This window comes from Polyergus mexicanus, unplaced genomic scaffold (genome assembly GCF_030449975.1).
Source record: "Polyergus mexicanus isolate NDT 795.1 unplaced genomic scaffold, iyPolMexi1.0 SCAF_8, whole genome shotgun sequence".
In the NCBI taxonomy this organism is placed as follows: Eukaryota; Metazoa; Arthropoda; class Insecta; order Hymenoptera; family Formicidae; genus Polyergus; species Polyergus mexicanus.
In genome coordinates, this window is record NW_027223328.1 from 9851269 (window position 1) to 9915949 (window position 64681).

A 64681-nucleotide genomic window follows, 5' to 3' on the forward strand; every position below is an offset into this window, starting at 1 on the left:
TTTTAAAATATTGACATTTATAGAGCTTGTACGGAATTTATAATAAATAGTCATACGTGACTGACACAATCAGTTACTTTACTGCATTGTAATTTGTCACTTATAGCGACAGGAAATAAACATATACACATAATCGGGGCACAATTTCTATTCTGGATTGATTATTCTAAATGAAGGAAGTCAGTAATTGAATCGAAACGGCATCTTCTTAACAATCTAGTTTTTTGTCAGCATCAGAGAATAGCAGTGAGAAATTGTCAAATAGATATGCAAGAAGAGTCCTAGAATTATTCCGTAGAATTATTTTTCAATTTCCTCGAAAATTATTACGAACAATGTAGTAGCAGATAATTAATTTGCTGTCCATTGACATGAAAGTACAATGAATTTAATTATTATTTAATACTCATTATTTCCGGATACACCGCACATTGTTTTCTTTTAAATTAACCAAACATATTTCATCTTGCAACTGCGTTGAATGTAAATATAAAATTGCAAAACTTTGTCCTTAATTGCTCTTACTTTTTCCCAACTGTAGCTCACAACGTCTCACGTTGCAAATAACTTTGTCCGCGGGTTTTAGAACCATCGACCGCTCAGCAGCCACTCAACGTTCTTTCATTAATTCCTACCTGCTTTAATTCCACCGGCTCGTTTCCCGCGCGGGCTAAATAATAAAATGAAGGCTGCGGGCGTAGTCAAAGTCACGACTAAGTCCGATGTCACGGCAGCGCGCGTCAAGCCGACTGCGAGAGTAAAAAAGAGGTCGATAGAAGAAGGAGGAGGAGGAGGAGGAGGAGGAGGAGGACCGTCCTTTTATCGTTCTCGTCTTTCACCGCGTTCGTCATCTTCCTTTTTTCTTGCACTCACTCCCGCGCATGTCACTCTCGCGCCAACCCAGTTTCCTCGTCCACCTCGGCTCTATCTCGGTGATTCACTCGCTGGCGCAATTACATATTTAGCACACGAAATTTCAGCCCGAGTCCGAGTGTTTCCTCTCCGGATTCGCGCGTGAAAAGAAGATTCGCTCGCTGTCGGCGCACCGGATGCGCCTCGCTATCAGATCCTAACTTAAGGCTGTTCTTGGCAAACCGACGAGATCTTTGGTTAATTAGATCGCATTCGATCGAGCATATGTGTTTCGGACTCGGCTCGTAATATTTAATCTGTTTCTTTCATCTCATGAGTTCCATTTTTTTTTTTTTTTTTTTTTTTTTTTTTTTTTTTTTTTTTTTTTTTTTTTGTAGAAAAAAGTAACATTCTATATTTTTTTCATAAAGTAATTTTTATAAAACGTGATAAAAAATAATTACATCATATACAATATAAAATGAAGATTCTCTTTGAAAAGTTTGTCTGATTTTTCTTATTGTGTTTTGTTTAATACACACATAATTATCATGCAGATATTAATTACTTTTTAAATAATTATAAAAATTAATTACTTTTTACACAGTAATATATCTGAATTTATATATATACAATTGTGCAAGATAATTTACATATAATAAATATAAAATATTAAACGCACACATTGGAACGGACATTTTACAAACATTTGCGAGCGAGAAATTGCTCCGAAAGCCAATAAATTGATTGATTTGCGCTAATTGATTCGCACATGAGCGAGCATTCGTTACGACAAGAATGTTTCAAAGTACGGACGGTGCAATGTTCGTTCTAAATGCCGCAAATGCATCTGCATGTAGATTGATTGATTTCTATTACAGGCGTCACCCACAATCCTGTAAATTGATTCTTAATTAACTGTCAAGCACCCCGGACACTTGAATCAGCATGTCTCGTGAATTGTATTGACGAAATACGTTTCACATGTAAAATCAAGAATGGTTATACCGTTTCAATCGTACATATAATGGATTAATAGAACTATAAATCTTTGTTGTAATATATCGTCACATAAATCACAATTGTATCGCTATATAAATATTTTTCTTTTATAAAATATTTATACGGATAGTTTTGACGTTGGAGTCGGTCCGATGGCGTTTAATTAGACTTTTAATTGAAACTTTTAAATCGATTAATTAATCTGGGTTATAAACAGCATTTTTAATTGTATTAAAAATAAATTAAAATAAATCGTACGTTACTTTAATTCATTTAAATTACATTTTATGTGTAACGGTTTTAACTACATTAAGGGAAGCTCGATGCAATTCTCTTAATTAAATGAAAAACATTATTAAAATAATTCATTATATGTGTAATTACACGAGCCTTAATTGCAGACCGAACAATATATTTATAAAAAAATAAATCTTGTACAGAAAGCAAAGTAAACATAGCGAGTGAATGAAACTGTATAATTAATAACAATAACATAATAACGCCATTCTCTGAAAGAAATAGAAAGTACGTTAATTCGTCTGACATACGCTGTAGAGGGAGAGAAATGGAAAAGAGAAAAACGGGAAAAATAAAAGAGAACGTTGCGGATATCTTTATTTTCATCGAGTCTTCGATATTTATAACAGGCATACGCCGAGATGCGTCTCAAGCATCGTCGGTGCAACAGGTAAAAGAGTAATCAAAGTAGTCGTTAAGAGAAATCGACATGACGTTACGCGGATATGATCTCATTACTACTTATTGAGCGGCGTAACGGCCGATCATTTTCTGACGGACGAGGATTGCTTTGGTTCGCCACGACACGGTTCGAGTGGAGGAAATTACCCCGAGCTGCATCTAGACCTATGGTATACGTAGATATCTTGTCGATAATGCGAGATTAATCCTTTCGGGTTAATGCGCTTTTCCCCGGCGCGCCGGCGATTAATCTTTGTAGGACCTGATTACATTGAAGGGAATTATGCTGAACGCTGGCAGCGTTTGCTCGGTTCGCGATTAACCACTGGTTCTTGATTATGTTGCTCACCAGCCGGGCCGGACTTAGCGCTGAATAATCATTTTACGGTCTCTACCCGATATGCGAACGTTGCCGTATAATACGAATAATATTACTATGATGAGTTGCATATTCATTCTGTATCGTCAATTCGTCACTCTCGAATATATAGTAATAATCGTATAATACAATCAAAAATTAATTCCTTCCGCCAAAAATATGCTAATAAAGAAGGAAATATAATTTCAGAAAGCGTAATCTAAGCATCGCTTTCATCTCACACTCGTACTATTAATTATTGCGATTAGAGATATGAAATGCATAGAGTGAGACAAATACGATCAACGCTCCGAGCAATCGCGATACTCGGCACTGTTTACCAAACTGACGGAATGAAAATCCCGGATCTAGAGAAGAACGCTCGTCGCCCGCCTTCATTTCCATATCATCGACCGCTCAGCCTATTCAATGTTTTGTCCGCGAGGTCCGTCGTCGTCGGGGGCGCGCGCGATTTGGAAATTGGCAGAACGCAACCGTGGTCCGGGCATTGATTAATGGCGCGCCTGTTGCAGCCCCGGTTACAATGCAATTTGCTTTGCGCGCGCGGACAGTGCACACGCGGCGAACGCGCGGATCGGCGATGTTTGCCGCGCGGGACAGCACCGTCCTCCCCTCCTCCCCTCTTGCGTGCGCGCGTGTGCTCCTCGCAGCGAAGTGACAAAGCCGTGACAAGAGTGACACGGTGACATGGAACGCGCGACAACTAATTAATCATCCTGGCGCGGTTGAACGGGGGCGCCCGGCCGCGCGTTGCAACGGAAGGGTTAGTGGCGATGCGTACGTGCGTGTGTGGGTGGGTGCGTGGTACAATGAATGCATCGGCATGCACGTCCTTTTCATTCCGTCGGCTGTCCTGTAACGCGCGCGCCGCCCGCAATCGCGTATATGGTCGAGCTTTGCGTCTTTGTCCGGTTTCCAAGCTCCCCTGTTCTGTCTGTATAAACTGCTTTCTCTCTCTCTCTCTCTCTTTTGCTCGCTCTCTCTATATTCGTTGGTACATCCCCTCTATATCTTCCTTTCTATCTGTCGTATGTACCAGGCTGCACCATCCGCAGTTACTATTCTCTCCCAAATAGCGATCGCCGTTCGATTTGCCTATCGGCGCTGTTGCAGATACCCGTCGAATCGCGCGTTACGCTTACTGTCGGCGTGCGGTTTCATCAGGGTTGGACGTTCGATTCGGTATCGATAGGAAAGTGCGCGATCGCGCGTGTCGGTTTAGCATTAATTACGACCGCGGCAAGTGGTCGAGATTAATGGCTGCGGTGTGCCGTATAATATGTAATATCGAGAACACACATTTGAGCCCGGTGGTAATGTATTATAAACGCGTATTCCGCAAGTAGATTACCGTAGTTTCACGATACACTCCGCGTTACCGGATGCTAATGGATATTTTTCATTCGCTTATCACGATAAATGGGTTCGTTATGTTTTACGGGTCTCGCTTTTAAACGGAAGAATTAAACACCGTGCACAGGTGCGCATCTCGTTAAGCGTATTATTATAGCGCTGCGCTGAAACGTTATAAACATTTTATAAACGCGCCGTAATAATTTGATTTATCTCGACCTCGCGTAAAACAGCCCTATTTATTATACGACGCAGTTACGAGTTATAAGTTAATATTGTAATTTTGTTATTTAAATGGAAAGCCATTCTTCGATAGAGATATTTTAGTAACAATCTTATTCTTATCGTTCTCTCTTCCATACATTTTATCGCGCGCTTATCGAGCGAAACACGAAGAAACGAATAAATATCGAAGCAGTCTCGTAATCGAGGAAAATCACCGGGAATGAGAGTCGACGCGTGGATATTCGGCAATTTCGTTAAACTATTGAAGTCAACTGCACCCTCGAGTGTAATCCTCATTCTCCACTTCTCCTCGATTCGTTATCGCGCACGCGTTCCGCACACGCATTCGCATGCTCGTACGCGCCGCAATACACTTCGCACTGTTATTTCCTCTCTCGTCGCCGGCTCTCCCCCCCCCTCTCTCTCTCTCTCTCTCTCTCTCTCCTCTTTGCTCGTTTTCCTTTTTCTTTTTTGCATTTTCCCGGGACCATTAGTGACGGAGGAAGACATCAGCTTCCACTCAGTGATTACCGGAGAAGCGAATTTGCATAACACACGAGTCGCGCGCGCGTACCGCCATTTACATTTTATTTTAATCGCGGTAATCGATTGAATCGTCGTCTCCCCCGTACCCTCACAACTCGCCGGAATAAGACGAGGAGGAAGGGGTTCGGGAGCCGATCAGCCAACCAGCTAGTCGAGCAATCGGTGATCGAGACGGGGTGCGCGTGGCTCGGGCACTTTAAATAAAAATAAGGTGTGTCGTGGGTGTGCATGGGCGAATGTATTAGCGATTGGAGAGAAGGCTTGGGAAGTTAGCTTTAACGAGACCTTCTCACTGCCGGCATTCGGCCGATATTCGTTCCGATTTTGTAAAGCGCTTCAACCTTCACGATAAACGATCGTTTGCTTAGAAATAATCAAGATCTTTCTGGCAAGATATCATTGTAATTGAAACGTCTCGTTTAAATTGGACATCTCTCTCGATAGAATAATTTTTATAACAATTCAATTTAGATGATGCGCGTGAGGACAGTCGTTTAAAGTCGACGGTTACCTCGAGATGAAGCGCTTCTGCCTTCTCACATATGATAAAAAAATGATAAGATTTTATCATAGACGTCGCTCTTTGCCAAAAGCGGGAAATGCGAATAACTTTGCGGTATTTCGTGTTCGTGCATTACCGGAATTGGCTGGACGTTGCCGACGACGATGTGTCGGTTCGCGCACCGCCTACAGGAGTCCCGAAGTATCGCGACTACCGGGGAGGCGTACCACGACCTTTGAGCGACCCCGAAGTACCGTCGTCGTCGTCGCCACAGAATTCATGTATTTTCTGGATAATAATTTCATCGCAAAGAGAGAGAGAGAGAGAGGGAAAGGGAGTGAGACGCTTCCCTCTTCTATTACCGGCCACAAATTACAGTGGGCGCGCGGCAGTAGTTTTGATATACGATATCCATACTCCTCCGCGATCAAGCGCGATTTATATGGTGCAACAATAACGCTTACCCTCCGCGTACTAGAGTGTATTTCACGGGGACGACGACAGTTTTACTGTGGCCGGTATAACGCGCAACGAGAGCGAAAACCTCGACGTTGCATGCGAGTACGTGTATATAATCGCTGCGGCTTTACGCGGATTATTTGCACTCGCGGGGTCATATTACATCGCGCGTTTATTATGCAAACGCGCGTTATGTATAAATCGCCCCGACCGTAATAATAAATTCCCGTACCGATACGTTACGTCAAGTTTTTCGCACGAGACACGAAATATTATTTTGCGACGGTCATGCATTTTGTATAATTGTTTAAAATTAAATATCAATGCTGATTAAATATCGAAGCTTTATCTCGATGCGTACATTCGTCCCCTCTTCTTTCGAAAAACGTTAATGAATATTTATTCAAAGTGTATAAGAATGAGATTAATGATGCGCGGGAGAGGGATACTAATTTCTGTAACCGCCAGGGCGGAGTGGAGCGTTCATTCAGCCACAATTGAGAATATTGAGAGACGAATGCGAACACGCCATTCGAAGGTATCCATTTCGCGATGGGTCGCGGGTATTGTTCTAACGCATTTCGATATTAATCGTAATTGAAGCATTTAATGCCCGGTGGCGTCGATATTCCAATAATTCAGCCCCTTCCTGTCACGGGGTATAATGGTACGAGGCGCGCGAGGCTTCCCTGTTCGATTCCCGTGGGATCTGGTCCTTCACGGTTCTGCGGCAATGCATCACTCTGTCCGCAGCCCCGTAACTCACCGCGCGGCTCGTTCACACATATACTCGCGCACACATACGCATACGTACGGGGCACGCACACGCGTGGTCAATAAACACGCACGGTCGGTTTAGGTGTGCTTACACACGCGGCATAGCGATGGAAAGACGGGGTCGTACAGATATATGGCCCGAAGTGAACGACGTATCTAATCTAACCCTTCTGGACAAGATACTCCGTGATGGCCTTAGGGGGTTGACCGACCATGCGTTAACCCATGGCCGCTGGGCAACGAAGTGTAATCTAAAATTACAAGAATCCACCGTGGGCCATCCAGCAGCCGCGGGCAGCCATTTGTCACTCGCCGCGACAATTGCTATCGACAGTGTGTCTCTTGCGAAAAATATATGTCGGGTAGATTTCGCGAATGGCACCGACGCTATCAGCATCCGACGTAATCGCGGGATACATTCGGCACACATTTGTCGCTCGACGGCTTAATTCTGTCAAGTTTCGCACGGAAGGAGCGAGAGAATACAAAATAGTGACAACATACAGAAGCTCGATGCTAGAACAATTTTCGATCTATTGCATAGTAGCAAAGGTAGCTTTTCTTTAATGTCACATTTTCTTTTTTCGACGCAGTCGGGTGCCTCGTCTTTAAAAAACTGACGGAGCAAAGCCAAAACGTCGTAGGTGTCACTCTTCGTTAAAATTTATTTTCTTTTTTTTTTTCCCGTTAAAAAGCAATGAGGCGTGAAAAGGTAAAAATAGGAAAAGGTATATAAAAATCTTTGACATCTTGAAAAGTAACGCTCTTTTCATATTTTTCTTCCGTTCGTCATCCCTCCGGTGTCATGAATAATCTCTGCAGAAAAACCATTAGGCCTGCACAATCGCACCGCGGGAGTTCGGACGAATGTTCGGTTGACGTGAGAAAAGATCGCGCGGAGTGAGCGAGGAATCGCTTCTCTCCCGCTGCCTCTCGAGGCTCTTTCTTACCCATTATCGGTCTGGAGTCTCAACGTGAAAGTGAAATGATAACCGCCAACTAGAATAATGATCCGAAATGGGCGTGACCGGGTTGCAGATGCCATCGTCAGATAGTGCCCGCATCGTGGCATCTGCTACGTCCACTTTTGTCAGGACGCGCATAAGCGCGAGCGCGATGCAGATTTAGCCGATAAGAATGATTGAAACACCGTGCGTGTCGGCGCGTGAACGCGTGTGAACGCACTATGCAACGATTCGCAGTTATAGCCGGGGAGAGAGAGGCACTCTCTTGGTGCGAAAAACTTCATCGCGCACCCTCCCTCCCGCGGCGTCGTCGCGCCCTCGGCATCAATGGTCGACACTGACCTATCCAAGGGATCCCCCGTCGCCAGTTGTCTCGCTCTTCCGCAAGACTTGCTATCTCCAGGAAATAATCTGCCCGTATTGTAAAATTATGCCGCGCCGTAATAATGTACGCTAATAAATGTACACGTGGCCGTGGTGCACACGAGTGCGGCATATGTTAGGAATAAGGAGGGGCGAGGGGGGGGGGAGGGAGGAGGAGGGCGTTACGTAAGACACTTCAAATGAAAGGAGCATAAATAGCATATTTATTTTGCATAAAAAAGAACGTAATTTAGAAAAATGATATTTTTCTAAATTAAATGCAAATGATAATCATTAAATAAAAGATCTTAGAGACAATGCATGATTGCATAGATATAAAAAAAAAAAATTATTTTCTTCGACATTAGTGTGTCTTCTCTTTATTTATCGCTACCTATCGGTAATGTTACCTTTTACACAACTCTGTGGTATTATTAAATTGAAAGGGTAATTGGTATAGGATATACGAAATTCTGAAAAGAAATAATTTTCCGAGATCCGTTACGCGCAGCATGTAATATTAGTCGTAACATATAACACCTTGATGACTTCCACTAGCGATATTACGATCGATCTTGTTCCCCTCTCGACGACGATTAACTGTATCGACTACGGGAGCGAAACCAGTCCGGGAATAACGGGCGATTCAATTATCGAGCCGCGTTTCCAGTCTCGCGCATGCCGGGCCAACTTCCTGTAATTAATTATATCGACGGGGCGCGCGAGGGTAAAAGGGGGGATATATCTTTTTGGAGTCGAAACGATATGGCAATATGTCCGTACGATTCTCGATAGCGTGTCGCGATCGTTCCTTAGTCGAGGACGCGGCTCGAGTAGCGCCGCATTAGTCACAGGCCATTTTGCCACCAGGCGTGACGGGGCGCGCTCTTTTATTTTCTCCAGCGTTAATTCGTGCCGCCCTTAACGGCGCGACGTGTCATCCGCGTGCCCCGCTTTTTCCCGCGCGCTTTAAAATCCCGCCCGGGCCCCGCGAGCGATCTAGGGCACGTGGCGATATAGGGGTGCATCACTTAATGCACTCGTCGTCAACGTCGTCGTCGTTGCCGTCGCGCCTTGATCTCGTCCTCCTCCTTGTCGTCGACCCAGATGCATACATAATTAATGCCGTCTATTAAGAGGACTCGCTAATGGACCTAACGGCGTGTAAGCGGTTGATTTTTACGCGCGGATGGACAATCGGGATGGCGACGATGATAAATATCGATGAACATTCGTTGACATTTACAAATGTTATCTATAAAGAATGACGCGATGTTGGTTTAATCGCGATAATTAATTTCTTATAATGTTGAATAAGATGATTTTGCGCGCAAGAAGACAAATTATCCCTCTTGAATACCAATGAAAACGAACCGCTGTGATGTTTATGAGATAATATTAAGTAGCTGAACGGATCATGCATGTGGGACAAGAGTCTAGATTGCTGCAATGATTTGTTTCAATTAAGCGTACGATAGAACTGGTAGGGATAATTGCATCTATGGAGTAGACAAGGCTAACTGGCTGCAACTTCTCCTTCTGCATATTACAAAGGGGATCTGTGCGTATAATAATATCTACAATAAAAATAAAATAGATCTCCTTACTCTATTCATAATCATTATCTATTAAAACGATTGAAGTAACAAGCGGCGTTATAAATCACTAAATAGCAGAAGGAGTCGTATATCGCAGTTATATGTATATGCAAATTTACAAGCATGCCAATCCTGGTTAACAACAAACTTCGTTAACAAGACGACTCGCGAGCGCAGCTCAAATATTGTATTTATACGAGAACGATGGCACAAAAGCCTCGTGGTACGTGAAAAGCCGGAAAAAAAATGGGGTGCGCCGATGGTCGCGAGGGTCGTGGTATCGTCGCGATGATCAAAATGATCGAAAGATGGCGAGCGAACCCAGCCTGACTCGGGGTAATCAGCGAGAGCGCGGGGGAAAACGGTAAGCAAAGTGAATCTCATTAGTCGTGCCCCGTTACACGAGGAAGGGGAAAGAGAGGGGAGAGAGGGGCCTTACTTTGATGTCAAACGAGATGCCCCGGGGCCGTGCTCTGTTATCGTTGTTATTATACGAGAACCGGTACCGTTTCTAATTATCGTGGAGGAACCGGAAGTCGCGCGCAGTCTGTGCGACACCGGGGCTTTGCAGGCATCGCGGGGGGGGGGGGGGGGGAGGGGAAGGGGATGATTCTGACGCGATATGACAAACGAATATTTTACGACTTCACTTTCACCTGTATTATCGCGATAAACGCGTGTTTGCCGGACAAATGATGAATTTTCGATTTGAATTAATAGAGATGAACGTGGATTATATACGCGCTCTTTCTTTATAAGTATGTGTGGTCATTTTAATTGCGTCTCGAATCATCGGTATTTATTAGCATAAGGAATTAAAAGCAAATACATAGCACTTGCACAGCTAACAGAATTTGCGACGTGCATATATTTGTACATGATTCGTTAGACATTTCTATTATCTGCTGGCTACTTTGAGATGTTTAATGTTGATTGCGATAATCCATATTTTTTTCTAATGTTAAATCATTAAATATAAATATCGGAATATTCGTTAATATTTTTTCGTTTCGCTTTTAATATCCGTAATCCGAAGAAGACACTCGAGATTAATTGTAAGATATTTATTGCTATTTCGACATTCTCCTCTGAGAGGATTATCCATTAAACGGCCAAATACATATTTTCACGCTAATTTCCAAATAGAGACGATTCGAGGAGAAAATTCTTCGCGAATTTTTTCCCGTTTGAATACGCGAAAGTCGCTTCCGCGGCGCCGTACGACGCTGATCTTCCGCTCCAACCCGACTGCAATTTAATCGCACGTAGAACGACATGGATTATAAATCCGTCGAGGGCCGGAGCGTATGTCACGCTGATTGCACATCCGCTTCCGCCTGTGCCACGGTCGCGCGCTATTATAAAATCGGCCCTCCCCCCTCCAACTAAAGAAACGTAATATTTATTGCCGGCTTCCGTTCAATTAGGGGATGACACGGTGCGAGAAGGGGTCGATCTCCACCAGCTCCCGCGCTTGTCGATGCTTTCGAAATCTATGTTTTCACCCCTCCCCCCCCCCGTCCTTCTTCCCCATCTCTCGTGTCTTCGAAGGGGCGCTTCGAATTTATACATTGTTCGCCCCGCTCTTCCGATTTGGGACGACGATATCCGCGAAACGGTTCGAGAGGTTTTCCTTTTTTTTTTTTTTTCCTTCTCTCGCGATATCGGGGGCGTCGAGAGTGTAGGAAGGGGTTTGCAAATAATCACTCTCACAACGGCGGATGGTAACGTGACAGGGGAATTTATTTACGAACGAGCACTATTTCAGCAAGTTCAACGTAAGCATAACGTGTTGGAATAGTCTGCAAACTTGTCTGATATATATATGTACCGTATGTAGAAAAGAACGGGTATATTTAAATGAAATAAAAATGTGTTATGTGTGAAATATAAACTTTTATGTTTTATATTTTTATATTGTTTTTTCCTACTTTTATTTTTTTTTTTTCATTTTCAATATTGTTTGAATTATACAGGATGTCCCCAATTTAAATGGCAAAACTTCAAGAGGGTATAGGGGGATTGAAAAATTAAGACAAGAAGTCCTTTAGAGGTTTGCTCGTTTTTGCTCCATTTTAGAGAAAATCGCAAAAATTCATTCTCTCATTGTCAGATGTTCTCTTGAGTTGATTGGCACCGAATAAACTTTCTGCTTCAAGATTCCTTACATACGTAAACACTTGATGTTATCCTTTACAGTGCCGATCAATTCAAGAGAGCAATTAAGAGACCGAATCATAGATGCGGTGCACCAAATATCACTAGAACAATGTCTAGTTGCAATTAATGAGGTCACTGCTAGATGTAATGCTTGCATTGTTGCAAGAGGGCAACATTTTGAACAATATCTGCATTAAATAGATGATAACATAAATAAAATGTAAATAAATAAGTAAAAAACCGAAAACTTGTTTTGTTTCTTTTTTTGTGATTTTCTCCAAAATGGAGCAAAAACGAGCAAACCTCTAAAGGACTTTCCGTCTTAGCTTTTCGGTCCCCTATACGCTTCTAAAGTTTTGCCATTTAAATTGGGGACACCCTGCATATTAATTTTGTAATTTAGTTTGGGATAACGCGGGTAATTATTTGCTCAATTGTTTGTTGTAATTATGTGGAATAATAATAAGTATAAATTATTGTCACATATAAGATTGCAACGCATAAATATTAAATTAAACTCTAAATTTAGACGATCAAAGTGTATGTTTCATAAATTCGACCTTCTTTGTACAGAGGTCCCATGGTGTAATGGTTAGCACTCTGGACTTTGAATCCAGCGATCCGAGTTCAAATCTCGGTGGGACCTGTACAAATATATTTTTTTAAATTCACGTTTACATACTCTTTGTATAATATATATTTTTATATTTTTTATACATATATATTTTGTTACATTACTTAGAATGCACTGATAGTGCGTGTGGATGATGCAGGTTTAGCTCATATGATTTAAATACATATACAGATAAGCTATATCAATACGTGTCAAAGAGGATCACGCACTCGTTACACAATCTAATCAATACGGCAATAGTCGCTCGTATCAGCGAGCCAGTCGCGAAAGTCGCACTCGCTCGAAGTCGCTTAATCAGCGATTACACAATCGCGACTGCATCCTAACACAGTCATCCCTTTATCGTTTACGCGCGTAATCGTCGAGCGAGATTCGCGCGCGTTATCACGAAACGGGGAACCGTTCGATCGCGCGCTGTCCATCAGTCCCTTATCTCGCTACGAATCGCCGTCGGATGCATCCGTGACTTTTATTACCTGTCGTTTAACTCGAGCTTGTTCGCTTTTTTTTTTTCGCGCCAGGCTACGGCGCGACCCGATAATATCGTGCAATCGGAAAAACGAGGAAGTGTGTATATGCGACGCAGTCGATTGCGCGCATGTCCGGAGAAATACGAGCCGCGCTGTCGCGATTGCGATACGCGAGTGATTAGAGACTCTCGACGGGCTGAATTCCGCTAATTTTCCGGGTTAGAGGCGACGCGATTGAATCGCGAGATATACGGCCCGCGAAGCCGCAAAAGAGTTGCGACACGTGTCCACACGCGTTTTCACTATGTCGACTCGTTATATGCAAATTCGCTATTTAAATTTAGCATGTAAATGCATTTACATGCACACGTGTCGATTGAATTCTTTATGAAAAATTTACGATGCAAAAAAGAAAGAGTTTTATGAATAAAAGATAATTTTGCGCCGACGAGCGTACCGAGTGGAAAATGTCCGAGAGCTGCTTTATCGTAATCTGCTCGCCGGCCAAGTGTTGTCCGCGGTACGTTTATCCGCTGACCATCTCGCAGCGACGACATAAAGAGCGGCTTTACGATCCCGCGGAGATGGCTTATTGTCAGGTGGGCGGATACGCATGTGCGTCCGATTCGCAGGTGATCCCGTACATACAGAGCGTTCTAGGAAATCTCTATAAAATAATGTTTGAATTTCTCGAGATAGTACGCGATCGAAAAGTCTTTTTAGCTCTTTATTTCGAGATGCAGATTCGTTCAATATTCTAGTCTTTTCTTGATTTTTCTCCTTGTTAATAAAAAAAGAATATCGTCCTTTACTATTATCGTAGACTTTGCTACACATTTTGTATTGTATATGTAATTTGCGTTATAGCTATGGATTATATAGGTATAGGAAATATATACAGGATGTATTCTCATCGTGCATTGGGCATTAGCCCAAGGGGGAGGGGGGGGGGTGGAGAGGCGACGGAGGCGTGCGCAAATCGCGACTGCGAGGATAAGGGTTGCGACGGGGTTGGATCATCCGTTTTAAATGCGGATACGATATACTTTTTTCCCCCGTCTAGCGCTTTTTTCCGCAGAGCCTGTTTCGTAAACACACGAAGGCGGGCTTAATGGCGCGCGTTTATGCCGCCTCACGTGCTCGTCGTCGCCTCGTTGCACAAACGTTTCTGCTACAAACGCTACTTCGCCTATATGTACGCCCGCGCGGTGATTAATTGAGATAGCACACGATTATATGAAAATATTAATTATTCCTCTTTATTAAAAAAAATATAAATATTGAAACATAAAAATCTTGTATTGTTTATATGAAAATCATAATTTAATTAAACATATTATTTTTTATTATTATTATTATCATTTTTTTTTTTTTTTTTTTATAAATCTTGCGTAAAGAGATATATGCAGAGTTTAAGACTTTTTTAATATGACATTTGCTTTTAGAAATTACAATTATTCCGATATTCAATCGACAATGAATACAGAATTATCTGTGTCTTTGAATAACTATTTTTGAATAATTTATACTTTCCTTTCTGTGCTAGAACAATAATATATAGATATTTATTGAGCGCGTTTGACGTCGGGATCTACAGGTGTTAAATAGATGGACCATATTTTTCAGCGTAGACCGGGTAAAATCCGTTATACGATAATCACGGCGGCGTTCACAATCAGGAATAAATGGCACGAATAAGTAATCGGCGTTCATTAATGCCGATGGATTCTCGTTTCGTGAACCAGATTCCCGCGGCGCGGTCGTATAGCGGGTTCAACGTAGGCGATGACGGCGACATTTTCCTACGATCGTTACCGGAAGTTCATCAAGATGTGACAACGCTACCGTGAAACTCTCCCGCGCGCGCTCGTAAAATACTTTCTCAATTTAAATTTCAGCACGACGATCCCCGGACGAACTTTCCGGTTAACGAGCGGAACCCCGGGAACTCAGACAGACGATAAAATACTCTCCGTAATGACGGAACGTGTAATTGAGAATCACACGAGCTCTTATCTTGATATCTTGTTCGGTGGAAATGTATTTCTGAAGAGATATTAAAATTGCGAGATTCCATAACGAATCGCGATCGTCTCGTAGTAAACAATTCATTCGGAATATTCGGAAGCTGTATCTTTTCGTTGTAGCTTTTTAATCTTCGTCATAGATATATTTGTGATTTATCTCGAGAATAACGGGGAAGTTTACATCTTAAACGATTATTATCTCGGTGAAACAAACATTATTACTCGCGTGCAGCGCGATATAAAGCGCGGTCATTTCGAGTCTAAATTAATAATTCCACAGTCGAAACGGGCCCGCTTATCGCGGCGAGATAGGCGGCTCTCTAAAAGTTTTAAACGTCTCGATGCAGCCAGCTAGCGTAACACGGGTAGGTGGTATATGCGGAATAAAAGTTACGCGGTAGTAAATTAAAGAGATTTATGCATCCTTCCGCGACGCCGGATTTATCGCGTTTCGGGCTCTCCCGCGGTGAAGCTTAACTGATCGACAATGTCGAGATTACTTGGCGAATATGTCCGTCGTACCCGTGGTACTTTCGAAAGGTTTCGTATAACCGCCCACTCTCTCGGAACTTGGCGGCTGTAAAGTCTGTCTTATCCACGAGATAATGTACGGATCGTTCTGCAGCTTCCCGTCGTCCAGAGGAGAGACGAGACGAGACGAGACGAGACGAGACGAGACGACATTAAACAGCTATCGGATATCGTAGAATTCGCAAATGAGAAGACTAGAGTGACGTTATCGAGATTAGCGAGAGTTTCGTAGATCGCGAGCGTTGAATATTGTATGATATTATTGTAGAATAACAGCTGTGACATGTCTAATGTTATAATTGCAATTGGAACCATCACGATATAATGCGTCATGAATAGCAAAAGTGGGAATAAAACTGGAGTACATTATTGGAGTAGATTCAATTTTTAAGCCTGTCACTTAAGGTTCGTTTAAACTTTAGATTCACTTTAAGCTTTCATTGTCTTACTGAAATTTATTCTCTGCGTTTCTGTGATCTGTAATATTTTGGAATTATAACAGCGGTAAAATTGTGTAGTACATACACACACACACACGCGCGCGCGCGCGCATGCATGCGCACACACAGTAATACAAATTATTTCAAGCTTTCCTATAAATCGTAATTACATTTACATATTTTGTAGCTAAATGACTGTAAACCTTAGATGTTTGTTCTTATCCACGAGATAATACGTCGCAAATCATCTTTGCGCGGATTACTGCTTCCTCTCTCTCCCTCTTTACAAATTCAAGCGAGAGAGACGGGGGCAAAATGACATTAAATAGCAGGCCGATTGGATAACAAACATTTTATCGCGTTTAATTTTGAGAGTGAGCGCCTCCGCGACGTTAAACTTTAACAGCTCCTTTCGCAATAAATAATATTATGCACGAGCGGGAAAAGCTCGCGAGCGAGAGAGCCGCGGGGCAATTAAATAAAATGTGATACCGTTCGAGTTATGACGGGAATCTTTATAGCTTATAGCTGCGTATTCCTTAAATCCGAGCGTAAAGTAACTTGGTCCGTTTATATACGAAACGCATATACATATATTGTGTGTATAGTATATATATATATATATATATACAATATTTATCTATATGTATTATATATGTTGTCTTGGAGTGATTTCATCGAATGCGCCTCAAAGAGCTCTTTTTACGAAACCTCTAGGAGACTTTAAATCGTACGGAAGGAAGAGCAAGACAATCTATTCGGTAAATAAACTAAATAAACGTACATATATTATTTGATAAATATCACACGGTAAATAACGTTATCGTTTTCACACACAAAGTATCGCGATCGCAAGCATGCATGGGGAAGCCCGTCGTAATCTCGTTGGCAAGAAATTTTGCATAAATTCAACGGCAGGTAGCTTCTTGAGCCAATTTCCCATTTACCCATAAAACATCGATATCTAAGATTTACGCGCGTCACGTCAATTACAAGGTGTTTTATAACAGCCTCTAGGAGCGTGGCACGATACGCCCCTTCGCGACACACCCTCGAATTTATGTCGTAAAAACGTTTATTAGGCATCGAGCGAGTGGGGCAGCGTCTTTAAATGAGACGAGAAATTTTTTTTATAAGTCCAAAGAGTGCGCGTGTCTCGCATAAAAGCGGCCGGCGCTCCGTAAAAACGAATCCTTCGAAGACGCCTCCGGAAATGGTCGATGTGTCTCCTCGCATCGCGAGCGATCGCTAGGATGTGGCGAGATGACCAGATTCTCCATCTATTCGTGTACAATGTCGCGACTTAACTGCCCCCTAAAAATTATTTGTCTACGCGACGCTTTCGGACTTATACGTTTCATCGTGGCGCCGCTTTTAGCCGGTCCATCTCCCTGCTCGTTATCGTCATTGTTTAAAGATGGACTTTAAAGCACGGGCTATTGACACGGCAACGATAAAACTGTCTATTGTGAAACGGAGATGTGGACATGTTGTCATAAGGTGGAATGTTTTCATCGCGCTTTTAAAAATATCTCTTCTTATTATTATTATCTTAAATTAAATCTTAGATTATACACGCACATATATATACGTGAGATACTTTAGAGAATTGATGATATTTAAATTTTGTCAGCCCTGAAATTGCTAGAATATTATGTTTGCTCGAATCTAAATGACCGAAATGAACTTATTCGATATTCCAGGATTTGTATTTGGCAACAGGGACACACACACACACACACACACACACACACACACACACACACACACACACACACACACACACACACACAACACACACACATACACTCGGAAATGCAAAAATATCTTGCGTCTTCGATCTGAAACACACTCTATGAACCAATATAATCGTTTGGCAACGGGGTCAAGTTTCAAATACGCATCTGCGAGATTGGGGAAAGACGAGAAATACGCGGAGAATCTGCTATTTTCTCGCGAACAACACACAACGGTTAAAACACGGGCTCTCCTATCTTCTAGACATCGTGAAAACTGTCTCGTGAACCGAGAACACGTTCTCTTCCGCGAATCCCTCATTAAACATTTGTCTCTCATTAAACCAGAGTGCGATCTAGGACCTTAATTCGGCGATGAGGAGTAATTAAGCGACGCGAGAGGAAAAGCGCGGGTGGCGAGGTACTTTGTTTCGACCGTAAACCGAGTTTAATGACTTCATGTAAAAATACGCCATCGGCTTTACGATAGCCCACCCCCGCGGGGCCTCCTCGTTTTTCTCCCGGGGGCGTCTCCTTCGTCTACGGCCATAATTTTATAGTTTTATGTAAACTGTATCGGGCCATGAAGTACGGGCGTCTATGACGCTTTGATGGTGATTGGCGTGCATCGTGAGATATAGGATCCTCTAAAGGCCAGTGTTTCCCAAACGAGGGAAATGCATATCGGGAAGAACGGATACTTCGTTTAAAACATGCTTCGTTTTTAAAATTATAATTCGATGGTAAATTTAAGCCAATCTATTTGCTTTGCCTACAATTATCTCTGAATGTTTGTTTTTCTTTTTTATTTATATTGATTTAAGTGGTGTGTTCGGGAGTTTCTAACACATTTCTCACGATTCTATTTATCGCATGGATTTTTTGACACAAGATATACGCATATCTTCAATTAAATTTAAGAAATGTATAAGAAATTATATATTTTATATTATCTTAAAATAATAATATAGATAAAAAAGTGTTTACGAGCGCAACAAGTTTGTGAAACGCTGTTCTCTGTGCATGAAAGATTCAGACTACTTTTCGCGTAAATTTTGGCACGCAATTCTTCGGTCCGCTACTTCAAGACCGAAGCTGTGTCATAAATAAGTGATAACTATATCGCGACATGGCGAAAAACACCAGATCAAATATCATAAAATTTGTAGAATAGATTAGTACGCAGAAGGATTATCTGTGTATATTTTTAGTTATCATGCTTTTCTCTCTTTCTCTTATTCTCTTGCACGATAGTAAGCAATCGATAAGGGTCGTGGCACATAAAAAAAACTTAAGCAGTAAGACTTAAGATTTCTTCCCATCGCTTAAATAATTTGTTATGAATTAACTATGATTGATAGCAGCCGAAATTAAAATGATAATTCTTTTATTAATTCAGCGTTATAAAAATAATATACCGAGTTATTAGACTGTTATTAATATTAATTGATAATAAATAATTATACTATTTTTTTGGACAATTTTTGTTTTATTTATTCATTTTATTTATAATTTTTTGTTTTGCTCATTTATATATCGTCATACTATAAAAATAAGAAAATTATTTAAGTATTAAAAATATTTGTCACATTATCTACAATTATAATTTTTTTTGCATCTAAGTTATTAGTAATACATATTTGAATGAATGTATGTATATATATATATATATTATGCATTCATATATAAAATCTATAAGTAACTTCAAGTACCGAATTGCACGTTTACGTTCCCAAGCCTTCGATAGCTCAGTTGGTAGAGCGGTGGACTGTAGTTGGAAAGATCTGATATATATAGACATCCATAGGTCGCTGGTTCGAATCCGGCTCGAAGGAATTTTTTTTTATCTGTCAGCATCGATTATTTTTACTATTAGTTTAATTCAATAATTGTAATATATAAAAATAATCAATACGATATATTCCTCTACTGCATATTCCACATTATAAATTTTGCGTTATACGAAACTTATGGGTTGTACAAAATTAGAAAATACATGTTTATTATAAAACAAATAAAACACTTTTTACGAAAATTTATCTATTGCATTATGTCGGGATGATTTACCGCATTATACGAATCCGCGTTATATAAGTATCTCGCTATAGGGAGGTTTACTGGACTTTATTAAATTATATATTAGCGTATATATATATATATATATATATATATATATATATATATATATATAAATCATTCTATGAAAATAATTTAAGATATAATATTTATGTAAACACCGTAAAATAATTAGTATTTCTGTCTCTTTATCTTGAAATTTTAATCTTGAGTTTCCCTGTAAGAAATACTTATCAGTTTAAAGATTTGTGAAAATATTTGCTCAATTTACCTTTATGTAAATATAACGAATAAAAATAAACACCCGATGCAAAAATAAAGGTTCCACCGAGAGTTGAACTCGGATCGCTGGATTCAGAGTCCAGTGTGCTGACCATTACACCATGGAACCTCTGTTGATTGTTTATTCGCATATTGTAAATTTGTCAATTTACTCGCATTTTTTGTAATATTAAATTTACGCAAAAATAAAGGTTCCACCGAGATTTGAACTCGGATCGCTGGATTCAAAGTCCAGAGTGCTTACCATTACACCATGGAACCTCTATTCATTGCTTATTCGCATATTGTTAATTTATTAATTTATTCGAATTTTTTGTAATATTAAATTTATGCAAAAATAAAGGTTCCACCGAGATTTGAACTCGGATCGCTGGATTCAAAGTCCAGAGTGCTTACCATTACACCATGGAACCTCTGTTGATTGTTTATTTGCATATTGTAAATTTGTCAATTTACTCGCATTTTTTGTAATATTAAATTTACGCAAAAATAAAGGTTCCACCGAGATTTGAACTCGGATCGCTGGATTCAAAGTCCAGAGTGCTTACCATTACACCATGGAACCTCTGTTCATTGTTTATTCGCATATTGTTAATTTATTACTTTATTCGAATTTTTTGTAATATTAAATTTATGCAAAAATAAAGGTTCCACCGAGATTTGAACTCGGATCGCTGGATTCAAAGTCCAGAGTGCTTACCATTACACCATGGAACCTCTGTTTATTGCTAATTTACATTATAAACTTGTTAATTTATTTGTGTTTTCTGCACATGTATATTTAACATAACTTTCAGAAAATAAACTATTATATAAAATAAGCGGTTGCGAAAGTGTCTAGACAACCGTTGATATAAGAAATATAAATAACAAACATATCTTATATTTCTTCGTCTGAGATTCATGTTTCTGAGATACCACGATAAGCGGTCCAATCCTTATATAGAGGGTATCGTAGTTCGTCAGCGGACGAAAACAATTAATCAGGGACGCACGCGTGCGGCTGCCCTCCGGCGGGCAGCCTCGCGGAAACCACTCAAATTAATTTCAAGTCACAGCATATTCTCCGATTTGACGTGTTCTCGAGTGACGTCCAATCAGAGCCGAACCCCAGATCACGATCCACTCGCGCATGTACGCGCGGCCGACCCTTCTTCCCTCCGTTCGCGCGCGGACCGGAATTCGACGACACCCCCGATTCCATTTCTGTTATACTTTTCGTGTACAATGCGCTCTTTCTTACGGTTCGCTGATCCTTGACTGACAGGATTCCCGTGACACTTGCATGCAGGACAATCGGGGGCACCGGCGCACGGCGTGCTGTTACGCACACAGTGGATTCACGGTAGGTGCGGCGACGTCGTGCGGGATGACAGCCGAGCGAGCAAGTGTCATTGTGAAATCACTTTTAGATTCGATTTCAGGGATGATTCAGAGCGGCTACACGATGCGATTCTCAAATCCTGCGCATCCATTTTTTTTTTAATCTTCCGGAACGTTAATTATGAAATAGATAATTATTATAAAAAATACGCATCATATAGGTTTTTATATTCATATTGATAAATAATATATTGAAATTATTAAACTATATTAAGATAATTATCTATTTTTGCTTACCATGAAGAAATCTGGTTGGATCTTTTCTATTTCAATAACATAAAAAGATGAAGCTAAAATAATATTTCTTTTTATTAAATTAGAAAATTTATTATATTTGACCTACTTCTCTCATTTTCATGTAACGCGAGCAGAAAATACTCGATTTATTTATCTTACGTTCGATCTTTCCACGCCAATTACTATGTTTTGCACAGCGAGTTTCGCGCGCTATAATTCTTCAACGGTAGCGGAAGATCCGTCGATAATCCTGGTCTACGATTACATCTTTATGGTTTTATAACGGCTCGTGCGTAAGGGATTCTTATCCCCCGTTCGATTGAAGGAAAGAACACGGGAATTGTGTTTCCACGAAACGCGAGGTCCTCTTCCCTCGGTTTTACCCTTACCCCCTGTGCAAATTCGCTTTATCGTCGCGACCGCCGTGGAAAGCCCTCGCGTCCCTTCGTACCGGCGCGGGAAGACGTCGTGTGTACACTTATTTCATGCTTGGTGAAACATCGGGACTCGAAGGGAACATCCTTTTCTCTCTTCGTAAGGCGCGCGAAATCGAAGAAAGCCGGGGCGGAATATTTTTCGGTGCACGAACCGTGATAATTTTCGACGGTGATATATACTTACGAAGAGGAAAAAAAAAATGATAATAAACGGTTTTAAGATATTTGAGAAATATTATTTGAAGATACTTCTTATATACAATATATGTCAGAAGTACTTAGAGCAACGCGCGAACATATGTGCATTATAATTGCGGTGAAGTCAAAGTACCGCGAAGAGATTTCGCGTAAAACTTAACGTTCTGAATATCTATTTTATCGTAGTGCTGGATTTTTTTTCCAATTTTCACGTGTGAAAGGTCATTTATGAATATTTATTTCAGCATCCTTTTCAAATTTCTATTTTTTCCTCAAGTTACAAAATGAAATTTTCGAAGAAATCTGTATTTATTTTACAAATTTATTATATGTCATTTATTATTGCAAATATTTTTTCGACAAAAAATATTTTTCTATTTGTTCAAATAAAAATTTTACAAGATGTTAAAAAGTGCTTACTTTTTTACTAAATTCTCTTATTATAATTTCTTAATTATAATTTATTAAAAAAGTTTATTAAAATGATCTCTTGCATTCTTTATACATCTTACATTTTCTCCGTGTTTCTGACAATAGATTTTTTTATTCATCGAACTTACTTTAATATATTTCTCGTAACTTTTTATGATTCTATCAGAATCCTCGTAGAGATACATGCCGCATATTACTTGATGCTTATGGAATGACATCAAAGCATAATGACGGAAATACTCGGTGACAGAAGACGCATTTCGCCATACAAAAAGCCATGCTTCTAGAAACGCTTTGTCGTTACTGCGTTTTTTCTTTCCTACTAACGAATTCTCCGTACGGATGAATAATTGGTATCTCGCATTATCCTCAATCAACGCGACTGTCCTCGCGGATCTGAGATTCTTATGGACGAAATGAGGGAAAGAGAGAGAGAGAGAGAGAGAGAGGGAAGAAAAAGAAAAGAGAGAGGAATTGCGATATCGAAGCAGGAGAGTGAGGAGATGTCGGGAAATGGTAGCGAAAAGTGCATCAGCATGGGGGCTTTGCTGATTTACGAGGAGTCGTTGCTAGGAGAACATTAATATCCATGACGGAATATTAAACCGCGAGCGTCAATGGGTACATCTTCAAAGGGATTTTCAGGGCGTCTCTCGGGAGGGAAGGAGAAAAGGAGAGAGAGAGAGAGAGAGAGCGAGAGAGACGAAGCCGCGTTCCCGCAAGATTATGAGATTCTTGTTAAGTGTCACGTGTAAAGAGTTCTTTCATACGCGACCGAGCCAACCCGCGGTGCCGCTCGTGAAATACCATCAGATAAAGATGACATGAAAATTTATCGAACGCGCGGGGTTTTCGATGATTCGCTTTAAACTCTCCCCAAATCCTGGATCTCGCATACGCGGCATGGAACGTAAGCTGGCTTACTTTGTCAGTTTCACCGCGGGAACGAGAGAATAGAAGATTGCATTTTGACGGATGCAACTCGGAGCTAAGTTTAATATAGTTCTCGCTCTTTATACATGTAAAGCGTTTTTACCATCAATATTTTTTTAATTTTGATTCTTTTCTTTTAAATTTTGATGATATATTATTCATGCGGAAATAATCGGTTTTATCTCGTCGTATATCTCAATTCTATTTCTCGCAATTTTCGTCGCGTTTCGCATTCGATGATCGGACGCAATTGAATATCGCTCGTTTTTGACGATTCCAACGTGACGATGAGTTGAAGAAACATCAAATTTAGCGACGTGTTCTTTTTCTATTTATTCTATTCATTGAAAAGAGAGTCGGAGGTCGGAGACGATCCGCGGCGTAATACGAGCGGAACGTTCGAGGAAGGACGTTAATGAGATAAGAGGGGCGGACGCGGGGTCGATTCGGGAAGATAATAACGAGGTGGATTTTTATAACGAGGATTTTTATACGATCTCCTCTTGGGGGAACAGCAGAAGCGAGACGCCTCGTTCGCGTTTGCTAATCGCAAACGCCATGTCGTCGCTCACTTGTCGTATCCCCGCTGCGTTTCGCCCCTACGTCGGAGGCGGACTTAATTATCTAATTAATTAACCTCAATCAGAACGATGAGTAATTTCTCGCTCGGCTGGCGCCTTTGCCGCCGAGACTTTCTTGTCGCGGGGAACAAATTACGGATGAGCTCACGGCAAATCGATTATGTCCCGATGCTGTTGCCCCGAAACGGCGCGTCTCCGCCGCTAGTTTGCCCACAAGAGAGAAAGAAAGAGAGAGAGAGAGAGAGAGAGAGAGAGAGAGAGAGAGAGAGAGAAAGCTCCTTCTGCCAGGATCCACGATATCCTGCTCTAGGTGGTCGACCAATTTTCCTCCCCCGTAGCTTCGCTTGCCTTTATCTTTGGCGCTTACGCCGATCGCATGATAACTCGCTCGTGAAGGGCGACCGTAGTCGTTCGTCCTTCGGAGTTTAGTGCAGAGTTTAGTGCGATGAAGCTTGGGTTGATTCGAGGGGTAAGAAGATAGAGGATAGACGAATATCCTTGCGAATCGCGACTGACCTTTTGCTTTGCTTATAATTTCATAAAAGGTATCAGAAAAGAAAGCAAGTATCTGTAATTTAGTGACAGTGTCGTATGGATAATAAAATGTAGAAAGTTAATGAGTTACCTTTTCTCAAATGATAGTTTAACCTTCCAAAATGATCGACAATTTAATGTTGATAATATGTATAATAAGAAAAATATATGTGAAAAGCTAATATTGAGTCATCTCGAAAATGATTATATCTTACATTCTGAAGTCAGTTATTATCGATTCGAGTATCACGTTTGTTCGCAACTTTCCTTAAATCCTCGAAGAGCAAACCGACTTCCCCCTTCTCAAAATAATAGCGACCCTTTCACGGTAGCCACTCCATTTCCATTTTGGATATTTCAGATCGCTCCTCCTCGAACCAGGTCTTTTTTTTTTTTTACGACAAAAGCACCCTCGAAGCTACACACCCGGTTGCGCGGCGGCACCGCCCCCGATGTGTAACTGACGTTTTTGACGCGTCAAGTGGTTCCATCGCGCTTCCATCCTCCAAGGGTCGGCACATTTATCGGCTACTGTTTTACATAAACATCCCCGGGAGGACGGGACGGATCGGCGTAAGCAAAGTTGCGGACCGTATCGTGGGACGTCGCGGAGATTCCTCTAAGTGATCTCGAGTGTTTTCGCAGTTGATTCGACGTTCTCGCGCCAGCGTTCTCGCCGGAGCTTTTTAAGCCCCGTTTAACCCTGGCCTCGGGATCCGGCTAACTTTGGTATTTAGTTAGTCAACCCTGCCCGCGAGGCGTCATGGGAAACGACAAGTGGCACGGTCTCGCCCCAGCAAAGGCTCGAGCGTATCACCGGCTGTGTACATATTCGGAAGCGATGCTGATACATATGTATGTGTGCGTAGATAGTAGACGGCTAGATGTGTGTACTTGGTTTGTCGCTGCATCGAACGCTCCGTATGCCTTTCATGTGATAATCCTTGTGTATTTAATCGGAGGACATCGATGGAGCCGACTCGGTGCTTGACGTAAAAAGTAAACGATCCACCGTGGATTAGTTCATAATTTGCTTTGAGCGTAAATAGGATAAAATAGAGAGAGCACTCGAATTTTCCAGACAAGTGTTTGTTTAACAGTTTAGATTTTTTCGACTTTGATTTCTGCCGCGTTTTTTTCCGAGGATGGCAGACTCTCTCTCTCTCTCTCTCTCTCATATAGTGTAACAGTCTTTATCTATAAGTCTACGTTAAATATATATTTTAGCCATTGGTACCAACCCGTGAGGCGAAAGTGTCTGTAACAGCGCCTTGTAACGTTGGATTTAATACGTTATTGTGCCTCAAGCCACATTTAATGACCAGCGGTGCTGACGCCGGAAATTTGAGCTCGTAAAATCATAAAGCTCGTCGTTTAAAGTGAAAATGCCGCATAGTGATTAAAACATTTAGTAAATAAATTATGAATTACGTTATTAAAAGATTAAAATTAAATTATTGCATTCAACGAAGAAGAGAAAGAAAAAAATTAAGGACAATTCAGCAATGAAAGAATAACGATTATAACAATGATAAGATTAAAATTTTTATGCTATTTCTTATAACTTATCGTTAAATCAGATTGTTTGATCGCGGGAATTATTGATACTACTCGTCTTGTAACCTTTGTAATCAATAATATAATAATCCACATATGAAGTCACCTGTTTCAATACGCACCTTCAGATTTTAATTATGTTTATATTTATATATGAAAGAGATTACATTATCGCGACTCCCTTAAGCGTTATTATCAATAGGGAGATAATATTCTGTGATAAGGATGTTTAGAAGCTATAATACAACGCATGAAAAGATCGTTGGGCAAGTTGTTTAAAATTTAAATTATGAACTTGTTATATATCAAAAATATTAATATTATAAGTAAAATTTTTTAATAAATTGCGAAAATTATGTTTACTCTTACATACGTACACATATACACCTCGTATGCGGGCGTTATTATATACGTTTTCGGAAAGTGCTGATTATGTCTATATTCAGCGATAGAAATTGGCGAAACTTTGACGAAAATTACTTTATTCCGTGAAGTTCTCAGCGTCTCTTCTCGCGATATTCCGCTATTCGCGAATAAGTTATCGAACGGATATAAACGAGATACATTCACACGATACCATAAAGTCGCTTGGAAATTCGTCGTCCTATACCTTATCACAGAAGTACGTTGCACAGTTTCTACGCTTGTCATCGCTTGCACGGGTTTCCTTGATTTTCGTAGCTCTTTACTTCGCTAATGGATTACGCTCTCGAGGATGTTCTCGCAGAGACCGCGTTATTTCTCCCAGCTGTCGAGGTCCTATCCGATTTTGAAGCTCGTTGACATTTACGATCGCCAGGTAATCGCGATTCAGTGAAGAAGCAAAATAATTTTTCATCTTGATAAACGTCGCGCGTTTATATGTGATATTTTTATATTCGCAGTCTTTTATACGAGCATACGTTTTGGATAACTTTTACGTCTGCATTTTGATGTATATCCTGTTCTACGCGGCCTTATGGTACGCTAATTATGTAAGTAATCATTACGAGACTGAAAGCCAAACATAGCACATTTAATTTTTTAAGTTTTAAGTTAATTTTAATATGATTTTCGATATAATTATTCAAGATAATAAAACGAATTGAAAAATCGAATCGGGAAATGTCAACGACAGTTGCAGAGAACAAGACAGTGAGGGTTATCCTTTTATTTTACCTGGTTCTTGGAATAATATTGATTCATTCGCTCTTTTTATTAAGAATTTTATATTTTTGTAGAAATTAGATAGATTGGTATTGCTGAAAAATAAGAAGGCGGAATTTGAAGAAGCGATCGTGAAAACGGTTAGTCATCTTGTCTTTTTATTTCTATAATGTCTACAATAATATTAATGGTATTTACTTTACAGACAGATACGCAAAAAATCACTACAAAATATCTAGAAGATGAAGTAAGTTTAAGAATTGTAAATCGATGCAAATTTGTATAGACTAAACTTCTTTAATTTCCATACCGCGTAAACATTTAACTTTAGATGCACAGGCTCAGTACAGAATTAATCATGACGTCCAATAAAATCGTCGAATTGGAAAGAGTCGTTGAAAAAGTAATCGTCGTTTGACATTTACTCTGTCGTCCATATATTTTTATCAGCTTCAGTAATTATTATTAAATCGTAGATGGTTTTTAGTACAAGTATCCAGATGAATCGTTTACATATTCAACCGGTATCATCGCAACCGGCGAATGTGAATGTCCACAAGGACACGAGGGTACCGCGAATCCGCTTGAGAAGTTCAAGGTGAAAGAATATAGCTCGCCTTCACCAAATAAAATACTCAAAAATATCATTTTAACTTTACATTACGAGCTAATCAAGACTATGACATAAATGATCGTGATACATAATCAAGAATATGATATTAAGTTTGTAAGATGTGATTTAATTTTATCGATTTATATGCATTCGACGAAAAGCATAATTGAAAATCCTTTCCTACGTCGACTCGGTTGAAATAAAAATTAATCGGGAGGATTAATAATACGTTTTATTTTATAATTATTGTCGAACGTGATTTTAAGATCCTCGAACCGTCATTTCCGCCCTCCGTACCACCGGAACCTCCGCCTCGGAAGTACGGGATCTTTGTCAGTCGACCGCCTGGGCAACGGAGAGCGTCGTCTGCCGCTGCACCTGCAACTCCACCGCCAAAAGTCGGATTCAAATAATAGCGCCTCGGCAGAAGCTTCCTCGGAATCTATTATTCGACGTCGTAAGACATTCTGATTACATCATAACGATATCTAATTTCTAGATATTACTGCAAGATATTATGTGCAATCTAGTTGAACATTATAAATTTCTTGTTTATCTAAAAAATTATCGAAGCAGAAATGTAATTAATTCATGAAATTCGAACACGGATTGTTATGGATTTAGATCGATCGAAAAGTCGTATAACTCACCGTGCAATTTCAATTTGATACAATTTATCTTTGGATTGAATATTGATCCAATTATCCGCTTTCTTTATATCAAACGTTCCAAGATTTGGTCTTTCATTTTTTTAGCTCTGAATCTTTCCAATTATATTATATTATATAAATTATAAATTTTGAGAATTTTTCAAAATATATATTCTTGAATTAATTCTTCAAATTCTATTCTACAGCTACGAATAGAACTTCATCAAGATACAGCAATTATCATGATGGTGACAGAAAGAGGTATCCTAAACGATTCAACATTCGCTCGCGACGATCTTCGTATTACAAAATGCGTAAGATCCACGTGGATTCCTTAAAGAATGTCACACCTTTCACCAAATCATTATTAGGACTTGCTACAATGTTTTACCGAGTTTTACATTGATAAAAATAGAATATTTCGATAATTTTAACTGTTTCAAAGATGAATTCTATAATCTTTTCCCACCTTATCTTTTTATTTCTATGTGTGTTTAAAATATTATTTATATAACATGTATTATACTTATATAACATGTTAGGGCCGTGGCATATAGAAAAACTTAAGCAGTAAGACTTAAGAGTTACAAATTTCAACCATACGGAACTTTCAGCGTAGCTTACGTTTCAATATGGCTGCCTTCGACCGTAATTGGTCAATTCGCTTACGTCTTAAGTCTTACTGCTTAAGTTTTTTTATGTGCCACGGCCCTTAGAGATAATATGATTTTAATAAAACAATATCAATTTTTTACACTCATGTTGCTATAAAAATTGTGTGTGGGATTTTAATAAACATATATTTTTATTATCCATATATGTATATTGTTGTATTTCGTTGCATTTTAATTCGAGTTTATAGTTAAAACATACGTTACAGATAATACATTTTTCTTATATATCTTCGCTTCAATAGACTTCATATTTATAATCGCGTTTCGTGTTAATATAATCTTTCAAGCGTAACTAGCTACATGTTATGTTCATAGCACAATAATTCCATGGCAAATAATACTTAACAAAATAAAAGAAAAAGCATTTACATATATGTAAACGACGCGTATATCTTATACTGTTTTACATCGTGAAAAATATACAAAATTCAATCTTATTCTCATCTCAATCTACATGTATATTAAGTCTCCAGATTACATTTGCAATCACGATTAAATCATTCAACCTGGTTTAAAAATCGTAAGCCTTGATCAAAATGTATAATTATGTAAATAGTGTAAGATTCCGTGATAAATATTTAATCAAACATGTTTGATATACGGTTTCATAAATAAGAGAGAGAAAGAGAGAGAATATGTTTTAGAAATAGCAATTAAAGTATGCTGATAACGATAATCAATCACATATATGTATATTCTCGCTCCGTATCTCTATCTACGTGTCGAAAAAGTTACATTATTTTTAATCGTGCCAGTTTATCATAAATTTCATACAGATAGCGACGTACGTACGCGAACGTATCTGCGTTAAAACGTAGAGAATTTATTATATCTTATATCCGCCAAAAATTTCCCTCTCTCTCTCTCTCTCTCTCTCTCTCAGCAATAACAATAAAATAATATAGAACTTAGCGAAAAAGAAGACGCTGTTTATATTCAACAACAAAGTAACGAAGGCGAAACATTGTGTGCCAAAATATTGTACTTATCATGTAATTTACAGCTGACAAGTTTTGTAGTGCGATGAAATCTATCATTAATGTTGATATGAAAATTATTTTTGCCGCCACACTTTCCCATTAAAATTTTGAAGTGTCTTAATAATTGTTCTATTCGAATATCAAAAAGACAATTTTACTTTAATAACGTAGATAACATAATTGTGATGTGCCTTTTTATCTAATTTTTTAGTAGGAAACATTTTTTTCAGTATTTCGTGTTGGGATATATTGTATAATATTATTTTAAAATTCGGAAAAAAATAAATATCTGCAAGCAGTAGATAAAACTTCATTAAGAAAGGCCATTTAGATTATTGGAACACAACTCTTTGATCGTCCATTCCTTGAACTACATATCTACTAAGTCTACTAAATTGTATACTTTCATTTGAAACGAAAGTATTCAATTAGAATCTATGCGTGTTAAGATCAACACGCTTGTGGCAAAACTTTTGTTAGTCGTTCAATGCAACATCCTATTCTACCTGCAAGACGACCTATTAATTTGTCACTGACATCTCTTTTCTCTATTACAATTCTCCGTTGTTACAACTTAATCAAAATTCTATTTTTTCCCGGGTATTTTCATACACACACGGTATTATTCTAAATATATATAAACTCATCTGTCACAACTCATCATTTTTCAAAAACTGCATTGAAAATTTAGTAAAAAGAAAAATTGACTGTTTCTGTTTGTAAAATCAATTATAAAATTAATTTTATAATCAGAGTTATAATCTCGTTTAATTTTTTATCTCTTGAAAATTTTATGAAAATAATATTAACAATTATGTATTTGTTAATTACATTGTTACGTATTTTCAAAACTTTTTTCTAAGAAAACATTTTTTTTTATCAACAGGGCATAAAATATTTCTTTTTACAAATCGTGATTCGTCCGATAAAGAACAGCAAATTACGATAATTGCCGCTGATACCAAAGCGGAATCTATATTTTTCTGCCCCAGCTTACCTTGTTTTAGCCGTACAACTATGTAGAGCCGCGGGCGATCGGCTAACTTTCACTGACCGACTCGTTAGGCTCGCTACCGCGGTTTTGAGTCTCATTCACAGTCATTCCGCGACTTCGACGAGCCTCGGTACAGGCGGGCTGCCCGTATTTCTCTCTCCTTTGGTGAAAAAAATCTCGCGCGAGCTGTCAACTGTACGTTCAGTGCCATATCAACGATACGTAGTGGCGCGTTTGCGAATTCTATCGCGCAATCGCTCTTGTAAAGTTGTTTGTGTTCTCGCACGCGGAAGTTTCCCGGACATCCGTGACGGCAGTGATATTCGACGTGCGACATTTCATCGGGATATTTTTCACGGCAAGCTTATCGATTAATGAAAAAAGAAATTCGTTGTAGAGCTATTGCTATCCGCATATGTATAATAGCGAGACTGCCGTGCGCAATATTGAGAGTTACGATCCGCGGATTTCGATTTACGCGTGATTTGATTTAAGCGACTTGATGGGCGCGCATGATTTTCAGTCAGCGATGTCATCCGGGGATTGACCGTTTGTTCTCGCGATTGTAATTGCTTTTCGAAATTTAGACGTCGGATGTGTGCATGTATATGTGCGTATGTGTGTATGCGTACGTATGCGTGATTTAGCGGCTAAATATCGCGTCGCCCTTGCATTCGGAGAATCGAAAGATCGGATGAATTAATCAGTAACGCGAGCTCGAGTTTCTAAAGTAGGCTTCGACGACGTTGTTACAATTCGTTGGGGAAAGTTCAACCGCGTTGTTTGCGCAGAGTTTCTTGGAACAGTAGATGGAGGACTCCCGTTACTATTTCGCCGATCTCTTGCGTGATTCCGCGCGCTAAAAGTGCATTCGACGATACAAAGAAATCGTCGTCTTTCAAGAGTGACTCTGTCGCGCCGGATGAAAGTAAAGCCGGATGTAAGAGGATTCAGCTTTATCACCGTTCAGCGGAGCTCGAAGAAAGTGAAAGTTAACGGAGAGTGAGAGTCTTTTCTCTCTCTCTCTCTCTCTCTCTCTCTCTCTCTCTCTCTCTACCTCTCTTTCTCGAAAGAAAGAGAGAAAGAAGAAACCGCGATCTCGCGTTCCATAGCGATTTGCCGGTTACGTCGATCGCGAATTCAGGGACAGGTATCTGTTTGATATCTGTTTATATCTTTGAAAATTCAGGTTAAGGCAAAAGCAGTTGCGTTTCGAAATAAGGCGATCGACTGTACCTATACGTTTACGTAATAGTACGTGATCGTTGAAAGCGGCGGAATCATTGTCGCGAATCGATGATTGCACGTTTATCCTTTGATGCGATATGTAATTTCACAGTTGTAATGTATCATTCTCTCGTGATTCTTATGTAACGAAATAATCAACTGGATTTCGGTTTAATTATTAAATTAGAGTATTACTGTTTTTCATTATCTAAAAATTTGTTATATTATATATATATATATATATATATATATTTTAACATGTAGAAAAAGTACAAGAAGATTTCTTTATTCTTTTTCTTATATCCGAATTTATCTTTTAATTAATAAAATCAATGTGTGATATTTCATACTTTCAGATGTAAATTCCTTATACTGCAGAGTGGATTTGTACATTATTTTAATACACACATGTCTGAGAATCGGCTCGATAACAAATCAATTGATTATCCCTAATCTCTCCAAGAGATTCATCGTACTGAAAAAGTCAACATGGACACGAGTACAGTACGCTTGGTCATATTTGTGAGCATGTTTCTGATTTTTGCCGGCGATTATAGCACATTAATTTCATCGATTTTTGGTAATGCAACGGAGAGGAACGTAACCGATACCGTTGGAGGACCCAAAGCTCAGCTTAAGGGGCCTTATGATAAGATAACCGCTGTCTCGAAAGAAGTCGTTGATAAGAATAACGGTAAGAATAAGAAAAAAAATATGTGACCTGCAATTTCCTCTCAAATATATTACGTCATCGAAAAATATATAACTTATAAAGGATGTAAAATCCTCTTATGTTAACGAATTAAAATTAGTTCCTTTGTTTCGCTAAACAATGCGAGTCGTATAATCTCAGTGCGCATTTCTCAACTGCTTTCATGCTACACAGTTGCCCTTACTGATATAAGATACGCGAACCCTATGCATGCCTCGTCACGTGTCGTCACGTTGTTATCCGAGGGAGGAATTATTTGCCGAGTTTTACTTGTCAATCCGCGCGGAGCTAATTACCACTCCGCTAATTAACCGTGCGCTTGTGTATATTAATTATTTGGCAACGTTATCGAGATCCCTACTGCTTATGTTTCAGCCGTTTATCGGAATTTTACTCATGGATTAAAAACCAGTTTTTAAAAAGCAGTGGCCTTCTTTGACATAACATTGTATAATATGCATTTTTTAACACACGATTATGTTTGCGATTATATAATTACAATATGCTTGTGTAATCGCGTGTGATATTTCTTGATTTCTATTTATTTACAAAGTAATAAAATATTTTATAGTAATAAGAAAATAATATATTATGCATGCGTGAAAACAAAAAAACAAAAACGGTTTAATTTACTTGGATATTCTACTGATAATAATATATGTATATACAACTATAAAATTATTATTGAATTATCTTTGAGCGTATACAAAGACACAAATGATAGAAAAAATATAATGTCATTAATGCGTTTAAAAATTATTATATATTTATTCCAATTCTATACACTACATTTCGAAAAAAATTGAGATATTATTATATTATACGACATTAAAAATCGAAATATTATATAATATCGTGTCTTCGTTATGATTCAGAAATCTTTAGAAATTTTTTGACGCGTGAGACCTTGGCTTTTAACTTGTCACTTATCATACCGGGATTAAATAAAATCGTTCACGGCAATACGCGTGGTCATTCGAAATAATATCTGCACTCCATTAATCGTTTTGTCAGCTTCTGGAATGATATAGCATGCGGAACGATATAATTGACAATAACGGCTTGATTTCTGCTCCGACAGTTGCCTTACGTCGTACGAAGATGATGGCGACGATCAAGACCGCTTGCCTGCCAAAGTTGATATGCGAACTCACATCGTCCGTTCACCAAGACCAGCTAAGCGAAATGGAACGATCTCTTTTGAATCTCATAAGGTATTTAAATACCGTTACGTTTTATATTTCTTCTTCTTTTCATCCGTATTGTCAAGAAATAGAGAAAATGGATCTTGAGTCATATTAAATATTAAATTTTACTCGCTCGTGTCAATCAGATTGTAGAGACGTCTAGTTTTCATTGATGTTACTTGAAAAAAAAATAAAATCTAGAATAATCCAAAAGTTCCAACGTCGATTTATTCAATGTATGTGGTAAGACGAGAATTTACTTTCATCATCGAGGATCTTGCACTTGATGCTCTTACTTTCACAACTTTCGATCGACACATTACCGCTAAACGTTTCAAGTGCATCGATCCTGAACACATGCGCAAGATCACTATCGTAAAGAGATATTTCTTAAATTTTGCACGCACTCTTGGGAGAGAACTATGAAGAACGTGCTATTTCGGGATATAAGCGGCGATGTTTTTTTATTCGAAAGCGTAAACCGATGATTGGTCCCTTCATCGGGGAATGAACGCGCGACAGCGCGTGTACATTCCGTAATTTTCATTCATCAAGGCTGATATGGTAATATTCGCCGCGTGCGTGCCGATAATACTGTAGAATGTTTCGAAAAACGACGGCATGGGCGACCGCGATCCGGAAAATTGGACGTCCAGGGTAAATGCGCGCGCGTATTTTGCAATTTTCGTTTACGATCGTCGGTAAAACGCGGTCGAGTCCCGCCTCTCGTATATACGCGTATACATCCGTTGCGTTATGCGGATAACGTAAAGAATTATACCGCGAATTCGTGCCGTTTTACGTTCTGATTAAAAGGAAAGTTATGTTAAAACGCGCCGTGTCTCTACCGGGAAAATCGGAAAATGCGGTTCCCGCGGAACGCTTTTAAATCCCCGTATTTGCATAGCGTCGAATGTATCGTACGCAGTGTACATACTACGGTCGCGCGGAACTTTCCAACGTAAATGTATTAATTATACATTTACATGCGTCGACCTCGTGAACATTGCGTTCGTTCAATTTGTTCGTCAATTGAATGAATGAGCAAAAATCAGGAAGTTTGAAGAATTTCGAGAAAAATTAACACATTTTGCCCGCAATACTGCAAATTAGAGATTGCTCTCTCTCTCTAAAATTAAAACACGTCTCTCGAAACCTATCTCATTCTACAGTTAGCGCGATTGCAATATTTTTGTATGGATTCATTTCGTTAATAGTTATTTATAGCAATTTATCGCCATATTGATGAATATCATGCTATTATAAGAGAATATTCATCAATGAATTTGTAAGAGATTATAAAATCGCGTAATTCGTACATTACACGTCATCGTGAAGTAAGAGTTGCATTGTAAATGTTTTGGAAAGTTTTGCTGGAAAGTAGTCGCGAAAGTTTGTCGGGTCTTACGTAAATCCAGTCCGAAAATGAGACATGACTCTTGCCGTATCTCGCCATCCGACGAGCACTTTCCTTTTCACGCATACTTTCTCCTATACAGCCGGCCGAGATTTCGCATTCGTTTCCGGACTTCGCTTTCTGCAAATATTTTTTTCCAATCTATGCAAACGACGACAGGAAATAATGAGTGTTATTTCCTTAACTTTGATAATATTTTTGTACGTACGAAAAGAACATCATTCATCGCCTCTAGCATTTGACAAAATATTGTTTTTGTTCTAATAATAAATACTTTGCATTATTATATATGCTTCCTGCTTTGCATGCTATAAGAAGTAAACAAATTATATCATTACATAAAAGTAAACATTTTTATCAATAATTTATGTCAGTTTTTTTCATGAAATTGCATCTTAATATATCTTCTTAATTTCTCATTGTTTTATTTATATCTGTTGAAAAAAAAAAAAAACTTTTATTACACACGCATTTTAGTATTGTATTTCCTTCCTTTAAAGTAATATAATATAAAACAGTTGATAAAAAGATAACTTTAATGTAATCATTTTAACGTGAAAATTAAAGAAACAGCTATATGTATAAGATATCGTAAACGGAAATGGATAGAGCTTAAGTTTATCTCTCTAAAGCGGCGGGCTCAAATAAAAATCTTATATTTATTACGGCCGTTCACTTCCGTCCGCGTGTTAAACAGAAACGACGTCGACAAACAATAAAATGAATTGACGCAGAAAAGCGAGTTCCATTAGAAAGTATAATGAACCAAAACGACGGCACTGACTCGATATATCATGCGTTCTTCTTTTCATTTAAATATTTTTTTTATATTGCACGCTGTCGTTAAAAGTTATACGTATATATAATTATAGTAAGATAAATTCTGTAATTTTTATGAAAAGAGAATTAAAATCTTACACGCAATAATTTTTTTTTTTTTTTTTAAATAAAAGTTTTACACGGAAAAGACGACGGGGGGAAAAACATTAATTCTGTATTGAGCTTCTTATATAAAAAGAAAAGAGATTTTAGGTATATTTTAAGTATAATCAAAGAAATCGAGTAAAGTAAATGTAGCCTGCGTTATCTTTCGCGCGTCTTTATCATCCTTCTCTCGGTAAGCATCCTTGAGCGAAAGAGAATCGCTGCGGTTAATGTTCCGGAAGGATCCGAGCTTTATATATTTACTTTTATGCCTGCGTAAACGCACCGGTACGTTTTGACGGGTCCGATTTTTATCTATGCGAATCGGTCCGGGTTAAACCGATCAAGATAGGCTAAAAAGCCATTTTGCGTTTATTCCTTATATCCTGATATCTCTTCTCCAAGAGAGTTAGGATGCGGAGTCGTAAAGGGGGAGAAAAGATTTCTTTTTCTTTTTCGAAGAAGAAAGACATCTTCTCTATGAGAGTCAAAACTGCTTGACAAAACTGCTGCGGTTTTGCTATTTCGACAGGCCACTTCTCGAAAAATTTAGCTTGATATCTGCTCAATTTCGATGTAATTTGGACGAATTTTCAGGTTGGAAAGATGAAGATTGTCAGCAATTCTTGTCATTTCAGGAGTGATATCGATTTTAATTTCTACACGAAAAAATTTTGAATTTAAAAAAATCTTCTAAAAGCAAAAATTGGACAATTTCTGCATGATAATAGTTATGCTTGAATACTTTTTTACTTATTTCTACATTATTCTTTTGAAATCTAATGAATTTTAAAGATGACAAAAAGAAATCAAACATGCCTATTTTAAAGTGAAATATTAGTATACATTTGCAAATTTATGAAGTTACAGAGATATAATAGACTCCGTTCATTCTAGATTTATTTGAGAATGCAAATGTGAATATATTGAAATAGAGAAAGGATCCAGAGAAATACGTGGTTTCTGCCGAGTATAACCGGACTTTATAAATGAATATGTTTACTAACTGCAAGCGATATCGAAAGTAAAAGTCGCGAATATGACCTTGTGCTCGTTCTTATATTGGCGAGTTTGATAGAATCAGGTGTTTCGTCATTCATTCCGTTTTACAGTTCTTTTCGTTTTATTAATTTTCAAGGATAATTAACGATTGTATTATTATAACACTTGAACTTCATCACATTAATATACATTAATAGAATTGCAAACAACTTTCCCATTCCTCCAACGTAAAAATATAAAAAAATTTTGACATAATTTTAATGATCTGGTGGAAAAGATTGATTTTACAATTGATGAAATTAATGAACCTTATACTGATGCAAAAATTATGTGACTTGTGATAAAAAATTTATTTTACTAAAAAGTTCCATTGTGTGTTGCTTTCAGAGATACAAGTTTGAGCACGTTGGCGGAAGTGCCCTCAAGGTATCACTTCGCGGCTCATATGGGTCAATTGATTTCCGGTATAGAAGGTCAAGGCTGTCATAACTTTTACCCGATGTGTCCATTGCCGGGTATCAGCGTTTTGAACATGATGAAAAAGGTGCGTTTACGCTGACGAGTCGAAATCGCCGCAATTAATTACTGGACCTGTGATACCGTATGGATATTTTCTTCTCCTTTCGCAAGATCATTAATATCATTGATGATACCGTGTTGAATATCGATCGCATTTTTAACAATTTAAATGTGTGCAAGCGAAAATAAAGTCACTTGCTGAAAAAAGGTGTTAATATTCTGCGATGATAAAAAACTTTAAAAAATCGCAAAAAAAAAGATTGTTAAAATACTAAGTTAGTGAGATTATATAAAAAAGATATATTTGAGATAATGTTACTAAAATAACGTCTGACTTAATCAGTGATTAGATCACTCTTTTGTTAGACTTCATAATTAATTGTGTGTGTGTGTGTGTGTTGAATAGCATTTCTATACAATTACTTATTGCTTGCGAAATTTTTCGTTTTATTGATTGAATCTTTAAAAAAGAACAAATGTATGCGCTTTTATTGCATCATACTATTTATTTATATATTAATATGTATTCATGTGTTTTTCGTTTACAGCTCTTGCATGCATTTTTGATATATGATTATTTTAATTTTGTACTGTTGTATTGTGTATATATACAATATATGTGATTGTATATATTCTTGTATTTTTTTAATAAGAGACGACAAATAAAAATTATAACTGGAAAAAATTTCTTTTCTTACTATGAAATATTCCCCGAGACTGCTATAAGTTCGCTCTATACTCTATACAATCCTGAAAATGTGCACTTTCACGGAAAGCCTCGGAGAGACGCTTTGCCAAATTATCAGGATCTCTTTTCTCTCTCTATACTCTATTCTTTATCCTATTCTTTTCTAATACAATGCCGCCGCCATTCGCGATATAATCTGGAAGTCCATAGATGGGAAACGCGCGAAAATTATTACAATAATCGCCGGCGTCTTTATCGACTTAAACCCGATGCCAACTTCCAGAGTGGACGCTTCCCAACGAGCCGTACGATCGTAAACGAGATCGTGCCAAGAGTTTCGGTTAGAATTCGGCGGGATGCGCGATGAGGGGAACGGGATGTAACACCGATGAAACCGCACCATTAACTGCGCCCCTCCACCCCTCCTTTTACCGAAACAGCTGGCGACATTTGGAATACTTGCAAAAAATTATCGCGCGATATCGCGGCTCGAGTCACTATCGGCGTCTCTGCCAACTCTGGCGATTTACAGCTACAATTTTGCTCCTCTCTCGTTACGCGCTTGTATCGCTCAGCGATACGACTGCAATTCCGAGGCGAAATAGTTCATCAACTTTGCTCAAAATGGCGCATGATACTAAAATCAATTCTTAATTATTATTAATAATTAATTATCAATTTGCTCGGTATATATAAATATATGAAAATTATCGCAATAAAAAAAAATTGCGTTTTCGATGCATTTTATCTAATACATCTTGATTGCATTCTGACACGTATTGCATTGTGCATTGCATGTACAATTGATTTCGAGGAGTCTTGATACTTGAAAGTAGGACGAGAGGTAGAAGAGGAAAGAAAAATGTTGACCATTAAGCAATCAGGTAACTGTTATCTACGTGACATGGTTTAAAAAATATTTGAAACATTTATCTCGTTCTAATTATTTGCAAAAATACATATTTCTCATCAGTATTAGTGTGTAATGTGTATCCACTAAATTATATGTATCCGGCGGGTGAACATCCCTGATGATGCCCTGTATTTATACGATCTCTTGAGACTCGATATGGATTAGAGTAAATAATTTTAATTCAACTGCCAGATTATATTCATTTTAATCATAAAAGAAATATTTAATCGTACGATTAATTTTTCTGAGGTCACTCTTTCGATTATGGACAATATCTGCGACTCGGGTTATATTATCGACTTATCTTTTCATAAGCATATGCAATTAATTACTAGCTCTGCGTTCAAAAAATTTGGATCGGTTATAATCGTTCCTGCAAATATGTTAGAAGCATCAACTGAAACTGTTATATTGCACATACGTCAGACCAATTGGCTGTTGAAATATACAGCTTTTGTTTCAAACCTTCGAAAGATATCACATCGTGTTTAAATCAATCAATGGTTTTTTCGCTAGTGATCTTGCGGGGCGAAACGTAGCCCGTAAAAAAGAACATACTTTCTCGGACGAGGTTTGCCATTTCGATTCGCCGAAAAATTTTGAAATCAATCCCACCATGGGTGGCTTCAAAAGAGGCACGTATACCGACACATCGTCCTTGTTAGAGATATAAAGGAGGAAGGAAAGGGAAGAGAAGAAAGAAGTTTCGTGTCGTGAAAGATCGTCTTCGGGGGAAGGCGCGAAACCCCTCGTATGGTGTATTAATTGTAAATGTCGTAAGACTAAACTCTTCGAATGTTAGATCGAACGTGCCGCCGACGGGTAGGGGCGATCACTTTCTCTTCGTCGGCACAGCCTCGTGGTGCGTCGAGGAACATTCAGCAACAAGTTTTTACCAAAGCAGTAACATCAGGCGACGCCGGTCCGTCGGCTGCAATTTCGACCAAATTCACGCGTCGGTGCCAAAGTCACGCGGTACGTTAACGTAGTCGCACAAGTGCATTCTTGAGAGAGCGAAAACACGAGAACGTATCTATTTCCGTATGGTAGAAGTGTAAATATATCTGTTATATAATGGGGATGCTTTGAGGTAAAATAACGATTGATATATATATATACGTGGTGGCATAATTGAATGAATTTACCCTGTGGAGTGCGTGACTCAAGGTTCGTAGATATTCGTTTAAATCGCGTACAATTTAATTGAAGAGAAATTTCTGTTTTCAAATTAGATGTTTGTAATACCGGGTGTTGTAATTCACGCAGGATGTCTTGTATAGATTATTATTATCACAGCTTTTGTACTTTTGTAATAATTATTCGAACTGCAAGGAATAAATTGAGAAGATAAATCGTGTATTATAAAATTGCAAGATTATTTTTCGCGCGTGAAATATGAAGATCTTTTCCATCCGCAAAAGTAGAATTTCTCTTTCAAACGGAAGTAATCGAGAGAACTGCGCAATCAAATTAAAACGTTCTCGCGCAACGAATACCGGAAGTTGTTCAATCCCGACGATGTTGTTAGTCAGTTTCATAAGATTTCTTTACGCTAATTAATGTCTTAGATCCGCCACATAATGCAATTGCCACGGACATTGTTGCTTCTCGGTTGTTGCTTTCTGGCGTTGACGTTCGTGACGGCGGCACCCGCCGGTCAAGAGGAGCCATTTTTCGAACTTCCGGTGCATCTGATTGGCTTTCCGGCAATTATAGCGAGCGTAAGAATCGCCAATTTCTTCAAGAAACTCGCTTATATTTTGAATCCAGGTAATGCGATCTATCTAAAATTTCTCTTTTACATAACGTAATTTTCATATATGTAAAAACAAAATTCTCATATATTAACACACCCGTTTTATATAACGGATCATGGTCAACAATATGAAATATATGCAATAAAAATCATGAAAATAAGAATGGGAAATCGGATTGTAAGAAGAAATATATATATATACTTTTTTATGTACATCCGTATAGTTCAACAGAAAATATCTGCCAGTATTATGGTTCGCCAGGCGTAAAGAAGAAAAATATATCGGGTACTCACGCCTTTTCCGCGGTTAGCTCATATAACACGCAAACCCAATCAGCGAATAGCAAAAGCGAAAGTATTTCTCTTGTTGTGGCTTCTCTTTTCGATGAAATTACACTTTATAAATGACCGTGTAGCTGACTATCTCTTAAATAAATACTCACACTGAGAAATTGAGAATCCCAGAGATCGCTATTATTGAACCCAAATCACTTTTTAACCATCAGTGCCAATTTAAGCAACACATTAAACGACATTTGAAAGAGCATGACATTTCCATAAAGAAGCAAAGTATTTTACGAGGATTTCTAGATAAATAGTTATCAAAAATCTCAGTAGAATAAAGTTAAATTTGGATAAAATACTTTATACATCTTTCAAAGATATTATCTCTTTGAATTCTTAGAGACCTATGTCAGTCGAGTGAAGAGGGCGCACACACATCTCTCTACGTACGATAAAGAGATTTTAGACATTGACCAAGTTGAGAAGAAGCTAGTAACCGAGTTCGGAAATAACGTTTGCATCTACGAAAGAGTTTGTGTTGAATATGCAGAACGAATGCTTCGAAGAAAAAGTCGGCAACTTGACTGGAGTATTCTTGATTGGGATGAAGTGTTCAGGTACGATATGCAATTGACAACGCGATTCTAATTGCTTTCATTTAGCTTATCAGCTGATTTGAATAAAAATTAAATTTTGGATGCTTTATAAATATTGAAAAAAATATAGATACTTAGAAGAAACTTCTTTTCTTTATATGATAGCCATAAGCTGTAAAGTTGAAGATATATTGTCGAGTTATTCAAAACATTATCGCTACGCAACTCTAATTACGTTACGCAACCGTGACTCTGAAGTTCATGGCTCCAAGAAACAAGTCTACGCCTCGAAAATAGGTTTCACGAATGCATTCACCTTCAGTAAGAAATAATGAAACGAACAAAGATTTTTATTAACAGATCCGTTAAAGCAGCGTAAAGAGACACTGTCATTTTTCACTTGTGTAATGGTACATAACGATTTCATGCCTTATTCGGTTTTGCAAGACTTTGTAGCAGCAATGAATTTCTTCAGATGAAGACAACGAGTGATAGGTTTTCATCATAAAAAGTGGAAGTCAAATATGCAAAGTTGCATAAAAACTGGTTTCTTGACGAAACTGAGAAATCAAATTCTTCTCATAAAATATTTTAAAGAACAAACTATCATATTTTGACGGAAGATTAAATATCATGACATACATACAATTAAATTTTGAAAGGGTAGCCGTGAATATTAATTTTTTTGTTTTACAGTAAATTATTAAAGTAGAAACATTCTATTTTCAATTTTGTCACATTTTGACAGATATGTCGAAAATATCTTTAACCGACAGAATTTGAATTCTCTAATCTCTGTGGCGCCTAATCAATCAATAAGCGATCGGCGCGTGTCGTGGAATCGTAGGAGCAACGTCAGAGACTCGATTCACATCTATAGATACTTAAAAGGAAACATATTCAGAAAGAGATGAGGCCCTAATGACGACGAAATATTTTTTTTTCCTCACGCATCCATTCGAAGATATAAGAGAAATCCCTGCTACCGTTTACACTCTGCATCCGTTCACGGAGCTTACGCTAAGTTCAGTTGTAAGTAACGCCGGGAGCAGATAGCCTTTAATGGTTCCACAGACGACTCTAATGCATCCTGATAACTATGCCTTCTCTTCCCCACCTCATCAACGTACCCTTCCCGATTTTCACTACTGCGTGTCCACAGACAGACCAGCTTTACCATTTTACGATTGCCCTGCTATCCGGTTCCGAGGACCTGTCGGCTTATCTTGGACCTCCTAATGCCTCGTGGCGCGAGATAGCGAGCACGTGTCATCGTACCTGTCGACGCACGATGCATCTCTCGGGGCGCGCATTTCGATGCCCGATCTCTTCTCCTTCCCTGCCTCATCTGCGGGCATCTCGCGTATAAGAGAATGTTCGTGGCAAGGAGAGAGACGAGTGCCGGCAGGGAGAGGAGGAGAGCAGATAAATTGGAGATCGAATACTGGCGGCAACTGCCGTCTAGACGGACTTAACCGACCATGGATGAGGGACAAAGCTGTCCCAAAATCATCCCGCTGCGCTTTCTCTGACCAGGCTCGGAAAAACCTGGTCGGTGTTAGAAGGATTGTAAGCGAAATGGCGTCGTTAGAAATTAGGAATCCATTCGAGATGGCAGAGGTCGCCTAGACAACAAGGTTGAGACGATAATGCATCGGTTGTTTTGCGAGCAGTTTCGGAGTCGTGATGCGGTTGCGTAAAAAAGATATACACACACATACACACGCACTGAAACACGGCAATTTTCTATTGTTTCTTAGACTTTTTGTTTCAATATTTTTTAATTGTAATATATTATTTATTAATATATTATTTTTAATTCTACATGAAATATAAGATTATCATTTTGTGTTATTATAATTTTATAGCGAGTACAAGTCATCGCTCAATTTGACGAAGGAAAATTATTTGCTGAGTATCTTCCTGGGCAACATTATTAGCAGTCCAAAGTTATGTCATTCATTGGCGGAAAGAGGAAGAGGCTGCGATAATGGCACTTTATCTGATTAGTTAAATGTACAATGCGTGCGATTTGAGCGTTTGTGTTGATTTGTAAAGAATGCCATGAATTAAATTAATATATTATTATAAAATTAATTATAAAATACTATTTGTATAAGATAACGATATACATTTTTGTTGTGTATAATTATAATCGTTTATGTTAATTGTACAAAACAGGAATATATATATATATATATATATATATATATATATATATTCCCTTTCTTATTTTATATTAAATTATTCCTATTATTGTGTGTTAACTAACAAATATCTGCATATAGATTGATAAGTATAGTATATTATATCAAAGAGAATATACGTAAGAAACGTGATTATTGCAAATATTAAATTATTTTAGTATAATTATTGTACGAATTTAAATATGTCTTACGTATTGAACATCTCAGTCTCACGCACTTGTTCATTTATTTCTCCGAGATGCACTATACATTCGTGACATAAATAGCTTCCGTCAATGTATCACGTATACGTGATACGCCGTTATATGGTATACACTCCGTTGTTATTCTACGAAAATAAACCGTTTGACATTTAAGGAACCACGTATACTTTGAATCTGCTTATTTTCGAAGAGCTCTCGCGATAACTGTGCCATTTCATGCGAGATGCTTTAACCGTACGTCTACACACGCACAAATACATAGACGCAATAAATGCGAAAGCGTACATGTACGGAGTGAGAGTCGCTTACAGTGACGTTACTACCAACCCACGTCTTTCCGACCAAACGGTTAAACGAGGATCAGCTTCAAAGAAAGTTTCAGTTGGTACAAAACCTAGAAAGGTGACTGTTCCGCATTAAAAAAATATATAAATAGCATTGTTAAATAGAATTGTTTTGTAAATAAAAAATCAGAATAGGTCAACAGTCGCGATTGTAAAGTTAAGCGCAAACAAATTTCTCGTAAATTGGTGCATTGTATGTATTCATAATGTGTTAAGAAGGCATCAATATTACAACGATGTAATATAATGTGATATTAGAGATTTCAATATATTGAATATTATATTTAACAGTGTGTTTGTGTTTGTATATGTGTAAAAAGAGAGTTATCAAACTTTGACAGATCGATTAAAGATCTGTATTTATACAAAATATAGGAAATTTACACAGTTTTTTATTTTGCAAAATGATAAGTAAATTTATCTTTGTTTGGTGCCTTTTACATCTCGAAGCTCACGTTGGACATTCATCGCAATATTCCGAAAAATCATCTGACAATACCCAATGCATTCTTGATGTCTCTCAGAAGATTTATAACGTAACAGATTTATTACGGTAAATATAATATTCTCATAAAAAATATTATTGTTAAATTATATTAATTGTTAAATATTAATAATAATAAATTTATATTAATTAAACATAGATGCATGAATCAATTTGCAATGAATCTTTCGATTCAAAATAATGATCAATTATTAAAGCAAACGAGTCGATCGGACTCGTTAGCTTACGGAGAAACTCCATATGAATTTCCTTATGGAAATATCATTTTAAATCTACTTAATAATAAAGTGCCATCGGTAAGTATAGCTTTCGTATTCTCTCTCGCTTTCTCTCTTCTCTCTTGATTATATTCTATAATAAAATTTATCATTATTACTTATTAACATACTCTGAAAATATCTCGTAGATAAATCAAGATTTTCCGTTGGATCCTACTACCAGTAATTATCAATTAAATTATCCAAGTGTACCAAATGAATCTTTCAACCAGTTTGGCGGGCTTGGAATAAATCTTTTTAATGCTCTGTCATCAATCTCTCGCTACGACGATCTAAAGTGCGTGTCCAGAATACTCTGCGAAGTAGCAAGTGGAAAGCCACCGGGAAGATACAAACAGGCATCGATGGGAAATGATAAACAACATTATTTGGAAGAATTTGGACGAAACATTTTCTCTCAGTGCGTGCATTTTCATGAAATATAATATATAGAGAAACACGAATTTTGCAAAATGAGATACGATAATAATATAATTTCGCATATAATTTCACATTACAAATGTGAAAATTAAATAGGTGAAATCATTATATGTGGCTTCTCATTATATTTTCAGATGGCTTATCGGATCGGAAGCGTCTCCCATATTCAGTTTCGCTCGAGCTGCCGTGTTGGGCTACAGCAGCAATGGAAATCCGGCTATGTGTTATCGCGCGTTTCCTAGATGTCCGCGTAATCCCGATAAACTGGTGCATTATCTAAACAATCACAATGGCGGATTTTTCCGCTTCTTCAGCAGAAGCGAATACGGCAGTTTATCCCAATCGTCTTACGTTTCACGAGGTAAAGATTGTACCATGGATTTATCACGGACGATATTCAAATTTAAGGTTTTGTATGCATTTAATAGCTTGTTTTTCTTGATAACAAAGATAAGCTGGACTTACTTGGTGAAAAAAGACAAAAAGGCTCTCCCCCGGGGATCGGAGCGGAGACCGATCGCACCGGAACAGGCAAATTAAAGTTCGGCAGTACCGTTTTGTTTACTCAAGACTATGGAAAAAACTTCTTCTCAAAGGATAATACGCTGGGGAGCACAGGACGAGTGGTGTTCTCGAAACACGAGGAGTCTTTCGGAGACGAAAACGATCGTTTATCGGAAAACAAGTTTTCTGAATTCTTGTCACACTTACAAAGCTCTGTTGCGAACACATTTTCGCAAGATCCTATTCCGTTCTTTCCTCAGGTAATATTTTTCTTCAGGTAGTAAATAAGATTAAGATTGAAAAAATTACTCAAGTTATAATAATATTTGTAAACAAAATCTTTTGCGATCAAATTTAAGTTTTCATAGATAAGCGTAATAATTTCTAAAATTAATAAATATCGCGTTATATCTAAAATTATATTTATGGAATATTCTTTCAGGAATCAAAGGAGCAAGGTGTCCGTGTATTGCGTTTTACTCCTGAAATTCTAGTCTCGAAATCCCGTAATGCGTTTCGTTTTCCACGTTAATAATCGATCTTTTTCTTGGATAAAATGATATTCACTGACAATGACGTTCCTTCAAATTCTCATATATATATATATATATATATATATATATATATAGAAATTCATATTTACATTTTATCTATTAACACAATCGATATTACATAAACTGGAAAAAAGAATTAATAAATTAATTGTATTACTAATGTTTAATATATATTTTGACCGATGTCTATAAAAATTAATAAATATATGTCGTTTTAAATATTGTATACTTTAAATTTCATATTATATACCTTTCACATTCGCCTGAGATTCGGCAGCCCGAATGTCTCGCAATCAAACGCGTTCACATCAATGAGGGGACAAGTTATTTAATTTAAACAAGTCGTTTAATTTTTTTTTTACTCTATTCATTCTTTCAATATTACACAGTTATACACTCTTTTTATCCATTACATCACGGCGTCGATGCGCATGGCAAGCAGAATTTAGAAATTGTAGACTCAGCTGGAAATTCAATTTTGATGTCGATAGGCAAGCATCGACCATTCTACGTGCGAAAGCATATTCTATCCTCGCTGATGCAGGGGATTCTCTTTATTCGCCTACCTCATCTTTTCTCATAATAGATGATTTTATATCTTTCTAAAGCATCTCCGTTACAATATATATATATATAACTTTAAAGTTACTAATGAAATTAGATATAAGATTAAGATTTATTGGATTTTTGCTACAGTTTTTTATTCTCACATTGTTGCTTTGCTCGAAATTTTAATTTGATACTTTAAATACTTATCCACATCTCTTGTAACATCATGTAATGATATAAAGCAAAATTATATACAATTTTTGAAATTGCAAATTATTCTCTTGATATCTTTACATCTACGCGAGAATATAGTTGCCGGAAGATTCTTTGCTGGGCTTATATTGATGTGCAATCACCCTTGAGCGTAATAATTTTCGATCATGAATTTTGCAAAGCGTAAGTCGATAACGTCTATGATCAACTCAAGTGTGTACTCTTTCCCGCTACCGCGTAGTAATTTTGACCACGTGAAGTTGAGCTCGCTCGACAGGTGATCGTACACGCCTTTCAAGAGTCTTCCCATTCATTTGGGGTATTACTCCCTGACTCATGTTTTTTTTTCGTCACGTCTCATGTGATGATAGCAACATCTTGCGTTTCTTATATGTGCTTGCGTGCGTGCGTGCAGAAAAGTGCAAACTAGTATGAAATATATTGTATATAAGTATATGTGTGTAAGTCTAAAAATTATATATATATATATATAATACGTATATATTATATTATAGTATTTTAGTTAGATTATTTTACACAGAAATTTATTATATAACATGCGGCAATAACGTTCCAGATCTTGGTATTTACAGACTATATATGCGTCCGAAAAGGTTCCGTAAAAATAATTAAATAAAGATACTTGAATTAAAAATATTTGTTGAATATTATAATAAAAAATTACTTTAAAGAATAATCTGACGCAAAATTTTTTTTAAGGAAAGAAAGAAAGAATGGATTCTAAAAAATTTATCTTTTGTAAAAAAATTCATTATTAAAATTAAAAAAGTACAGTATTTACGTACAATGTATCGTCGTTTATCTGTTTGCGGTGTGAAACGTTTGACACGCAGCTGTAAAATTTACGTATGACTTTCTCCAAATAGCGGCTCACCGCTATCGGTGACGTTGTAGAAATGGAACGCGCAACGTCGAAAAAGCGGCGGACAACGTGTAATTATTTTATCCTTTCTGGCGTGTAATTTGGGGCGTGCACCACGTTCATGGATTCGACGCAGGCGGGGGATGTGAAAATGGTACGGCCGAGTCCACGGCAATGCCGTAGCCTAAAGGGGCGTGTGCCCCGGACAGGGCCAAGTGGGGTGCAACTGACAGCGGAAGACAATTAGCCTTCTGATACATCCAATGTCGCGTGACACGCTCCGCGATCTACGTAGGAACTTTACAAAGATTCGTTTCACGCATCGTGACACGCGGAACAAAGTATTTTACGGCGAATACACACTCCGCAATGAAGATTGTTGATTTATAATCCGCTACGCGAGGTCTAATACGGCTTTGTAAAATTATGTAATGCTAATTGATCCGCGAATATATTTCTTTACCTTTCGAATTTCATATAATATTTTTAACAATTTCGATAAAAAACATTTAATTTAATGTATTATATTTAATTCACGATTTATATCATAATTAAATTTTATTTTTAAATTGGAAGAGATCGTGGATTGTCGAGTGACGCTATTGAATGCCAAAGCAGATAGAGTCTGTCGTAACAGGATTAGGATCGCGCGAGAGTGCAACGAGAATGCGATCCAATGGTGACGTCTATGGTCGTCGTCTATGCTTACCGCTGTGCCATAATCTCGCTCTATTAGTGCAGTATTATTTTCGTCGACATCAAAGAGGATTTCCCGCAGGCCTATTGTATCGCGGCGATAATTCCTCGTTATTAGCAGCGCCAACGTCGTCGGGGCGTTGGTCTCATGTCGGCTTACCACACCCCAAGTGCCGAAACAAATCCTCCCGAATTCGTGGCTGGCCGATGCAAAGGAGCTTCTACGTACGACGTAGAGCTCAGCCGTTTCAACAAAGGATCTGCCGCGCGATTGTGGCGGCTAATCCCCGTGAAAAATGCGCTGCAGGTAGAATTCACCATCATCGACGACCAGGTGAGGAATCTATCGCGCATCGGGGAAGAAGCGAAGCTTTTCCGAAGCGAAGGGTGGATTAATAAGATATCCTTGATGAGATCTCCGAACAGTCAACTCGGAAAGTGAAATCTACGACAAATTTCTGAATTTGAGATAAACTCGAATATCATGGCTAACGATTGACGAAGTAATTTGGAGGAAAAAATAAAAGTATTTATATTAATAAAATTGAAAGAATATAAAAATAATGGATATTTTACAATTATATTTCTTGAAACTATTCCATTGAGTAATATAATTTACGCTCTAATGGATTTGATTCTAATAAAAAAGAGATTCTTGTTCTCGCGTAAGATATATATGTGGAATACAATCAAGAATCACTAAATCAAACCCTGCTAAGCAGCTTTAACGGTGCGCGATCTAATCAGGCTCTGCAGTAGCTACTACATCCAAGTTGGGCAGAAAATAAGACATAAATTCTCCAATACACCCTCACCCCCACATGCAACCATAAAACACCGTCGCGATCTTATTTAGTCGTATATTTTTCCCCACGAGCGATTCACAATGCCTCAATATCTTACCGTCGCAATATACCACGGACTATCCTTTTCTTCTCGATAGACTTTTCAATTCGGAGTGCCGAATCTTTGTCACCGAGGATCGAAGGACGCCAATTCGTCTACACAAAAGAACCGCCGAAGAGGTGGAATCTCCCGTTGAAAACGGGATTCCCCATTCGCCTCCCATCCACCCTCGGCCGCTTGATGGACAGAATAATTCGGTGAGAATGAAAATTCATGTCCTTCGGCGATCCTTCCCTCCGCGATCTCGCGTTTGGGGTCCCTGAAAATCCGTGAAATTCTGACGCGCTGGTCAAACCGCCGGATAAGTGGGTATCTCTGCCGGTACAAAGGAAAAGATACCCTCTACCTTCTGCTATCACAGTTCGCCAGATTTCTCTTATCCCTCGCGGAGACGCGTTGCCAATTGTCGGAGGGATGAACGGTCAATCAGTGATAAATATAGAGATACGCGTAGTATTATGTTTTAGAATACTTATTTTACAAAGAAATTTTTTTTTTCACGCCGTAAGCTCTCTAGAAAATAATAACGTACGCATAAAAAAAGTTATAATCGTGATTAAAATCTTTTTATATTCCCTCCGTATCTTCTTGCGCGTATTATGGTGAGATCGTGGATCTTTCTTAAAATATTTTTACGAATTTTCGTGGCGGCGTCAATTAGAAGATTATAAAACGTTAACCCTCTATTCGCGATGCACAAAACCACCCACGGTTCCTGCACGATCGATCCTCCCACGTCTTTAAAAAAGACCACTTTATTCGGCAGATCAGTTTTCAAATCGTTCATAAATAATGAATCTGGCTGCGGGTAGCACCGTGCAATGTCAGTCAGCTACGCTGATTGCAGCATTGAAGACACGTGTCGCGGATCAATCGTCGGACGCGTGTCAGTATTTTCGTATCATCGCCGAAGGGTGCCTGTTACTCGTCTCTTTCTCTCTCTTTCTATCCTCCTCTCTACTACCTTTTATCCCGTCAATTCCCTTCCTTCTCCTTCATTCGGCTGCTTCCTTCTTCTTTTATATCGTCGCCCCTACTGCTTCGAGTTTGCACGCAAAGCCAAACGAGTGTCGCAGGGAAAGCCAAACGACGCGTAGAAGATCGGTTCTTCTTTTTTTCTTAAGCGACCAGACGACGCTTTAATGCGGCCGGGATTATGCGGATGGACTGACTTCGGATTTTGCTCGAGATCGTCGCGGATAAGGGACGTGCAAACAGAACTCTGAGAACGCCCCTTGCCACGTCACGTCGATCGCTTGTCAGCTGCCGGGATTTGGCGGTTTTTTAATTAAAAGTGCTGGCGGAGCTTATAGATAGCGGTAGCCGCCGCCAACGTATACGGTTAAAGTAAAGTGTAAAAATTGTATTTAAAATACAATATACAATAGCGATCTAGCATGTAAATTTTAAAATTCAAATATTCCTCTTCTTATGGTTGCATAACCAACTACTGTTGATGAGAATCCTATAAAACTATCTGTCGAAGGAAGCGATGAAATCTATGTGATGCGTCATAACTCCTTCGCGAAGCAAATTATCGCGACGTGCTCGGCGAGAGAAATGCGAGTGAAGAAGTGGCTGATACCTTCCAGGAAGAAGTTAGATGCGCTGGAACCTTGAAGGTGAACAGAAAAAGAGAAGGAGAGAGAGAGAGAGAGAAGAAAGACGATGAGTGAAAGACGTCGAGCTAACCCCGACTAACGCGGATAATACTTTGTAAGTGGCGGTTCGTAGTCCCGAGGGCTGTGGCAATCTTCATAGAGCATCGTCTTCGAGACGTTTTAGGCTCTGCTCGATTAGATGTTCGTTCCACCTCGCCGAGCTAATTTGTCTTCGAGGACGTTACGCCGGACGTACTACGTTCGGGAAGGGAGGGGGGGGGGGGGAGGAGGGCTTCGTATACAGCTAGTCTCGCAAATTTTTTTTCGACTCGCCATCGAGTAGTCTCCTTCGAAGCTACAGTCGGATGAAGATTCGCGCACGAGTAAAAAACCATAAATGTGCCGTTATGTAAAGAAGTCGCAGGATAAAAACACACGAGGATTGTAAAAGCGGATCGTAATTTTGTTTGAAGAAACAGTGTATGTGTGCGTTTATTCCATGATGGAAATAATTTCACAACATTTCTTCCCCACGTATCGGTGCTTACAGATAATAGTGTACTTAATTGAAATTGCGCACACGTTATCATATAGATAGCAGAAAATATAGTTTTTTTTAATTTAAACGTCAAATTTAATTGAGAAAATTTTGTAATTAAACTACTTGCGTCATATCGAGAAAAAAAAAAATTTGATTCTAGATAAAGCTTTAAGTGCACGGAAGACGATGTTATGTAGGATATCCGGTATAAAAAATTGAACAGAAAGTGATAGCGGCTTTTCATAATACAATCGAGATATTGTTTACGTTACAATACTACTGTGTGCGTTATATCCATCAAAGTCTAAAACAGAATAACGGTGCTGTCACGATGGAAATTATTACTTTGCAAAGAAGTCAAATATAATTATATCATACGTATCGGCGTAAAAAACCGTACGGGACTGTCGTTATGTCAATGATATAATTTCTGCAAACACAACAGAGAGAAGGCAGCGGCGACGTATGATTATTGCGTCGGTTTGTGTGCGGGTGAGTCGCGAAACGCAACCCTTAATGTCTCTCCACGGCGAGAGCGGTATTTGCTCGCTTTCCGAGTATTTGATATTCGTAATGCGCATGAATCATGGCCGGGAGGCACCGCTCGCTCGCCCGAGATGTGATTATACGGTGTCAGTGACGTATACGCGCAAGGAGCCCCGCACTTTGTACACGGCGGCGTGTATTATTAAGCCGACAATACGTTGGGGTTGCTGCGGCTGGCCGATGGGGTCGAAATTCGACTCCCATGCATCATAATGGAGAGACGCGTGCGGGGTCGGACTGCCATTTAAAAAGTGCTATAATTATACGGACCTCCGCGCTCTCTTCCTTCCCCTCTCCCTCTCTTCCCCTCTAGTCGATCGCGGGAGAAAAATCGGGGCGAGGTCTGTCGCCTCGAAAAATCACATTTTCGGCTGCGATTAAATCGTTTAACCAATCTTCATTTCAAATACGTAACTACGATGATATCTTTGCAAATGTATCATATGCGTTTTTTAGAAGCCAAATTGAATTTATCTTCACACTTTGTAAATTTTTTAATTTCGATACTAGAGTACTAATCGTGTGATCTTTAATTAATTCAGTTTATCTGACTAGTTTGATTTCCGAGAGATTCATATAATACATTCACAAAGACTTATAATTTTATATATTGTATATGCATAATTGTATTCCATATATTCTTAAAAATAAAAATATAATTTATAAAATATAAATATATTATTAGAATATAAATTATTAGAATTAAGTATATTATTTATACGAGTTTTAGCCGTTATACGCGCGAGAGATCTCTTTATTACATTATATAATATTATTTTTTTTCTCACATCTTTTTTAAAGCTTTGAACGTGAAACTCATCGCTATTACACATACATTTGCCTCTAATAAAGAGGCCACACGCCAAACCTGCAGCGGCTTGTAATTATAGACTTCACGCCACCGATCGTTCTCCAGTCGTTCTTTTCAGGGCGAATTAACGATTGTTAGCCTTTCACCCCTGCGGTCGTTTTCTGTGTACATTTCACATCGCACGATTATAATGCCGTTTTTACTTCTGCGCAACGTAATTCTTGATGTACGTTGCTTGCTGTATACAAGTTCTGCCGTTTAAATTCCATTAACTTACCGTTCGCAAAGTTTCAAAAAAAGCTACGTAACCAGATGAAAATTCGACCATAACGATTTACGCTCGTGAAATACGGATCAATGCAATTTCGCACAATGTCTGCACAATGATTCCATTATTGATAAAAGCGAGAAATAATTATTATTTAACAATTGCAGCAAAAAATATAAGAAATTGTTTCTTCGCGTTTTAAATAACGTACGATTGTGTATAATAATGGTAGATTTATGATTCCCTTTTTTGTGATCGACAATTTGTTGAATGACTTCCATTCATCATTGCTTGCGATAACGTCGCGCGATAACATTGATTTTATTACGACGCAAAGTTAAAGACAGATTAAAAAATTATTGTGATTTGTCAGAGCAACGATACATATTAATTAATAAAATAATTAATTGAAAAATGCGATATCTCAAAGCAATAAGTTTGAAAAGATGATATTTTGATATGTGTCTCCATTAAAATAAAATAATATCTGTGAAATCTTTATTTAATTAGAATAAAATACAATTATTATCACATTTCTCTATCTCGTTGCAATAATGTAGGATACATGAATTATAAATCTTATAAATATCTTATATTATCATCCGATATATTACTTCTCATATTGTCATCACAAAACGTGTAAGCATTACGTTTAATTTAGTATATACGAGATAGGAAAAACCAGTTAAGTCGCTTATTAGTAATGAAGGCAAAATGCATTTACTGATAAACCATTTCTTTGTCAAATGTGATAAATAATAAATATATTGTTTTAATTAATGTGTGCCATATGTTAAAATAGAGAGATTAGAATACATATAAAAAAAAAGTAACATTTTTCAAATGTAACAAAATCAATATCTTGCACGAGTAAACATATGATATTTTCTTCCTTCTCTTCTTGTTACAAGCATGATATTAGTTATTTTCTCATTTTCAAAGTTTTAATGCACTTATTAATTCAGATACATACGTACACACATTACGTATTGCGATAACATTAGTCGATCGAGACTAAACTCTTCCCGTAAGATAACTGCGACGAATAATTAACTAGCGGCTAATCGCTTAGCGAGAATAATATAGCTTGTCGTCAAAACGTGTTAGCTGATAACACAGTGTTTCTCAAACTGTATCTCATCAAAGAAATCTGAAAGATTCTATATGAGACATAATGTACATTTCGAAAAAGTATTCAAAAAGAAATATTTTTCCATAATTTTCAATTACGTGCGTGCAAATAAAAACAAGGCGTTTTTGCTAATTTGCAAATAATCCCGAAGCAAGAATTCATATTACTTCAAGATATGAAAATTCTTCACGAAAATTGAAAATAACGTAACCCTGGCAGTAGGGAGGATTAAAAAGAAATTCGTTTCGCGATTTTTGCAACGAAATTGCTTTGGGAGACACTGCCACAGCGTGCGGCTCGAATGACAAACGCGCACGAATTTCTCTCTCTCTCTCTCTCTCTCTCTCTCTCTCTCTCTCTCTCTCTCTCTTTCTTTCTTTCTCTCTGGCGCTGCAAATAAGCCGATTATCCCTCTACCGTCTCTCGTAGCAGCACGCGACTATATTCCGTTTCATCTCCGTCAGCCGAGCCGGTCGGTCGACGAAGTCACTTAATTATCAAACGGCGTTAATTATCGGTACTCGATACGCTGGCGATTAGATTCCGGGTACGACTATTTCGCAAAGCCGAGCGTCGTAATTATACTCTGTATATCCAGGGTTTTGTGTGCTGCTGCACGCACGAGCGTGAACGTCTTCGAGCGCGCGGCCTTTCGAAGCGTAAACAATCGAGATAGCGATCGCGAGGAGCATGGACTGATAATCACCGCGCTTTAATTATTATGTCCGCATTGCGTAAGAGATATATCTTACTCCCTGGGAGCGATGCTTAATTAATATCGCGTTTCGCCATTGGAAGAATCGGGTTAAGTAGTGGTATCGGCAGCGGGGTAATCCGTAATTATCATCCCCCTGAATGCAATAGAGGAAACGTTGCAAGACACGATGTCAATCGCATCGATTTCTTTCGATCATTCAGTGTATGAGATTTCTCACACACAATTGGCATTTTTCATAAATATATTCTTTAATTTTGCATTGAAAGTTGAACTCAGAAAAATGATGTTTAAACAATAACCGGTTGTGCCTTACAAATATTTTATTGTGATTAATGAATATGTCGAGTAGATACACACTTCCTTATTTCACTACATTTATTGAAGAAAAGAAAAAAAAAATCGATACTCAAGCGATTGTAACGGTGCGCACGTTAATACACTCGCGAACAGGATAATGATGAATGCATCAATTTCATCGTATCGAAGGAGAAAACAATAAATTATATTTCGCTTATCGGTCTTGTTACGAAAGCGAATGATTCTTGTTTCTCTCTTGCTCGCTCGGAAGGTGGTTAATTAATTCCCGGCTGCACATTTACGAACTTGAAATGTAATATAAAGCCCTGGGGCGTTTGATACGATCTAGGAAGAGAAATTATTAGCTTCCTAGAAATTCATTAAGATCCTTCGTTCCTTTTACTTTCTCTCTCTCTCTCTCTCTCTCTCTCTCTCTCTCGAAATCTGTTTTTTGTTCATTTTATTAAATCTTATATCGTCGTGATATACATGGGCGCGTTATCGCACCAGTTATCTTTGTGCGTTAACGCTACCGGTAATAATTACATTTATTTGTACCGATGTGACACTTTATAATATTTAACGCCCTTTATTACAGTAAATATTATATCCATTACTTATCTTCGAGTGCTTTAATCACGCACTATCGAAACGCGTGTAACAGCAAATTACTAAATTGTAAAACGTGACACTATTTAATAAATAACGTGAAAATTTCGATAAACGACTTTTTATACATTTCTCATAAGCTTCTTTACTCCTGCTCTTTTCTACCTTGACATTCTTTTAAGTCATCTCTTTGGATGTCCGTGACACGAGTCTCTTTGCGAGCAATTAGTTTCGTCCGAAGGCGGCCCTCTTCCTTACGACTCCTTTTTGTCACGGCAATTAATATCACTTGACTCTCCGTTCCTGGGCAGCGCATTTAAATTCGGCGTTCGAATAATTTCGTGCATAATTCAACCCTTTCCGCTATAACTCACGCGATGACTTGTGGTTCGATATGCTAATGGCGCGTCAATGCAAATTACGCAAGGCGCGAATCGCGAGATGAAGAAACGGAATAGGCGCTGCTTTTCGCGACGCGTGAATGGCTCCGGAAAAACATTTGCGAGATAGCGCGGCGATTCTCATCATCGTGAATCACGGAAACCGTTCGCGAACGAATAATCACGCGACTGAAGAAAAAGCGACGTTTCTTTGTTTACCAAACACGGTCGGTGCCAATATATTGTTGCGCGAGTATGAAATACGAAATAAATGAGCTAGAAACGGGTTTCGCCGAGATTCGTTGGCCGATGGGGATGATTGAAGGAGGAAGTAGAAATCGCGGGAATCCGACAACGAAGAAAATAGACGAAAAAATAAGATGTAGAGAATAGAACAGAGAAAGTCGATTGTATGTTATGAATTTTTTTAACGGACGTAAAGTGTTGGGGTCTTCGATCGCTAAACGGAAGGAGATTGGTTAAGCCGCGTACTTATTAATATTTATTGCGTTTATCAATATTTATCACGTCCATCGGAGCTTTCGCGATACAGGGGAATCATAAACCTTGCGCCGCGGGCAATATTTTTCTTAAATCTTCTTACGGGCCATCTCGGGAGTCTGTTCACGGTTCGCTAGCCCGGAGTCTGGCGCAGCTGTCAAATTCAACAATTCTTCCATCGTCCGTAAAAATTCTTGGCAACCTCTTTGGCAAACGAATGATGAGGTTGAGGGCGCCGGTTATTCATGCGCCATAGTCTAAAAGTTTCATCGTATCTCTCGGTAGATTACCTGCTGACGTATTGCTATTACGTAAGAATGAAGGAGGAAATGGACGGGTTATACGCTGCAATCGTCGCAAATGATACGTTATATTGATCTTAAAATGTGAGAGTTATAATAATATAAAAATATAAATTAAGAAATTCATAACATATATCCGTATAATAATATATATACAATAATAATATCAATATCTCTCTCTTTTTTTTCTTTGAAGAATTTCAATAATTTTCATTTTCATTTTTATGATGATATTTCGACACGTATATTACATTTATTATATTTCTCTTTCAGCTTTAACTTTTATAATTATATAACATTTCTTAAGTATCATTTCTTGGATTTTACCATCTTCCTCCTGTTTTCCAGTAAACCTGCTTTCAACTTCCTTCCGGCAATCTTTTACGTTAAGCTCTCTCGAGTAACGATACCCGGGAAACAAGTGTGTTTTCCATGCCGCGATATTATAATAATAGTAGTAGTAATAATAATAACATCACCGTCTTTATTATCCGTACAAAAGACGAGCTGCGTCATAATAGCCGCTTTACGATACCATTTCCGCCCACAAGTGCGCGCACATCCTCGGAACATCTCTAGGCTATTAGTATTACCTTCGCAAAGCATACCCCCGTTCCACGGTTACTCCGCTTTCAGGACGACTCGCTTCTAGACGACTCGTCTGCATCCAGACATTTCGAGCACGAAACGATTAGAAGAGGACAATGAGCTTGCGCAGCAAAACCGCTTGCTTCACGAATACAAGAAACAACTTTATTTTAACCGACTGTGTAACTCGGGATGCACTTCTTTTCCTCAATTTCAATCTCTATTGTATTTCCACAAGACTGTTTCTTTTTGTTCGTTATTTTATCTCAATCTCTCCGACCGAGAGTACCAGCAGGACAGGCTCATCGACGAGCGTCTGCGAATGACTTGTCCTCGCGACACCTGATTTGCCATATCGCTGGAAATGAATCGCATTATCGGTCGACTGGTCGCCGAGGACGATAGTGATGCCGGAGAAAAAGCCGATAAAGAGCCACCGGCGACAAGCAGTCTAGCGATACGGCAGCTTCTCTCCTTTCGCGACTAGCAGCGGTGCATACACGTCTCGTACGATCGCGTACGTACGCACGCATGTACGCACGCAGTGTCGCGTGGCTCGCACCTGTGTACACGCGGTACAAACATACTCCGCTCTCGTATCGCCTCGCTCATCTAGCTTAGATCGACCATTGTTTATTCGGTCAGCTTTTCCGCGTGATTAAATGCTTGCTCTCCGGGCGTATCGGCTCGTTCCTGCTCCAATGAGATTGTCTTCGAAGGCTGATTCGCGACGTGCATCCCGATGTACACAGCGGGTTATCGGGAACGTTAACGGTAATGCGCTATGTCCATGTTCGAAGTCTCTTAAGCTGGATTCTCGTCTCAGAATAGATAATATTCTATGTATTATCGAGCAATACTCCCGGCTAGGATGTTGCGAATCAAGTTATAATCCGTTCAACGTTGTTGTTATTATTATCGGTGTCATTATTAAAATATAAACTTACTAGGCAAACTTTATATTTTATGTTGAAAATATCTCATATAATGATATTTTTCGGAGTTAAAATCAGTCTTCAACCTTCAATTTTCAACCACAATTTTCTGATATTTATAAATTCGAAAAGATTTAGATGAGTTTATATAGGAATCGAGCTCTTACTTTTTACTTTAAATAGACAATAAACGAATAGTTTTCCATTTAAAGGTTTAGGAAAGAAATTTTTTGCAAAATTAGAGATAAATAGTTTCAAAGAAGAAGATGATCTCAGATTGTTTTCAAAGTATCAGAGTAGATGTGTGTGGTTAGATTGCAAATTGAATTTAAAAGTAGAAAAGAATTTTAAACTCGTGTTGTATTTATCAATTATTAGTTACTATAATTCGATTTGTTATCAATAACTCATTAAATATTACTCATTTCTTCGAAGCCTATAATTTTATCGCTACGTATTCATTATTCATACCTGAATTCTACAAAAGATTTATCGAAAATGTATGATACTTGATTAGATATTGATAAGAAAAAGACTGCGATATCGACGCGATCAAAAAACGATGATTCACCGTACCGTTTTAGACGGTGAGTTAATCTATGAAATTGTATTGCGCTTACGTCGCTCATAAAGATGACCATTTTTATTGGACATTTCCCGATAAGAGCGCCACCGGTGTACGGTGCTTTTCGCTCGTTACATTGTTTGCAAGCCCGGAGATATGTATTGATTTAAAAAAATCAGCGTGACTCACTATGTTTTATCATATCTACGGAAGCCAGTCCCGGATTTTCTCGCTCTCACAGGTCTTATTTTATTCAAGTAAATAATATATCAGGTCATATCTGGCAAGCTTTTTCTATATCATCGTAAAAAGAAAAAAGAAATCAAAGTTTGACTCGAAACGATGAACGTAATTTTAAGTAGAAGCAATAGATATGTATCTTTTCTTTGCCGGACGTGGTAGATACAATAGTTAAAATACGCAATAATTTTTTTGCCTCCTCTGTGTCGCAAATAAAGAACGAAGTTTTCTACGTAATTAGTCCTTATCTATTTAGTAAGTTAGTCATCGCATTTTAATGTTAACCGCACGATTGTCACGTTCCGTCACCTTGAATCATTTTAGATCGTACCATTCGTCTAACCCGGTTATATGCCGCGTGCCCGCAACAGAAAACATGCGAAACACCTGACGTATGCAAAAAAAAAAAAAAAAAAAAAGTCACGCGTGGCATGAGCGAGAGTGAGATCTATTACGCGCCAGCCGAGAAAATCCGAGCAATGTCCGCGGCGCAATAAGTTAAGTCACTCCGCGACTTTTTTGCCCGATCGAGTGGTGTGACTGTTTACTACTGCAACGATAGAAAGTATGCCTGTTAACATTGGCCGGTATATATTCTCGCTGTTGTATTTAACTACGCAGTGATTTATCCACTCTAAATTTTATCTAGCGTATAGCTATCTATTTGGAATTTTAATATACATGTGTGTGTTGATAATATTAAGATAAAGTAGCCTAAATGATATCACTTTTTAAAAAAAGTGTTTTTATCATATATTGTAAATACCATGTAAGATATTATATTTTTGAATATGCCGTAAAGATGGATATTTTTTACTCCCTCCTCCTTCTCAATTTTTAAAACAATTTTTACTAATCTCCTAGAATACTAAAAAAAAAAAAAAGAAATCATATATATATAAATTTTTGCGATGCCAGTCAAGCAACAGGTCTCCTAAATTGCATCTTAAATTGTAAAAATTGCATTCATATGTATTCACGTATTTACGTATTGAAGAAAACCACTTTTTTGAATTTGGAAAATAAAAAAATTATTTTTATACATTATTATATTCATCGGAATAAACGGTATAAATGATGATGTAATGCTAAGATAGTCGAAGTCATTTACGCGCCTCTTATCCCGCCTCTTTATATTTTTAATAAAATGTAAATCGAAACATATATATTCTTTGATGATAATTTTATTATTACTTTGAATTTTTATTATTACTTAAAATTTGGAAAATAACGTTATTTATAACGCTATTAAGCACTAACTTTCCCATGCGTTTTTAAAACTTAATAAATGATCAAGAACAATCAATCACTGGTTCAAAAACTCCACGCTACCGAGCGTGTCGCTCCTTTTCCGCGAGAGTAGTTACCCATATAGTCTAATTTTCGCGGATAAAGCTCGCCATCCGCGACGCGCGCGCGTATTCGCGTTTAATATCCACGCGACGCGCTTATCCGCGGACAAAGGGCGACGACGTTCATATTTCACGGGCCAAAGGATCAGCAATAAAGGGCCAACCGCGCCATAACCCACTAACGCCTGACACGCGCCCTTTTGTGGCCGGTTATCCATTGTTTCTTTCGCAACGATGTCTAATCAAACGGAAGCCGCGATCTTCCTCTTTCTCGCCGGAGCTCGGTACGTAAAAATCTCTATTTGATAGCGCAACGCAGCGCGGTCGGTGGAAAATATCGACACGTGTACTCATTTCACGGTATACGATTAAAGGGCACTGCGATAGATATTTTTCACACAAAGCTGAGCGGCAAATTGCGCTTGTGCAATATAACGATTATATATAAAAACGTCTATATAATAATTTCCGATACATACACGTCAATTATGTTGATAAAATTTATTGACATATATGTTCTTTTTATGATGTATAAAGATTGATACGACAATATTTACGTGCTGCCTATTCGCTTTAGACTGCATATATTTAAGGTGAAAAACATTTGCATTGTTCTTATTTATGAATTTTTTATAAAATTGATTATATTACAAATAATTAAGTCTTGTAAAGATAAAACAAGTTATTTAAATTTATCTATCGTGCTGTAATTGTCAATGAATACCAAGTATTCAGAATAACCCCTAAACGCGTAACAAATTGTCTTGATAGCGAGCAAAATGGAAAAAAAAATGTCCACCCCTGTCGAATAATCGGCATCTATCGCACTTGCATCCCTCGTGCAAAAATATGATACGCGCGAGAAGAGTTTGACGAGGGAATCGTTGTCCAATCGTCGACGCGGACGAAAACGCAAAACGAGAGAGGGACGTTAGGAAGGGACGAGAGCAAGCTACACGTAGGCGAGCGGGTAGGCTCAAACTGGTTCGCGAATGTATGCAAATAGAAATGTAATCTGGTGTCAGCGGCGCGACCAATAATGTCAATCAAACGCACTGGTGGCCGAAAGCCAACAATGGGGAATTGGCGATGCGAGTATATGGCCCAGAGCGAATATGCAGTATGTAAATGTTGTCATATCAATGGGGATCTGCATATGGATGCACGCCAGATATACAGACGCTTTCCCTAGCCGGTGACACGCGCGTTTTTGGCGACATGTGCACTCGGTTTAACTCCCGCTCGCCTTCCATGCACGTTTTTCTCCGCGATTTCCGAGACTATCACATGCGATGCAACGTACCGGCGCCATACAGATTTGCGAATATATTTTTCATTCACGCCGGTCGAACGCGTTTCCGCGTTGCTTGCACGCGGTTTCCGAATCGATCGAGAATGTTAACGGCGGCACTAGAATTGAAAGGGAAAATGGAGATATTCATTGTTCGGGATTTTATCACCTACATTGCTCAAATGATTTCGAGTATTCTCGAGTAGTTACGAAAATAAGAATATTTAGTTTGATAACTTAAAAGAAAGATTTTATATCTGTATTTCATCGATTTAAAAAATATTTTTTTTTGGTGTACGTTTCCGTATATAAATATCGCCTTTTGACACGATTCGTGTTATATAAAAAAATCTCTCTATAGTGAAAAATAGTTTTTCATTCATCACATTTGTGCGCAATGCCATTCCGAGTCCAAATTTCGTTCCTATTTTCAATCGTTTTCATCAACAATTTTCTCATATTTATAGATTTGAGAGAATTTCGATAGGTTTTTAAAATATAAGAATTACATTTTTTACCTTAAATAGATAGTAAACGAACAGTTTCTCACTTGAAGATTTAAGAAAAGGACTTTCGATAAAACTATAATATAAATAATTTAAAAAAACATGAGATCTGACTGTTCAAAATATCAAAATAAATATTAAATTGAAAATTTAAATTGAAAATATTTCGACTTGATTTTTAATACAAAAGAAATACGTACATATATATATATATATATACATATATAGAAAAACCTATATACATTAGTTCGCGCGTTTAATTAAATCTATTGTTTCATTGGCTGCTAGTTTCCATATAGCCTGCTATGTTTCGGTTTGCGCGTTTCTACTTTATTCGATTTTCCGCACCTGCGTTTCCGATATATATAGACGGTGTTATTAAAAACATAGCGAAACGCCGCGAATATTTTCCACGCGCGCTATAACGGCGTGATTTTTTTTTTTTTTTTGTCAGTTACACGCCGGATATACGCGCTCTCCTGTTTGCTGTTGTTTCGGATAGAATTAATCCACGGTGAAACACGCGAGTGAAAATCGCAGCAAAAATGAGAGTCGGAAAGAGGGGAAAATACGCGGGTCCACGCG

General features: G+C 38.2%; 4 protein-coding genes and 7 non-coding genes across 11 annotated transcripts; 6 read left to right on the plus strand and 5 right to left on the minus strand.

Annotated features, from left to right (window-relative positions):
- The first annotated feature begins 12454 nt into the window (after window positions 1–12454).
- Window positions 12455–12526, plus strand: Trnaq-uug (transfer RNA glutamine (anticodon UUG)). Its single transcript has one exon. It is a non-coding gene; the product is annotated as a tRNA-Gln (tRNA).
- A 6929-nt stretch (window positions 12527–19455) lies between these two features.
- Trnay-gua (transfer RNA tyrosine (anticodon GUA)) lies at window positions 19456–19553 on the plus strand. The gene is made up of 2 exons: window positions 19456–19492; window positions 19518–19553. It is a non-coding gene; the product is annotated as a tRNA-Tyr (tRNA).
- Window positions 19554–20113: 560 nt separating this feature from the next.
- On the minus strand, window positions 20114–20185 carry Trnaq-cug (transfer RNA glutamine (anticodon CUG)). Its single transcript has one exon. It is a non-coding gene; the product is annotated as a tRNA-Gln (tRNA).
- An 80-nt stretch (window positions 20186–20265) lies between these two features.
- Window positions 20266–20337, minus strand: Trnaq-uug (transfer RNA glutamine (anticodon UUG)). Its single transcript has one exon. It is a non-coding gene; the product is annotated as a tRNA-Gln (tRNA).
- An 80-nt stretch (window positions 20338–20417) lies between these two features.
- On the minus strand, window positions 20418–20489 carry Trnaq-uug (transfer RNA glutamine (anticodon UUG)). Its single transcript has one exon. It is a non-coding gene; the product is annotated as a tRNA-Gln (tRNA).
- An 80-nt stretch (window positions 20490–20569) lies between these two features.
- Trnaq-uug (transfer RNA glutamine (anticodon UUG)) lies at window positions 20570–20641 on the minus strand. Its single transcript has one exon. It is a non-coding gene; the product is annotated as a tRNA-Gln (tRNA).
- Window positions 20642–20721: 80 nt separating this feature from the next.
- Trnaq-uug (transfer RNA glutamine (anticodon UUG)) lies at window positions 20722–20793 on the minus strand. The gene has a single exon. It is a non-coding gene; the product is annotated as a tRNA-Gln (tRNA).
- A 6290-nt stretch (window positions 20794–27083) lies between these two features.
- On the plus strand, window positions 27084–29184 carry LOC138935626 (uncharacterized). Its single transcript, XM_070300335.1, has 9 exons — window positions 27084–27167; window positions 27253–27342; window positions 27440–27502; window positions 27589–27654; window positions 27720–27761; window positions 27846–27917; window positions 27991–28112; window positions 28394–28584; window positions 28984–29184. The coding sequence occupies exons 1-9, from the start codon at window positions 27084–27086 to the stop codon at window positions 29181–29183; spliced, it is 930 nt and encodes a 309-aa protein (XP_070156436.1). The 3' UTR covers window position 29184.
- A 3802-nt stretch (window positions 29185–32986) lies between these two features.
- Geko (geko) lies at window positions 32987–38653 on the plus strand. The gene is made up of 3 exons (XM_070300336.1): window positions 32987–33346; window positions 34446–34578; window positions 38282–38653. The coding sequence occupies exons 1-3, from the start codon at window positions 33142–33144 to the stop codon at window positions 38451–38453; spliced, it is 510 nt and encodes a 169-aa protein (XP_070156437.1). The 5' UTR covers window positions 32987–33141; the 3' UTR covers window positions 38454–38653.
- Window positions 38654–41588: 2935 nt separating this feature from the next.
- On the plus strand, window positions 41589–44661 carry LOC138935922 (uncharacterized). Its single transcript, XM_070300901.1, has 3 exons — window positions 41589–41784; window positions 42456–42672; window positions 44520–44661. Exons 1-3 carry the CDS (start codon window positions 41595–41597, stop codon window positions 44659–44661), a joined length of 549 nt encoding a protein of 182 aa, XP_070157002.1. The 5' UTR covers window positions 41589–41594.
- Window positions 44662–45809: 1148 nt separating this feature from the next.
- On the plus strand, window positions 45810–47644 carry LOC138935324 (uncharacterized). Its single transcript, XM_070299774.1, has 6 exons — window positions 45810–45958; window positions 46050–46210; window positions 46327–46588; window positions 46743–46969; window positions 47059–47372; window positions 47555–47644. The coding sequence occupies exons 1-6, from the start codon at window positions 45810–45812 to the stop codon at window positions 47642–47644; spliced, it is 1203 nt and encodes a 400-aa protein (XP_070155875.1).
- The last annotated feature ends 17037 nt before the right edge of the window (window positions 47645–64681 follow it).

What these genes read in the sequence shown, in the direction of transcription:
- LOC138935626 (XM_070300335.1), top strand. Translation starts at nt 27,084, where the DNA reads ATGTTCTCGCAGAGACCGCGTTATTTCTCCCAGCTGTCGAGGTCCTAT. An exon ending in CCTTATGGTACGCTAATTAT is followed by an intron (nt 27,343 to 27,439) that starts GTAAGTAATCAT and finishes TAATTATTCAAG; the next exon opens with ATAATAAAACGAATTGAAAA. An exon ending in CAGTTGCAGAGAACAAGACA is followed by an intron (nt 27,503 to 27,588) that starts GTGAGGGTTATC and finishes ATATTTTTGTAG; the next exon opens with AAATTAGATAGATTGGTATT.
- Geko (XM_070300336.1), top strand. Translation starts at nt 33,142, where the DNA reads ATGGACACGAGTACAGTACGCTTGGTCATATTTGTGAGCATGTTTCTG. An exon ending in AGTCGTTGATAAGAATAACG is followed by an intron (nt 33,347 to 34,445) that starts GTAAGAATAAGA and finishes CTGCTCCGACAG; the next exon opens with TTGCCTTACGTCGTACGAAG. An exon ending in TCTCTTTTGAATCTCATAAG is followed by an intron (nt 34,579 to 38,281) that starts GTATTTAAATAC and finishes TGTTGCTTTCAG; the next exon opens with AGATACAAGTTTGAGCACGT.
- LOC138935922 (XM_070300901.1), top strand. Translation starts at nt 41,595, where the DNA reads ATGCAATTGCCACGGACATTGTTGCTTCTCGGTTGTTGCTTTCTGGCG. An exon ending in CGCTTATATTTTGAATCCAG is followed by an intron (nt 41,785 to 42,455) that starts GTAATGCGATCT and finishes TTGAATTCTTAG; the next exon opens with AGACCTATGTCAGTCGAGTG. An exon ending in GATTGGGATGAAGTGTTCAG is followed by an intron (nt 42,673 to 44,519) that starts GTACGATATGCA and finishes ATAATTTTATAG; the next exon opens with CGAGTACAAGTCATCGCTCA.
- LOC138935324 (XM_070299774.1), top strand. Translation starts at nt 45,810, where the DNA reads ATGATAAGTAAATTTATCTTTGTTTGGTGCCTTTTACATCTCGAAGCT. An exon ending in TAATAAAGTGCCATCGGTAA is followed by an intron (nt 46,211 to 46,326) that starts GTATAGCTTTCG and finishes AGATAAATCAAG; the next exon opens with ATTTTCCGTTGGATCCTACT. An exon ending in CTATTCCGTTCTTTCCTCAG is followed by an intron (nt 47,373 to 47,554) that starts GTAATATTTTTC and finishes ATATTCTTTCAG; the next exon opens with GAATCAAAGGAGCAAGGTGT.